General features: G+C 40.0%; 2 protein-coding genes across 2 annotated transcripts; both read right to left on the bottom strand.

The window, feature by feature from the left end:
• Nucleotides 1-11823: 11823 nt before the first annotated feature.
• On the bottom strand, nt 11824-19988 carry LOC126175612 (tRNA-specific adenosine deaminase 1). The gene is made up of 2 exons (XM_049922495.1): nt 18643-19988; nt 11824-14989 (listed from the first exon to the last, which is right to left on the bottom strand). The coding sequence occupies exons 1-2, from the start codon at nt 19986-19988 to the stop codon at nt 14707-14709; spliced, it is 1629 nt and encodes a 542-aa protein (XP_049778452.1). The 3' UTR covers nt 11824-14706.
• Nucleotides 19989-20040: 52 nt separating this feature from the next.
• On the bottom strand, nt 20041-71372 carry LOC126175613 (uncharacterized oxidoreductase MSMEG_2408/MSMEI_2347-like). The gene is made up of 6 exons (XM_049922496.1): nt 71141-71372; nt 70982-71062; nt 49794-49901; nt 30071-30354; nt 28934-29138; nt 20041-20183 (listed from the first exon to the last, which is right to left on the bottom strand). Exons 1-6 carry the CDS (start codon nt 71199-71201, stop codon nt 20041-20043), a joined length of 882 nt encoding a protein of 293 aa, XP_049778453.1. The 5' UTR covers nt 71202-71372.
• Between the last annotated feature and the right edge of the window lie 717 nt (nt 71373-72089).

The raw sequence follows: 72089 nt of genomic DNA, 5'->3' as shown, positions 1-72089 counted from the left end.
AGGGCCGACTACATCACACATCCTACACTCTGAGTATCAGCTCTCATTGGCTAACAAAAAAGCATTGCTATCTTGATTTCACTTCGGAAACTAATGCGCTGTGTTTGGTGGACTGTGTGTTTATACATTTGTAAAATGCAGTGTGCATGTTGCTGCACGTCAAAGATCTTCCCAAAGCTTTTTTTCTCCGCCACTGCTGGTCCCAAGCCTGGGCCCTCATCTCGCAAGTGATGAGGAAGGAGGAGGGGGAGGAGTAACACCTCATAAAAAAAAAAAAACCTGGGTCCATCTGGCTCCGGATGGTAGCACCCTGTGAGGGCCCCTGCATAGGGTTACATGCGAAGCCCCAAATCCAGACACGTCCGCGTGGCAGCCACCAGTACTCTGGTCTGCGTCTGTTGGCTCTGTGAGCTCGGCTGTAAGTTAATCTTCTGGAACTCAAAACTCCAGTCGAAATTATGTGAGATCCTTCGTGATTTCACCACCAATACCTCAACACAAACCAATAATCATGACAGAACAACGGGAAAGAATCCACTACCCTGGGCCCCAGTCAGTAAGACTGTGTATTAGACCTGATCATCGGATTCCAGGGGATCAGGCATGTCATGAAGAGAAGAATCGGAGCCTCTCAAAAACTCTCAAGATGAAGAAAGTATTTTACATGGGAACACTCAACACCAACACACTACAGAGGCCAGGTAAACTGAAACAATTAACAAACGCCATGGATAAATACAACATCAAAGTTATGGCAATACAGGAAACACGATTTGCAGATGAGAACCACTTTGATTCTGAAAATTACAGAATATATAAGGGGAAACCAGCCATAACCATCCCAGGAAGAAATCTCAAACTCTTCGGAACTGGTTTTGTAGTACATAAATTGATACTGGACTCCGTAATAGATTTCACCTCAAAATCAGAAAAAATGTCGACACTCACGATAAGATCTGGAAACAAAGCCTATACATTAATCAATGGACATGCCCCCACAAACAATTACAACAAGAAGAACCCAGAGATGATAGAGGAATTCTGGGAAGATCTGGAAGAAACTACCAGCAAAATCCCTGAGAATCACATAAAAGTGTTACTATGAGACTTCAATGCCCAGTTAGGCAAGGAAAGAAAATTCAGAGACACGACAGGGAAACACACGGCCTACATGAGAACAAACAAAAATGGAGAGAACTTGATAAACTTCTGCAGAAATTTTGATCTGAAAATCATGTCAACGCAATTCCAGAAACCACAGAGAAAACTTGTAACTTGGAAATCCCCCAACCATGCTCTAGGAGAATTTCAGATAGACCACATAGCAATATCCACAAAAAACACCAGAGAAATAATGAACGTAAGAACAAGGAAAGGAGTTTTCGAATCTGATCATCACCTTCTCCAAATTAAAGTAAAATTAATACCCAATAGACAAATCAAGAGAACCAACAGACCTTTCAGAACAGATCCAGAGTACCTACAAATAAACAAGAAAGAAATAATAGAAGAAATTACGAAAATCAATAGCAACAACTGGACAGAACTGTCAGAAAAAATAAAAGAACTGATAAAATTGGCGCAGCCACCGAGAAAAAGGAAACACCGATGGTGGAACATGACGTGCGACAGGGCCATAGAAGACAGAATACAAGCCTGGAAAAAATTTAACAGCCATAAAACACAAGAAAAATGGGGACTTCAACAGGATACAGAAAAACACTTCAAAAATAATCTGAAGAGAAAAAAAGAGGTTACGAAAACAGCAGGTTGAAGGAGATAGAAGAAGACTTCACCAGAAACAACACACGTAATTTTTACAGAGTATTCCGAGAAAATATGACAGGATATCAGCCACCAAGCTTATGCTTCAAAAGACAAGATGGAACACTGGAGACAAATCCGAAGAAAAACTGTGAAATATTAGCCAGATACTTTGACACATTACTTAACTGTGATAAACCAAAACAGAGATTACAGTTTACAAAACCAGAACCCAACCGGGACTCAGAACCCCCAACATATGAAGAAATCTTGAAAATAATAAAATCATTGAAAAATAACAGAGCACCAGGTGAAGATGGACTGACTGCAGAAATCTGGAAATTAGACCATGAAAACATTACACCCAAAATTCATAGTATAATCAAAAACACTTGGGAAACAGAAAAGATACCAGAAGAATGGAAGTCAGCCCTAATACACCCCCTCCACAAGAAAGGAGACAAAACAGACCCTAATAACTATAGGGGAATTTCGTTACTGCCGGTGGCATACAAAATTCTAGCAAAAGCTCTGTTAAATCGCCTAGAACCTCAGATAGATCCACAGATCGGAGAATACCAAGGAGGGTTCAGGAAGGGAAGATCATGCAGTGAGCAGATCTGGTGTCTGAGAACATTATTAACAATGAGAAAGTCCAGAAACACCACAGTAACATTTGTTGATTTCAAGAAAGCTTATGATTCCATAGACAGAGAAACACTTTTTAATACTCTAGAAGAAATGAAGGTAGACAATAAGACCAGAACACTAATTCAGGAAACATTAACAAATACAAAGTCAAAAGTGAAGTTCATGGGCGAGATTTCAGAATCTTTCGAAATCAAGACAGGAGTGAGACAGGGAGATGGCCTGTCACCCATTTTATTTAACGCTGTTTTAGAGAAAATAATCAGGACATGGGACAAAGGAGTCAATGGGGTAAAGATGGGGAGAGAGAAAAATAGAACCGTCAACATAAAATGTCTGGCCTTTGCCGACGATATAACCATCATTAGAAATGACAGAAAAGAAGCCAGAGAAGCCCTAGAGATATTGCACGAAATCGCAGCCAGAACAGGACTACAAATATCATATGAAAAAACCCAGTACGTGGACACAAAATCTACAGACAGAAGCCCAGTGATAACAAAGTACGGAAAGATAACACAAGTAGAAAGTTTCAAATACCTGGGAGAGATTATACAGAAAACAGGACTGAATTCAACAGCCAATGAAGAAAGGGTTACAAAACTACAAAAAGCATACAGACTTACATGGAACCATTACAATAAAAGAAATATTTCCATCAATGCCAAATTAAGACATTACAAAACAGTAATCTTACCTGAGGCATTGTATGCCTCAGAAACAACAGTAATCAGAGGAAGAACTAAAATCAAGGAAATGGAAAAGCAAGAGAGGAAAATTCTGAGAAAGATATATGGGCCAGTTCAGAGACAGGGGATCTGGATAAAGAGACCAACAAACGAATTGTACAAACAGGCAGAGACAATTACAAACAATATCAGAAAAAGAAGGGCAAAATTCTATGGGCACATTCATAGGGTGAATGAAAATAGGCTGACCAAGAAGATTTTTAACATAGTGGTGACGAATAAGGTGAAAACTAACTGGGTAAAGGAAACCATGGAAGACCTCAAAAATCTAAACATCTCCACAGAAGAAATATCAAGCAGAGGAAAAATACAGAGAAAAAATCAACAAACAGAAATTCGAAGAAACACCAAAAGAGAAGAAATCAGGAAAGAAGTGGACAGAAGAGAGGAAGAAGAAACACAGTGAATTTATGAGAGGTTTTTGGGAAGAGAAAAGAAAGAGACAGAAAAAAATGCCATGAATTCGAAATGTACCAATTTATGTACCATATTGTCATTGTGAATATTGATTGTGTTTTAACGCTCTCCTTAATGGGGAATTAACGATTATATATATATATATATATATATATATATATATATATATATATATATAAAAAACAAAGATGATGTGACTTACCAAATGAAAGTGCTGGCAGGTCGACAGACACAAAAACGAACACAAACATACACACAAAATTCAAGCTTTCACAACAAACTGTTGCCTCATCAGGAAAGAGGGAAGGAGAGGGAAAGACGAAAGGATGTGGGTTTTAAGGGAGAGGGTAAGGAGTCATTCCAGTCCCGGGAGCGGAAAGACTTACCTTAGGGGGAAAAAAGGACGAGTATACACTCGCGCGCACACACACACATATCCATCCACACATATACAGACACAAGCTTGCGAAAGCTTGAATTTTGTGTGTATGTTTGTGTTCGTTTGTGTGTCTGTCGACCTGCAAGCACTTTCATTTGGTAAGTCACATCATCTTTGTTTTTAGATATATTTTTCCTACGTGGAATGTTTCCCTCTATTATAACTATATATATGAATTGATAGAGGGAAATTGTTGTGTGTCTATCGACCTGCCATATATATATATATATATATATATATATATATATATATATATATATATATATATATATAAAAGAAAGATGATGAGACTTACCAAACAAAAGCGCTGGCAGGTCGATAGACACACAAACAAACACAAACATACACACAAAATTCTAGCTTTCGCAACCAACGGTTGCCTCTTCAGGAAAGAGGGAAGGAGAGGGAAAGACAAAAGGATTTGGGTTTTAAGGGAGAGGGTAAGGAGTCATTCCAATCCCAGGAGCGGAAAGACTTACCTTAGGGGGAAAAAAGGACAGGTATACACTCGCACACACACACATATCCATCCGCATATACACAGACACAAGCAGACATGTAAATGTCTGAGATATATATATATATATATATATATAATAGAGGGAAACATTCCACGTAGGAAATAAACAGAGCCACTTCCTCATCTCCTCAAACCCGGAACCTTCCACAGAAGAACCCCAAAAGTGCCCCACTTGTGATAGGATACTTTCCGGGACTGGATCAGATTCTGAATGTGGCTCTCCAGCAGGGATACGACTTCCTCAAATCCTGCCCTGAAATTAGATCCATCCTTCATGAAATCCTCCCCACTCCACCAAGAGTGTCTTTCCGCCGTCCACCTAACCTTCGCAACCTCTTAGTTCATCTCTATGAAATCCCCAAACCACCTTCCCTACCCTCTGGCTCCTACCCCTGTAACCGCCCCTGGTGTAAAACCTGTCCCATGCACCCTCCCACCACCACCTATTCCAGTCCTGTAACCCGGAAGGTGTACACAATCAAAGGCAGAGCCACGTGTGAAAGCACCCACGTGATTTACCAACTGACCTGCCTACACTGTGAAGCGTTCTATGTGGGAATGACCAGCAACAAACTGTCCATTCGCATGAATGGACACAGGCAGACAGTGTTTGTTGGTAATGAGGATCACCCTGTGGCTAAACATGCCTTGGTGCACGGCCAGCACATCTTGGCACAGTGCTACACCGTCCGGGTTATCTGGATACTTCCCACTAACACCAACCTGTCAGAACTCCGGAGATGGGAACTTGCCCTTCAGCATATCCTCTCTTCTCGCTATCCGCCAGGCCTCAATCTCCGCTAATTTCTAATTTCAATTTGCCGCCTCTCATACCTCACCTGTCTTTCAACATCATCTTTGCCTCTGTACATCCGCCCCGACTGACATCTCTGCTCAAACTCTTTGCCTTTACAAATGTCTGCTTGTGTCTGTGTATATGCGGATGGATATGTGTGTGTGTGCGAGTGTATACCTGTCCTTTTTTCCCCCTAGGGTAAGTCTTTCCGCTCCCGGGATTGGAATGACTCCTTACCCTCTCCCTTAAAACCCAAATCCTTTTGTCTTTCCCTCTTTCCTGACGAGGCAACCGTTGGTTGCGAAAGCTAGAATTTTGTGTGTATGTTTGTGTTTGTTTGTGTGTCTATCGACCTGCCAGCGCTTTTGTTTGGTAAGTCCTATATATATATATATATATATATATATATATATATATATATATATATATATACACTGGGTTTTGTTTCCAAAAGTGGTGGGATGGTACCTTCCACTCTGCAAGGCATGCTCAGCATGAGACAGTCAAGTTTGTTCCACACCTCAATTGGGTCCCAAAGATTGTCAGGTGGGTTCGGATGCTGTGCAATGGCCACCTTCCACAGGTCCTGTGCATACTCAATTGCATTCATCTGGGGACTGTACTGGTCAGTTAATTTGATTGATGCTGCAACATTGAAGATACCGAGACACTGCTACGGTACAGTGCAGTCTTGCATTGTCATTGACTAGGATGAAGTTGTCACCAACTTCATGTCTGTAGGGACTTACAATCGTTTGTACAACCTCTTTTAGGTATCTATGACCAGTCAAACTGCCATAGATGGGAATTAGAGGGTCCACTGTCTTAATTATTATTGGCTCCCAGACCATTACTCTTCCAACTGCAAATGTATGGACTTCCTGAACGTATTAGAGTTTCTGGTGCTGTGTAGCGCGTCTTCAAACCCTAACACATCTAGTATCTGGTCACAAACCAATCCTGGTCTCGTCAGCAAACATAACATTACTCCATTCTGCAATGGTCCAACGCTGATATGTAAGAGACAAGGTCCTTCGATTGTTTCAGTTCCATTGGTTCAGTGCAAAACTTCTCATTGGTCTTCTGTAATGAAGACTACTCTGGTGCAATCTTTTACACACTGTTTGGTCTGAAACACAAATCCCTGTTGCTCAGGAGAAGTCATTTCCAATATTTCTGACAGTTGATGTTTGGTGTCTTGCGAGCTGACAGCTGGAGGAAATGACCCCACTTTGCTATTGTCATATGAGGACCATCACTGTGTGGTCTGTCGTTTATATTTCCTCCCTCCCTGTACTTTCTCCACACCTTAGACACACCACTTGAGCGATGTGTAACCGATCGGCAACATCTTGCTGTGTATAACCTGCTGAAAGTAAAGCCACTATCCTGACTCTAGCGAAGTGTTGTATGCCTCTACGTGGCATGTTAGTGTGGTGCTGAACACAAACTGAATGAAGCTGTTCTTGATGCTGGACTGCTTGTGGTGTGCCACTGCAGCTGCAGTATGTTTACCTGACTGAGAAACAGTCACAAAGCATGCCAGTAGAAAACACTGTCCTCTTTATGGGTTCTAACTGGATAACGCATGAAGTCCCTAGGTCAATGATACCTCTAGTGTCATAGATTAAATTCTACAATAATATTCCTAACCTTTGTTCAGCAGTGTGTGTGTGTGTGTGTGTGTGTGTGTGTGTGTACAAAGAATTTGAAGAAGAGACTAATATAATGTTTTGTATGGACTGTCCTCATATGTGGTGCTGAAATGTGGACATTGAAGAAGAAAGATTGAGCAAGGCTGGAGGCTTTCAAGATGTGGACATGGTGGAGGATGGAGTAGTGAGTTAGATGGATAGAGTGAAAAATGAAGAGGAGCTGAGAAGAGAGAGAGGGTAAAACACTATTACTAATTCTAAAAAAGAAGGAAAAGAAACTGATTGGGTGTATATTAAGATGGGAGGGGCTTATAAGAACAGCCATGGAGGGTTATGTGGAAAGGGGAAAGGAGGTAAGTGTGGGAGAGATTTCAGGTCCTGGGTGATGTGATGGATGACAGCAGATACAACAGCAGTACGAAGGAAGCAGTGGATTACAGGAAATGGAGGTGCAAAGGATCTGCTAACATATTACAATACTTATATATTAATGTTTGTGCTTGCACAGGATAGAGTAGCTTGGGGAGCTGCATCAAACCAGTCTCTGGACTGAAGACCACAACAGCAACAACAACGATGTTTGTGAGAGAAGTTTACAACAGCTCCAAACCCACCAGCTGCCAATCACTACTATTTGTATCTGGTGCTACCTCTGGTTCCCCTGTTGTGCACTATAGCAGTTGTGGAGACACGAGTGTTCCAAGTGGCTGCATCACAGTGTGGTTGTCACCAGAATATCTTGCTTAGAGCTTTTACAAGTATTCTTGCATGTTAAAGGTTGTTTTTGTGGTTTCTAAAATACTCCAATGTATTCTACATGATTTCAGAATGTTGTTTATGATTTTCAATTTAAGAATGTTTTGGGAAGTTCTCAGTTTTCAGTAAAGAAATAAGTGAGACCAGAGCACTTTATTTCAAATTAGGGTATTGCTAAATACTAAAGGGGATTTAAGAGTACTCAAGAGTATGAAATACTAATTTTTTTTAAAAGAAATGTTCATTTTTATGATGGTCATGAGTGATTTTGACTCCACTTAAAACTTCCGGGCTGATAGGCCGTGGTCGAAGTATAAAACTGTTTCCTGACGTTTCGTCTCTGACTGCGGGAGACATCCTCGGAGGTAAAACGGACGTTTTACCTCTGAGGATGTCTCCCGCAGTCGGAGACGAAACGTCAGGAGACAGTTTTATACTTCGACCACGGCCTATCAGCCCGGAAGTTTTAAGTGAAGACAATACCGGCCGTGAAAGCTTACATTGTATGATCAGTGATTTTGACTGTTCGCAAAAATAGAAATGAAAATAAAGACCAAGTGAGCCAGGTCATTTTCAGCTAGTCAGAAGAATATAATCAATCACAGGCCAGTGCAACATCCTTTGGTTAGAACAGTCATGTATTAGCAAGAAGCACATCATAACTGCTGCAGAGTGAAAATCTCATTCTGGAAACATCCCCCAGGCTGTGGCTAAGCCCTGTGTCTGCCAATATCCTTTCTTCCAGGAGTTCTAGTTCTACAAGGTTTGCAGAAGAGGTTCTGTGAGGTTTGGAAGGTAGGAGATGAGGTAATGGCAGAATTGAAGCTGTGGGGAAGGGTTGTGAGTTGTGGATAGCTCAGATGGTAGAACACTTGCCCGTGAAAGGCAAAGGTCCAGAATTCGAGCCTCGGTCCGGCACACAGTTTTAATCTGTCAGGAAGTTTCATATCAGCAGACACTCCATTGCAGAGTGAAAGTCTCATTCATCACGGCTATTAATAACTGTAGGATTTAGCAAATGACCATTGTGTACTTGCAACATAAATTACTTGACCATTAAAGAATTAATTGTGTTGTTATTAGGAATTGTACTGGCATCGGCTGGACACATCTGTGGATATAGCTAAAAATTAAACAGAGTTGCTACTACATTATAGGCTCAACAACTTGTTACATCATGTTAACTAAAATGAATAAGACAAGAACTGACTAATATTGGTATAAAGTATCCTCTATTTGCAGAGCGCTTGGTAGTTGCTTATTGCAATACTGTAAACCAAGTAAAAGTGGATACACATGTAATGGCCTGGTGGCAAAACTGATGCAGCACAGCATGTTGGATATGGAACAGTCTATGCGGTATTTGTGAGGTGCAGTTCTTGTTGGTCGTACTGTACACAGTGTGCTACATTTTTTGCAGTTAGTACCAGTCATCAGCCATTAGACATTTCTGACATCAAACTCTTGGTTTTGAAAGTCCTTTTTAGTTTATCAAAAGTACTCAGGGCCATTTGAACCTTGTTTATTACTTTTACTGATCACTGTTTTCAATAGTTGTAAATACAAAACTGGAAATGGTGCTATGTCTTCACTGTTAATTTGTACTATTTTCTTTTCATTAATAAAGTTGTACATTATCAGTCTTTTGGCACAGATTTTTCAGGTCTGCTTTCAGACTTGTTAAAGTTTGCCTGTATTACAGCAAAACAGTATATTGCCATCTGCTAGTGGTTCCATAGTGTACCATTAATATACAGGGTGTATCAAAAAGAATCATCCTATTTAAAAATATCACAACTATTATGTTATTTGAGATATGTGCATGAACAATGTACTGTTGGAATGGGCAAACTCTTGAGTTTTACATGGTTCCTGCTAGGTAGCAGCAGTGTGCACCCACTCCAGTTTTAGTAAAAAAGATGTTGGGACAACAGAAAGCATTTTGTTTACTATGTTTTGTGCAGTACATGTCAGTAATAAATGTTCAGTGTGACTTTCATACTAGGTATGGTGGGGATCCTCCTGCAGCTCAGAGCATTAGACAATGGCATGAACAAATCTGAGGAACAGGTTGTTTGTGTAAAGGCAAGTCGCTGGACCATCCCCGAGTGTCTGACACAGATGTTGAATGCATCCGCCATACTTTCACAAGGAGTCCGCATAAATCCATTCGTCATGCAGCTCAACATGCCCACAAATGTCCATCTGGTGTGTGTTGCGTCAATGTTTACTCATGAAACCATACAAAATTCAGCTACTGCAAGCTCTTCGAAGTTGATGAACAACAACAGGTGCAGTTCTGTACTTTCATTCTTCAGTACAACCTATCCTCGGTTCTCGCCACCCTCCTGGCCTTCATTTATGTTAATTTCTTCTGTCCCAGCTTGTCTTCACTGTAACTACTATTTGCTTCACTCTGTTTTCATTTTCTACATCTTTCAATGTTTTATCTATTTTTCACTGGTCCCCTCCCACCTCTGTTACATACAACGCATTCAGTTTTTCACTCTTATTAACACACGCATAATGTTTTAGCAGTAATCTCTGTCTTGCTTATTACCTGTCTTCCAGCTTTAAGCTCTCAGGTTTTTGAATCTTGTCCAATACAGTCCCCAACAATCAGTCTTTCCTTCTCATTCCGCGCGGTAGGTCTCTCCTGACCTGCAGTTCTGGGTGACTTTCCCGAAATCTACCCCTTTTCCTAGACCTCTCCAGTCCCTTTCCTTCACCCTTCTCTCTTCCCCTTCAACCCTTCTACACCAAGAAGGATCCACTGGCTCTGAAAGCTTGCCAATTACAACAGTCTTTTGAGTTCTGCCAACACTTGGTGAGTAGATTTTTGTCTATCAAATTAAATAATTTTGTCAATATCCGATCAGAATTACTTCTTAGTACCTTTCATCATTTCTACAGTTGAAGGAATGGAATCATCACCCATTATAAACTCAATATCTACAGGGTTATTACAAATGATTGAAGCGATTTCACAGCTCTACAATAACTTTATTATTTGAATTATTTTCACAATGCTTTGCACACACATACAAAAACTCAAAAAGTTTTTTTAGGCATTCACAAATGTTCGATATGTGCTCCTTTAGTGATTCGGCAGACATCAAGCCGATAATCAAGTTCCTCCCACACTCGGCGCAGCATGTCCCCATCAATGAGTTCGAAAGCATCGTTGATGCGAGCTCGCAGTTCTGGCACGTTTCTTGGTAGAGGAGGTTTAAGCACTGCATCTTTCACTTAACCCCACAGAAAGAAATCGCATGGGGTTAAGTCGGGAGAGCATGGAGGCCATGACATGAATTGCTGATCATGATCTCCACCACGACCGATCCATCGGTTTTCCAATCTCCGGTTTAAGAAATGCCGAACATCATGATGGAAGTGCAGTGGAGCACCATCCTGTTGAAAGATGAAGTCAGCGCTGTCGGTCTCCAGTTGTGGCATGAGCCAATTTTCCGCGGGCTACGCGTGAAACTTGCCCGCACGCGTTCAACCGTTTCTTCGCTCACTGCAGGCCGACCCGTTGATTTCCCCTTACAGAGGCATCCAGAAGCTTTAAACTGTGCATACCATCACCGAATGGAGTTAGCAGTTGGTGGATCTTTGTTGAACTTCGTCCTGAAGTGTCGTTGCACTGTTATGACTGACTGATGTGAGTGCATTTCAAGCACGACATACGCTTTCTCGGCTCCTGTCGCCATTTTGTCTCACTGCGCTATGGCGGCAGAAACCTGAAGTGCAGCTTCAGCCGAACAAAACTTTATGAGTTTTTCTACGTATCTGTAGTGTGTCGTGACTATATGTCAATGAATGGAGCTACAGTGAATTTATGATATCGCTTCAATCATTTGTAATAGCCCTGTATTTATATTTTTCTGTACATTATTTGAGCCATTTTAAAAACTTCACAGTATTTTATTAATATTGCATGCCTTGTGTTGAGAGAAATGCCAGTACTTTGCAAATTTAGATAATGGCAGTTTTTTGTACCTGGTTTCGCATGATTTTATCAGATCATATTAAATATCAAGGATGGTATTGTACAATGTTTGCAATAATCAATCAAATGAGAAACAGTATATTTATTATGTGTGTTCACAAGATATACATAGATGCCAAAGATTAAGTTATATAGCAGTCGTGACATTAAATTACCTATGAGGAATAAAAGTTTACATCTAACAATGGAAGATCGTTAACATCCTATGAACACTGGATCCAGGAAGGAAATCAGATCCATACTAGTGTAGTTCCGAAGAGTTTATATATATATATAAAAATAAAAACACAACAACAACAACAAACCGTTGATAAGATAAATGGCTGGTTATCTGAACCACACTCATCCCACTTAAAAGTTCTCTCTCTTAATTACTGCTACAACGCATGTGGACAAACAAAGAAAGGGATAAAATCACAATGACTAAAGTGCGATTCAGTATAACATTATAAGGAGCCTACTGCAGGAAAGCATTAACTAAACGAACTAGTTTCTTAGAGCCTGCCAGAAGTTTAAATAAAACTGAGACAATTTTCATTTTCTTATGATCTGGGAAACTCAATTCATTCTTGAGTGAATCTAGTCAAATATCCCCAGGTTACACAGCAGTAATACAGAGATATTGAAACTAGATTTTAAACATTTCCAGGGCGAGATGTGGGCTCTGACCATCATTTGTTGGTTATACACTGTAGAGTAAAAATGAAAAAATTACAAAAAGAAGGAATTCAAGATGGGACCTGGATAAGTTGAAAGAACCAGAGTTTGTGGAAAGTTTTAGAGGGAGCAAGGCAATGTTGGAATGAAATGGCGGGGAAAGGAATACAACAGATGATGAATGGGTAGCTTTGAGAAATGAAATACTGAAGGCACAGAGGACCACAGGTAAAAAAACAAGGCGTAATAGGAATCCTTGGATAATACAGGACATATTGGATTTAACTGATAAAAAGAGAAAATATAAAAATGAAAAATTAACAGAAGATGCAGAGAGGCTAAACAGGGAAGGCTAGAGAACAAAGGTGCACAACTAGTGGAAAGACAGATGCTGCCTATCAAGAAATTAAAGAAATTTTAGGAGAGAAAAGAAGCAGCTGTGTGAATATCAAGTTGTATGCAAGTCAGTACTAAGCAAATAAGGGGAAGGTGGAAGGAATATACATACTGTCTATATAAGAGAAAAACTTGAGGTCAATGTCAGAGAAAGAGAAGAGGAGCTAGCTGAAGATGAGATCAGAGATGTGATACTGTGAAAAGAATTTGACAGCGCACTGAAAGATGGACCCTGGAGTGGTGGCATCCCCTCAGAATTACTGAGATCCATGACAAAATGATTTCATCTGGTGTGCAAGATTCATGAGACAGGGGAAATATCCTCAGTCTTTAGGAAGAATGTATTAATTTCAAAGAAGGCAGGTGCTCACAGCTGTACCATCAGATTAATAAGACATGGATGCAAAATATTGACAATTATTTACAGAAGAAGGAAAAAGTAGTATTAGTCAACCATAATATTATTGCACCTGGGAATGGGGGCACTTCGGTCGGCTTGGTGAGAGTTTTTATTGTACTATTTCACGAGGAGATGCTGAACCATATGATGGTATACGAATAACTGTCAGTCATTCAAAATGCGATGTGTTTCCCTTAGTCATCACTGTACTTGTTTACAGTAAATTTGCCGTGTGCTTCTGACAATGGCCACAGGAGACTAACTACAGTAACATCAAGGCCAGGTAATAGAAGCTGACCTTGAGGAATGTAGGAACATGTGAGGCAGTACTGAGTCTATGTCTCATCTTGGAAGACAGGCAAACCTGCATTTGTAGCTTTAGAGGAAGCTTTTGACAATGTTGACTGACCTACACTCAATTTTTTCAAAGCTGCAGGTGTAAAATAAAGGAAATGATGGGTTATTTACAACTTGTATAGGAACCAGGTTAGTTTAGAGTGTCATAGGGTATAGAAGGGGAGCAGTAGTTGAGAAGGGTATGAGACAGTGTTGTAGCATACCCTCAAAGTTTTTCAACTTGTGCAGTGAGCAAGCAGTACAGGTAATCAAGGAAAATTTTGGAAATGGAATGACAGTTTAGGGAGAAGAGATAAAAAATTCGAGGTTTGCTGATGACACTGTAATTCTGTCAGGGGCAGCACAGGACTTGAAAGAGCAGTGGAACAGAATGGATAGTGTCATGAAAAGAGGGCATTAACACAAGTAAGGCAATGTAGTCAAATTTAATAAGGCAATGTTGAGGGAATTACATTAGGAAATGAGATACTAAAACCAGTAGAAGAGTTTAGCTACTTGGGCAGTAAATTAAGTGATGGTCAAAGTACAGAGAATATAGGATGCAAATCGACGACAGCATGAAAAGCATTTCTGAAAAATAGGGATCTGTGTACATCTAATATAAATACAAGCGTTAGGAAATATTTTCTGAAGTGTAGACTTGTAGGGAAGTAAAACATCGATAATAAGCAGTTCACACAAAGAGAATAAATGCTTGGTGCTATAGAAGAATGCTGAAGATCAGATGGGTAGGTTGAATTAACTAACGAGGAGATACTGAATCAAACTGGAAAGAAAAGAAATATATAGCACAACTTGACTAAAAGAAGGGATTGATTCATAGGACAAATTCTGAAACATCAAGGAATAGCGAGTTTGGTAACATAGGGAAGTGCTGGGGAGGTAAAAATTGCAGATAGAGATATAGGCAGGATCACAGTGGATGTAGGTTGCAGAAGTTACTCAGAAATGAAAAGCCTTGCACAGGAAGACTAACACGGGGAGCTGCAGCAAACCAGTCTTTGGACTGAAGATCACAACAACATCCTCATATTCAGTTGTTATACAGTTAATGCCGACCAGTGTCTAAAGTAGTTAGTCATACCGACAGAACACAGAGGGAAAACAGGTTATTCAATTTTAGTACTCAGTAACACAATTTTATTCTCCAGCGGTGAATGATGACAGCTCTGTAGGTTTCCTAGGCCATGCAGGAAAACATGTTTTCTGTACAATGTTCCACGCTGCTCTGTAATGTTCTGCCATTCCTTTGATTTGTGCGTAAGTCATGTTGGAAATGTCAACACCATTTATAACATGCATGCAATGCATAAACTGGCGTAACAGTTCTTTCTTACATATCATCAAGCAGCAAGTAGAATGCAGTTTTTCTGATTTCTTTGTTGTACCCTTTTTAATTCCATTTACTGCAACTTCCAGAGGCCTATGTAGATAAAACAAAAAGGGAATTTTAAAAATATTTATACAATAATGAGACATCATATACTACTTTATTACTACACTTGTCTTAATAATATCTTACTACACTAATTTAGACTTACCCCAATTGTTCCTACTTCAATTTAACTATTTGCTACTAAAGTGAATGTCCCTATGATTCAATTACAGTTGCCATTGTAAATCTCTATGATTCCACAACTTATAAGTCCAAAGAAGCAACTAGATTTATGTATGTTACAAAATTTTTGGACACTCTTTGGATCCTGCCCTAAAAGCAATCATGTTGAAAATGAAATATATATGGTGAAGCCACTTCTGGAAGTCGGGGCAAGATATGGACAGTGGAGACATTGAAACTGATATAACAAATTAATAAATGCCCCCAAAAACTACTTGCACAGAAAAAAGTAAGCACCTCTTTACAATGACAGTTAAGTTGTTCTCTGTTTGTTGATACTGTCACAGTAATTCAGGTCCATGCAACCATCGTCTATTTGCCTTCATGCCATAACACTATTTTTTAAAGGTCACACTAGAAGTTGACCACAGTGACTAAAAATAAACACCTAAGTATTTGCACACTTGTTGTGCTTCTACAATGAATGGCTGCTTAAAGTTTTATTTTAATAATGTCATGTCATATGTAAAGTAAATATTACAGGAGGTACAGTCTGCAATGCACAGTCTTGTTAATATGGTGATTCACATCCTAAAAAATTTCAAAGCTGAACTATGTAATTGTTCAAATATTCTTACTGTATGTGAAGACAGAGCAGAGGTAGCGAAGGAAGTAACTACATTAGGCTAATGCAAAGAAAACAAATCTTATGCATAGGTACCATACTTATATCTGAAAAGGTTCATACCACAGACAAGGAGTAACATACTGTCATTCTTCATCATACATACAAAGGAGGGCTACTAGCTGATGCCCGACTGCCTTGGAATATTTCTTGTTTCTTTAACTGGTAAATCACGCCCATTGTACTTTTGATTTTGAAACTAATGTACAGGGAATAAATGTGATACCGAACTTCATTTTATGGGACATATGTGATATGTTCTTCAGCCTATGATTTCGTATTCACTGCTCCCAAACACTATAATAACTGAACTTAGAACAGCTCTCTTCTTCTTGAGCCAAAGTAATGAAATACTTCGAATTAAATGACTGAATTTTCCTCATGTAAAGGGATAAAGTTAAAAACAAGTCTTGGAACCACCCGAAGAGCCTGATGATGAAACCAAGGGACCACCAAGTAGGATGCAGCTGGTGAAGGGGCTATGTGGTCAGCGACATTGAATCGCTACGGTGGTAACAGATGACACTTGCGACCAAAACATAATGCAGCCTGCAGGAGTACTGCAACCCAGACACAACAGCCAGGTCACCAACACATTCTATACAGTTCGGCCGACACACTAACCATGAAATACAACAAAAGGTGGCATGGAGAAGCAATATTTAAGGACGCTCAAACCAGACCATCATTGTTGAACTGCTGAGCAGTGATGTGATGTTGAGCCTGTGCTACTCTGTGCTGCAACAATGATGCTGACTTTTCTGCCATAGCCAGTACCTGAAACGCTGCCTGCCACCTCTGGGGGCACCAGGGGCTGCTCTGCACTTTGTCGCCTCCTGAGAGTACCATGCCAGGTTCCAACCATCTCTGCACCTGTTGGGGCCCAACAGAAGACCACTATGCTCTGAGCCCAGGAGCGTGACACAGCCCAATGTCCCTGTGGCTGTCACTGCCAGCCACACTCACTATGGCCAGGAAACACAAGACCCTGTCGGCACAGCACCAGCTGCCCAGTAGCGGATTGCGCAATTAACAGCCGAAGGCCATCACATCTGGAGAGATGCCTTCATATTCTCTGTGGTGACCAGTAACGATTGTAACTAAACCTCCATAAATAAGTCTTGTAACAATAATCGAGCCTTCTTCAACTGCCCAACATCCTCCCTCAGTAGAGAATTCTAGTCCACACTAAGCTGTAAGAGCCAGCCTGTCATACTTATTTGTCATTTGTCAATGAGGACCTACTGGATTGCATTTATGCTATTTGCTTTGAAAAGGCCACACCTCCACTGATAACACAGCCTGTTTGTCTGTTCTGCAACAGTCAAAGCTTCTTGTAGTTCATAAGACAGCCATACTAATCAGAGTGACACAGAATGGTAATATCACAAGCACATTTATGTTTGTGAGAAAAGCTCTGAGAAGTTTTCAAGTTTCTCAAAGCAAGGGCTACTTTCCCATCCGTAGTCTAAAGGTCTTGTTTTAAATAAATTTTTCAGAAACAGTTTTGCTCAGTTCTTTACCACATAGGTATTTTAATTTTGATTTCATTTTCTTGTTTCCTTAAACAAGTATTAAATAATTATCTGGGAATTGAAATAAAAATTACTGTATTCAAATTTCTGTGAGAACAATTAGTTTACATACAACCACTAAGAATAACTCAATGTTTTATACATATCAGGTTATTCTCTCTCAAAGTAAAATTGTTACAATGTAAACCAGTGTGTGAAGTATCATCAAAATGTTTGTAAGGTTTGAAAAGAAAACATGCTCTTGTGGTAGTAACTTGGAGGAACACAAACCTTCATTCCTACTGTTGGCTTCCACATTGTTAAAACTATATATACCTCTACAAAAATTATGTTAGACAACTGCCATGGAATGTTTGTTTCTAGTTTAAGCATGCACACACATGCACAGGTGCACTCACCCATGGCTATGAACGAGAGTGTGTACTTACACTAGGAGAAAGTGCTAACTAAAAAATCATGCTTTAGATGTGTTACACAATGTACATCAATCTGCTAGACGTGAGTGGCTGCCTCTCTTCATTTTAAGAGTTTTCATCCTGGAATTTCCTTAATAGTAGTATTAGTAGGACGGAATGCATAACAGTCAATAAATTTTCACTGTATACATGCAGACTTATCTGTGGAAATAGACAACATGACAGCCATGCATACTAGATTTGCTGTAACTGAACAACTATTTTATATTGTTGTGGGAACAATGAGCTGCAAAAGTTGATGTAGAAAATGAAATTGAGACCAAGTCTTTGTCTGTGAGCTCTTTGGACAGACCTTTTGTGGTATCTAACTTAAATATATGTGTATTGTGGTGTCTTGTATTTATGCAAATAAAGTGGATCAATTTCATTATAGCAGTACGAGAGTATAAATGCACCTACTGACATGCATAGAATTTCCCACTTGGTAATAAACCAAGAGCCATGGTATTTAGGCATTTAGTAGCAAAATTTGCATGTCACATTTTTTATGCCAAGGATTGCAATCTGGTTCCCTTCAGACAACTCTCTATTCAGTCCAAGACAAAATGTAACATTATGTACATTATTGTAGGTTGATATGGAAAGCTAACTGTGACAAGAAAGCACTGCTTCTTTGTATGAAAATGTCACCGAGTCTTTAAACAATACGGGTGCAACCATAACATTGACTAAAAACAAGATACCCATGTTTCCCAAATAACAGTTTTTCTTTTTTCAATGTTCTCAAATTCATAATACATGAAAACAATTTTTTAAGATAAGGAAAATGTCATTAGAATTATTAATAGAAACAGAAGTTAAATACTTGATGGATGTTCTCACCTATCAGGTACTGCACTCCACACTATGCTTTCAGCACAAGGCAATTTCCCTGGTTGACGGGCATCTGAGAAAGGCAATGTAGAATGTAGAAATATAGGTGATGACAGTCCATATGGTGGTTTTAGGCCAACTACGCCAGTTGTTCTTCCCACAACAGCTCGATGAAGTGCATCATATGAGTATGGACTGCTGCCACCTATGTTGAGTGTCTTATAGTAAATAGGTGCATGCAAAAGCAAAGACAATAAAGCACCCTGCAAACCCACTGCTGCCCACCTCGCTAATTTATCACTACAGGATAATGATAGACTGCGCTCTCCGCGACCTGGTTTCCCTCGAAGTACTCCTGTTACATGATAGTTTGCTCCAGGAAGTTTAGGATCCTGTAATTTTTCCCCTGGGAGGCACTTTGAACCTGTTCTGTAAACATCGGAGAAAGCTGGTTTTTTTGACAATGGGCTAAGATTTTCTTCATGCTCAGATGCACGTTTCAGCCCAGCACGCTTACAGTTTTCATCAGTTGAATTTGTATGAGTGTGGGGTGACACAGAATGGAGCTCACTTGGCTCGGTCACTGTAAATTTTACTTCATTTCCACAGTGGACTGCCGTTTTACACTCTTCATCTGTAATTTCTTGGAGCCTTACTGTTCTTGCCAGTTGAACTTCTGAATCAGTATTTAACTGCTTAACAAATGGTCCTTCCCCGGTTGGTAAATGGTTATGGGAGCAACTGGCTTGACTCACATCAGACTCAACTCCATCATTAGTCTGGAATACAGTTTCTGCTTCTTTGCTTACTGTATTTTTAGATAACTGTTTATTTGCATTGGCATCCTGCACCTTGGATACTTCCTTTAATGCATGTGAAAATGAAATATTAATTGGTAGGGTGCATGTGCCATCTGAATAATCATCAAATTTTGGAAATATTGAAGCATCACCACAAGGAACATGGCTGGTGAAAAAATGGAATGTAATATCATCTTTCATGATGCAGCGACCTTCATGATCAGTGCCACTAAAGAGGGCTGATTTACCCGTATGCAGCTGTTGAAAGACTTGATAATACAAGTAACGAAGAAATCCTCGTCGTGCCATCACTTCTGCATGGCAGTCATTCAGTCTTGTAGAAGACATTTTTGACTGCCCCACACATTTTGATCCAGTTCCAGCTGAAACCACTTCAAATACTGGATCTATACCCCAACCATTTACTTTGACAATTGCTGCAAGTAGAGTCCACTGTCTATCATTTGGTTTTCCATTCTTTGGAAGAGTGTCATATTTACTATAACAAAGTTCTGCAATTTTGTTGCAGAAATCTTGATCAAATGTAGCAGCCATAATTAAAGAACATGAAAAACAAATGTTTCCAGTTTGGTGTAGCGCAAAAATATTAAGCAACTATTTCAGGATCCCATGCAAACTTTTTCACAGTTTTTAAACTGTTCAATAACTCCATATCTTTTGGTAGAAGCTCAAAGTTTAGAGCTATATTAGATGCAATGCGATCTGGGTTCACAGATTTTGGAATCACAGCTGGAAAAAAAGAAGGAAAAAAATAATTAAAACTCAGTCTTTGCTGCTGGTGTTATATTTAAAGACAATGTACAAAAATTAGCAATTTTTTTTTTTATAAACTCTGTGGACTGGTGGACTTCCATGATTACAAACCAAAAGCTAAGGAAAATATCTACATCCGACATATGTAACAAGTAAATTTCAGCATCACTGTGTGACACAGCAAGTTGGAACTACTCCATGTGTGATGACTTTTATGGCTGATTTTGCCTTTGGACTTGTTATATTATGAACTTAGACACTGCACTCCTGTTGCTCTATTTTTTTTCCAAATTAGAGGTCATCCCTCACTAATTATATAATTAATATTTTGAATAATTTATCATTATGTGAAATAATTTTCAATACTGCACCTGTACTCTTAAGTACATAATTACCATTGTAAATTCATAAAGTGATTCCATGTTTACCAAATGTTTTGTAAACAAACAAAAAATTGTCATTACTTATACCACATCCTAAACAGCAAAGTTTTACCTAGTCATTTTTAATGATTGTATAATGTCCAAAACAACTCTATGTTAATACATCAGTTTTTAAATAGTCAGATGTCACTCAAAGTCAGTCAGTCTGCACCCAGTCATGAGCAAACTGTCAAGTATGTAATACCTATGATAGTGATATTTGCTCATGTTACATGTTTGCACAGTTCATTCGTGAAGTGCATGCACCTGTACTAATGAAAAATCAGTAATATCGATGTCTAAAAACTTCCAAGTGATTTCTGTAACACAAATTAATGGATATTTTGACTGAACTGTATGGTACTGACCTGACAGTAAGCAACAGTAATTTCAAGGATGAGGAAAACTCGTCACAGTTTAAACAGCACAACTTTGAGGCTAATAAAATGTGTGAAAAAGTGCAATCTAAATTGTAGTATCCTGCACATTTTTCTTGAGCAGACATCATCAATTATTACGAGTTTCAACTTCAGGACAACAAATGGATGTGCTGCTGAGGAGGTGACAGAGATTACAGATAATCAAGTTGGTGCTTTATAATTAAGCACAAACCAGAGTATGTGAACAATCTGTAAGAGGAATCATGAAATCTATCAGAAAAAAATACTGTGCATTCAAAGGAGTTTCCCCGATACAACTAAATGGTAATCAAGATAAAAGAGTTCATCACATTTTATACATTTGACAAGAAACATCTAAAAATTATAACTGGAGTGCTTTTTTTTGCTTTTTTTCCCAAAATATATAAAACAATTCTACACTTCCTGATCTGTCAACACGGTGATTTTCTCCAACATTGGCATATAACATTAAAATTATTTTTGTGGAAAAAAAACCATTATCTTTAAAAGGATGTATAGTTATCCTTTATTGTTGCGTGATTGACCAATTTCTACTCTTAAGTCATTTTCCAGCACTTTCATAAGCAGTACGCTACATGCCCTAAGTGTTGTGGTGGCATACAATTGAAAAAACCATTACATACATATATCCGTATGTGGAACACGTGAAATAATATATCTCCATTGCAAAACATTGCGCTAGAAGCAAATGTCATTTGTAAACTACAAGACCCCAATTCTAAGAGGTTATTCTTTCTTCATAACCCTAAGAGGGGTGTAAACTAGCTCGCGTCTGTGGTGAAATACTACATGTGCACCCCAGGAAGCGCTAAATAAGCTAAAACGAAATGGCAGTCAGACCAAATATTGGATTTACTGGCTAAAAACGTGCAGACATATCAAAATCAAAAATCCCTAAAAAATGGACCTTTTCAGGACTCTGAGTGTTCAAGTATGCCATTTAAATAGAGAAAGCATTAGCCGAGCTAAAAGCAAGTACCTATCTAAATGCCATGTAGATAATAATATTGATGTATCTCTAACCCAGGAAACACACACTTCAACCAAGGAAGACTCACATAAAAGAGGTAGGAATTTCCCCAGGGCTGACTGATGGAGTTTTCCTGATGATCTATATCAATATATCTGTTCTATTCAACCAGAACCTAAAAACTAGCCCTCTGTTTCTCAGGGAGGGCTGTTCCTACTGCTGCTAACAAGTTTATCCCTTGTGAACAGGAAGAGGAATATACAGGGTGTTACAAAACGGTACGGCCAAACTTTCAGGAAACATTCCTCACACACAGAAAGAAAATATGTTATGTGGACATGTGCCCGGAAATGCTTACTTTCCATGTTAGAGCTCATTTTATTACTTCTCTTCAAATCACATTATCATAGAATGGAAACACACAGCAACAGAACGTACCAGCGTGACTTCAAACACTTTGTTACAGGAAATGTTCAAAATGTCCTCCGTTAGCGAGGATACATGCATCCACCCTCCATCGCATGGAATCCCTGATGCGCTGATGCAGCCCTGGAGAATAGCGTATTGTATCACAGCCATCCACAATACGAGCACGAAGAGTCTCTACATTTAGTACCGGGGTTGTGTAGACAAGAGCTTTCAAATGCCCCCATAAATGAAAGTCAAGAGGGTTGAGGTCAGGAGAGCGTGGAGGCCATGGAATTGGTCCACCTCTGCCAATCCATCAATCACCGAATCTGTTGTTGAGAAGCGTACGAACACTTCGACTGAAATGTGCAGGAGCTCCATCGTGCATGAACCACATGTTGTGTCGTACTTGTAAAGGCACATGTTCTAGCAGCACAGGTAGTGTGTCCCATACGAAATCATGATAACGTGCTCCATTGAGAGTAGGTGGAATAACATGGGGCCCAATCAAGACATCACCAACAATGCCTGCCCAAACATTCACAGAAAATCTGTGTTGATGACGTGATTGCACAATTGCGTGCGGATTCTTGTCAGCCCACACATGTTGATTGTGAAAATTTACAATTTGATCATGTTGGAATGAAGCTTCATCCGTAAAGAGAACATTTGCACTGAAATGAGGATTGACACATTGTTGGATGAACCATTCGCAGAAGTGTACCTGTGGAGGCCAATCAGCTGCTGATAGTGCCTGCACATGCTGTACTTGGTACGGAAACAACTGGTTCTCCCGTAGCACTCTCCATACAGTGATGTTACCTTGTACAGCAGCAACTTCTCTGACGCTGACATTAGGGTTATCGTCAACTGCACGAAGAATTGCCTCATCCATTGTAGGTGTCCTCGTCGTTCTAGGTCTTCCCCAGTCGAGAGTCATAGGCTGGAATGTTCCGTGCTCCCTAAGACGCCGATCAATTGCTTCGAACGTCTTCCTGTCGGGACACCTTCGTTCTGGAAATCTGTCTCGATACAAACGTACCGCGCCATGGCTCTTCCCCCGTGCTAATCTATACATCAAATGGGCATCTGCCAACTCCGCATTTGTAAACATTGCACTGACTGCAAAACCACGTTCGTGATGAACACTAACCTGTTGATACTACGTACTGATGTGCTTGATGCTAGTACTGTAGAGCAATGAGTCGCATGTCAACACAAGCACCGAAGTCAACATTACCTTCCTTGAATTGGGCCAACTGGTGGGGAATCGAGGAAGTACAGTACATACTGACGAAACTAAAATGAGCTCTAACATGGAAATTAAGCGTTTCCGGACACATGTCCACATAACATCTTTTCTTTATTTGTGTGTGAGGAATGTTTCCTGAAAGTTTGGCTGTACCTTTTTGTAACACCCTATATACCAGGGTGGAATGAACATGCGAACAATTTTACGAACAATATAGTGAAACTGGCAACAGCAATACTGCAAACAGCCTCCTTCAAAGGCTTGATGCTGCTAGAAGAGTACAATGGTGTGAGACAGTAGAAAATGTAAGCTTCAAACATTCAAGTAAGGAAGGCAAGGAGCCTTCTGTATAAGCTTGGTGGAGCCTACAATAAACTGGTCAGAAGTTGAATTTCAGATAACCAAATCAGTAGCCATATATAGTTGAAGCACCTACATCATCCAGTGAAACAACATACTTCCAAAATAAAATGAGAACTCACCTCCCTAAAAGCTCAGTGCCCAAACAAATCTGATTTCTCTTCACCATTTACACTGACTGAATTGGATGAGGCCTTGAAACAAACTAAACATGGTAAAGCACCTGGTCCTGGTTAATATACACATGGAATTTCTGATAAGCATGGGTAATGGTGGTAAAAAAAGGCTAGTCTGCTTCTTCTCCAACAGCCTAGATAACGGATCACTGCCTAATGAGATAAAGAGAACAAAAACAGCGGCAATTTTGAAACCAGGTAAACCAGCTGACTGCCCTCTAAAGTTTCAGACCAACTTCCCTTTTGAGCTGTACTTATAAACTCTTGGAGAGGGTCATTTATAATAGAATTAAAGGCTTCATTCTGGAACATATCACAGCTGAGCAAGCTGGTTTCAGGCCACAGAGAAGTTGCTGCAACCAGGTACTGGCCCTAACAGCTTCCACAGAGGCTGGTTTCCAAGAAAATGTGAAGATGTGTTGCATTCATAGACCTAACCATGACATATGACACAGTCTGGAGAGAAGGGATGATATACAAGTTATTAAACATGATTGGCTGCCAAAAAACTGTAACTCTCATCACCACCATGATAAACAATAGATATTTCTGCATTTACATGGGAGAAAAAATGAGCAAGTAGAGGAAATCAAGCAGTGGACTACCACAGCCCCCCTATTACTCAACCTATATATCTCCAAGCTTCTCTATACCAGGTTAACAAAATTCTGCTACACTGATGATATCAATTTTGTTTGTAAAACAAACCCTGTACAAGTAAAACTGAAGTTCTTACATTCCATCTGAACAACAAACAAGCCACCGTAGAGCTCAGAGTGAAACTTCATAGAAACTCTCTTTGCCATAACAAGTACTCTAAGTACCTTGGTGTCACCCTTGACCATAACCTTTCACAAGAAAATATCTTGAAAATACCACTGCCAAGATAAAAACTCATAACAATATTATTCAACAATTGTGTGGAATGACATGGGGAGCTTCGGCAGATACCTTGCGCACATCATCCACTGTGCCTGGTCTTCTCAACAGCCAAGTACTGTGCCCCAGTACAGCTAAACAGCTGCCATGCCAACTTGATTGATGTCCAGTTGAACCATACTATGCGGTTAATGACTGGGACAATCCAACCAACACCGATTTATTGGCTTCCTCTGCTAATCAACATCTATCCACCCACAATCCATAGAAGTGAGGCCTTGCTAACAGAATACTGCAAGCTGCAGGAGCACCTGTAGTCACCCATACAGGAAGACATACCAAGTCTACTACAAAATAGACTGTTCAAGAAACCCACTATTGCTGCAACCAGAACATCTAGATGGCAGTAATATCGAGGCGAGAGACCTGTGAGATCGGAACCATCAACTTACTGAAAATCATGAAGACGGTGAGTGATTCTAAAAGAATAACTGTTATACTGCTGGCACAGACTTGGCAGGAAACTATGGGTCAAATTGAACAAAGCTCACACTGGGCATGACAATGTGCAGATTCTCTTTAGAATGGGGTGTTACAGAGTCTCCAGTTTGTGACTGTGGGGGTTCTAAACCAGACAGCGCATTAGAGATGAATGGCCCTTGAGTTCCTATCAGGGGAGTTGGAACAACCTCATAAAAGCTGATGATACAACTCGGATTAGGAACTTAGATACTGACATTTAGTTAGTTTTATATATAGTTTTGTATTTCTGTATTCTTGTTATATACATACACTAATGTTATATACCTGTATTTTTAAACTGAATGTGAGCCATACAAATAAATAAATATCCCTAAGTCATTCCATGCATTGATGAATGCAGTATGAACAACAGTATGATACTATATGCAGGTGCGTGGGGTACCTAATGTGTTCTGTATTGTATGGTATGCTTATCACACCATGAAGACCTGCTGCCCGGTGACAATGCCAATGTTCTCTTTCTGCTATGGTTATTCTTCTTCTTTTTAAGATGTAGCCACTTACCACACTGGCTTAAGATACTTTAAAATGCCTCTCCTGGAGCCACACCATAAGGGTTTTCCCTGTTTTAAAAGTTTCAGTATCTCCAAAAATATTCATGACCTACCAATGTTCCATTATTGCACGCTTTTCCAGTTCCAGCGTGGATCCAAAGGCACAGATGGGTAAGGGTGGGCAAACAGCTACTTCTGGATGGGCAGTCTGGAGACACTAGCTCAAGCATGAAAGGAAAGTGTGAGGCTTGGTCGGACAGAGGTGGTCAGTTTGCTAGCAACCGGAACACACACTGGTTGCGCTGGGCAGTGGAGGGTGTTGATTTGGAAGGACAGTAGAATTTCTGCTTTAGGAGTAGCTACGTGAAGGCCTCTATGAGGAGAAGGACTTTTCTGATGACACGATAGAAGAAACAGGAGTCGAAAGGGTAGGGATCCAATATTAAAATCAGAATTTAAAAGAGCTTTGGGCAACCAAAGATCAAGTAAGGCAGAAGGGAAAGACAACATTCCATCAGAATCTCTAATATCATTGGGGAAAGTGGCAACAAAACAGCTGTCCATGTTTCTTAGCAGAATGTATGAGATTCGCAATATATCATCAGACTTTCAGAAAAACATCATCCAGACAATTCTGTAGATAGCAAGAGCTGACAAGTGTGAGAATTATCGCACATTCAGCTTAACAACTCATGCTTCCAAGCTGTGGACAACGATAATGCACAAAAAAGCAGGTAAAGACACCAGATAGGCAGTTCTCACATTGCGGTTGATAATGGAAGCAAGACTACAGAAAAATCAAGAAATGTTCATATGATTTGTTGACCTGGAAAAAGAATTCAACAGTGTAAAATGGTGCAAGATGTTTGAAAGTCTGAGAAAAATAGGGGTAAGTTATATAGAAAGACAGGTAATATACAATGTGTACAAGAATCAATAGGGAACAGTAGGAGTGGAAGACCAAGAACGAAATACTCAGATTAAAAAGAATGTAAGATAGGGATGTAGTCTTTCACTCCTACAGTTCAGTCCACACACTAAGGAAGCAATGACAGAGAAATGGAATGGTTCAAGAGTGGGATTAAAAATCATGGTGAATGGATATCAATGATAAAATTTTCTGACGACATTATAATAACTGAATTGTGTCAACAGCAAGTGAATTTAGTAGCCCTCATGGGTGTTCCTGTGACCCATCATTGATATGTAATTTCATTTAAAATTCTAAGGAAGTGTCAGCAGTAACTTGTGTGTGCTTTGGGTGATTTAAATGTATCAAACTATTGCACCATCCAGGCAGCATTTTGTCATAAAAAGCATACGCTTTAAACTGCCTGAGTTGGTACACACTTGAAGATATGCTGTTTGGCAAAAGGGGCCATATAACAACTGATTAATCATTGCTAAATTTATTCATGCAATTAATCAATGTGAAAGTTGCAAGCCCAGATCTTGATCTTAAATGATTTGTAATTGTTTTTAAGGTACTTGTATAAGTTGTAACATTATTGTTTTCCTGTATTAGAGCTCTAAAACTTAACTGTTTTTATTCCATCTGTGTCAAAATTACCAGAACGACCTGTTGGGAGCGTTGTTGAATGTTAAAATCAACTTATGTTGCAAAGCCTTGGTGTTCATCAACTACTGTCTGAGGATTTTGATTTAAACCAAGCACTGCCACTTAACCTGTCAGTGTGACCTTATATAAACGTAGTATGAGTGTTTGACTGAAAAGATCAAATATGTTCAGGTTTCCAGTGTGTGCCTTGTGTAAATTGTTTCATCAGCAAATAAATTTGTCAGGTCTTCTGGTGAGTTTGCGCTCACTCTTTAACTACATCCAGATCCTTGAATCCTACACCTGTAAGGAAGGACAGAGACTGAAATTTATACAACAAATAATTGCAGGTTATGAGTGTAATTAGCACAAAAGAGGAAAGTGTGGTGGGCCATTTCAAATCGTTACAAGACAGCTTTCCACTCCTGCTCCTCTTTAAAAAAAAAAAAAAAAATCTAGATTTAAGTGTTTTCAGTACTTGTCATTATCTGATGGCCAACAGCAGTCTTCAATACATGCTGGCATTGCCTGGTTGCTAACAATGATGTTCGGTACAGGTTGCTTCACTGCAGGAGTGAATAACTCCACACAAGTATGTGGCCGAGTGACCTTAAATGCCTGATTTGCCTCAGAGTATGAGTAGTAGGATAATATTGATTTACAGAGTCTTTTTCTCTTCAGTGAAGGCTTAACAGTCTCAGTTTCAAAAGGATGCTTGTCAAAGCATTTGGCAGAAGTAGGTGGAGCAGTACATCGAATGGTCATTGGAACTGCACAAGTCAGCAGGCCTCTGCACACTCCATGGTGGTGTACCTGAAGAACTGACACTTGATGAAGAACATTAGATTTGATAGGTAAGGCCTAATTTTGTAGTGGAAGAAATCTGCTGCTATGTTCTCAAGTAGCTTTGGAACATTGACTGTAAGAGCAAATATGGCACTCTCTTTGAGTTAGCCTATTTGTCTCTTCATAACTTCCTAACTACATGCACACCACTTTGATAGTTAATGTTGAGCTCTTTGGTGGCCAGGCACATTAATGCCTGCATGGGATAATTATTTACTTTAATTATGAACAGTGTGCAGCTCAGTATCACAAGGATTGGAAAGTCATATAATGGTGCCCGTTTCAGTTTTCAAAATTTATATCCATTGAGTTATGAGTCCAAGTTTTTCTATGAAATCCAACACTTCACATGAAATTAATACATAACACTATGGAGTGTTTATGATACTTGCCCACCTGCATTGAGCTGCAGTGCCCAGCGCAATAATACTTGTGCTGGTGTTCTACCAAGACGCTGTGCTACTTCAACCACAGTGGAGTCATTCAGCAAATGGTTTGCTCCTGCTGATCCACCTAAAGAGCAGTATGCCTGGACGAGAATGCCAGCTTTTTCACATGCAGTTCTCAGTTGTTCTTGTCGAAAATATGGATGAAGCTCAACCTAAAAAGTATCATACATCATCAGATATGTTGGGGAAAAAATGACACTCTGTAACTTTATACAGTCAAGATCATATTCTACACATCTCCTGAAATGATAAAATGTTCCTCACAGCAATTGCAAGAAAATATATTGAAATTAATTGTTAGTGACAATACAAGCAATTATGAACCTACAACAGTTTATTTTGTCTGACAATGTAATGTCATATGCTGTTTTCAAAATTAGACAAATTGGTGTTGTCATCTTCTAAACCAGTACAGATGTGAGCCTATGAAACTGTCACCCAGACTGAAGTAATCACTCTCTGGGGATATATGTATACCTGCACAGTTCTACTCAATATGAAGAAGATACAGGGCATAATTAGAGCATCTAAAGTGACACACAAAGTATTTTATGTGACAGACACCTTATAGATGACAAAATAAACAGCTGAAGTGGTGGTAATGAATCCTTACTTGACACAAGCTAAGAGAGACTATGAGGCCTGTGAAGAATGTAATTCATACATGAAAAATGCTGCTTGTTGCCATATAAAAATCTGGCAAAAACTTTAACAACATCAAAGAGAGCTCAGTCTCCATTTTCACCACCACATGTAAATGTACGTTGATCTATATATATTTTATGACAAAATTTCATGTTGATATCATGTCAAGTACACTGAGGCGAACCGATCAGGAGAGGTTACAAAATGGTGATTATAAAGTTTACAGATAAAAAAATAAGTGTACAAACTCCTTTTCGTATTTATGATTGGCATTACATAACTAATACCCAAACACACAAAATACAATGACATTAAAATGAAGTGAACTATTGGTGCTAAGTAAAGAAATTTTTTGAATGTTCTCCATTCTGTAGCATTAATTTACTGCTGCTTCAATGAGGAAACAGCCTTTTCATTACAAACTGACTGATCATCTGACCTGATTAACAGCAGGCTTCACAATGTTGTCCTTGTCAAGCAGCTCTGCAAGATGCCGCACAGTGTAATTAGACACTCCAATGGCACGGAGGCAACCAGTGTGGTACAAGTTTGTCAGTGTTTCCCAGGTTTCAAAACGTTCCTTACGATGGACACTGCTGTCCACTGGAACACTTGACACACCAGGCCAGTGAATCAAGTACAGATCAATGTAATCTACACCCAAGTTCTTAAGAGACTTCTCAACAGCTTTCACAGCTCTTTCACGGCCAAAATCAGATGGAGCTAAATTTGATTTAAAATGCAAATTTTCTATTGTTACAAACTGTTATTCAAGTACAAAACATAAAATTAAAAGTACATCTTAATCACCAGCAAGAAAGCTATTACTTTAAAACGGCAGAATATGGCTTACATGAAGAGTATATACATTTATAAAATCAGAGGTTTACTAAGCTACCCAAGATGCATTTACATGATACTTCCAAAATTAAGGGCGTTGTATGGTAAATATTTTTTGCCAATAAAACATTGGAAGCAATCAGAAATGGAGTATCTATAATAATGTGGATGGGCCTTCATCATCACAAATGCAAAAAAGTTTTCTTATCTCTTGCAAGAGAAAACAGTCTCAGATACTAATCTATTATGCTGCCTAATCCATTGGATCTCATCCACCCTCCTCCTCCAAATGACCTAGTCATCGAAATATCCTTTTTCAGATGCATCCCAACCACAATCTAGTCAGCTTCCATCCATCCAACCTAATCGTCCTAAGCAACATATCATCTAACCTTGTACAGTAGGTAAGTGAGAATATGCCTATGAGGTGTGAGGTGTGGAGCAGAGACAGAGTTCTTTCCCTTTATCTCTTCTGTCCCATGCCTGCCTGAGAACTGCATTATTGGCCTTCCAAAAAACATTTCTGTACCAGTGGACTTGACTGTCAGCCTTGTGGTGTGTCACTGTTCACTAGTTGTGGTCTCATAGTTTCTTTCTTTTTTTAATTTATTGCTCCACAACAAAGGAGATAATTCAAGTGAAACATGAATGCAGAATTCAAATCCACATTAAAAGGAAGAAGCAGATGAAAATATGCGGGCAAAACGATAAAATACCTGACGGCTTACCAGAGAGGACATTATCATCGTTGATAAAGAACGTCCGTCCTCAGAGACCAAAAACAGGAAAAGTTAACGTAATATTGGTAAACTGCAGGAGTATCCAGGGCAAGGTTCCTGAATTAGTATCTCTTATTGAAGGAAATAGTGCGCATATAGTATTAGGAACGGAAAGTTGGTTAAAACCGGAAGTGAACAGTAACGAAATCCTAGACACAGAATGGAATATATACCGCAAGGATAGGATAAACGCCAATGGTGGAGGAGTATTTATAGCAGTAAAGAATTCAATAATATCCAGTGAAGTTATTAGCGAATGCGAATGTGAAATAATCTGGGTTAAGCTAAGTATCAAAGGTGGGTCAGATATGATAGTCGGATGCTTCTATAGACCACCTGCATCAGCAACCGTAGTAGTTGAGCGCCTCAGAGAGAACCTGCAGAACGTCGTGAAGAAGTTTCGTGATCATACTATTGTAATAGGGGGAGACTTCAATCTACCAGGTATAGAATGGGATAGTCACACAATCAGAACTGGAGCCAGGGACAGAGACTCTTGTGACATTATCCTGACTGCCTTGTCCGAGAATTACTTCGAGCAGATAGTTAGAGAACCAACTCGTGAAGCTAATGTTTTAGACCTCATAGCAACAAATAGACCGGAACTTTTCGACTCCGTGAATGTAGAAGAGGGTATCAGTGATCATAAGTCAGTGGTTGCATCAATGACTACAAGTGTAATAAGAAATGCCAAGAAAGGAAGGAAAATATATTTGCTTAACAAGAGTGATAGGGCACAAATTGCAGAATATCTGAGTGACCACCATCAAACGTTCATTTCTGAGGAAGAGGATGTGGAACAAAAATGGAAAAAATTCAGAAACATCGTCCAGTACGCCTTAGATAAGTTCGTACCGACTAAGGTCCAAAGCGAGGGGAAAGATCCACCGTGGTATAACAATCATGTACGAAAGGTACTACGGAAACAAAGAAAGCTTCATCATAGGTTTAAGAGTAGTCGAATCATAGCTGATAAGGAAAAGCTGTACGAAGCGAAAAAGAGCGTAAAGAGAGCAATGAGAGAAGCATTCAACGAATTCGAACATAAAACATTGGCAAACAATCTAAACAAGAACCCTAAAAAGTTTTGGTCATATGTAAAATCGGTAAGCGGATCTAAATCCCCTATTCAGTCACTCGTTGACCACGATGGCACCGAAACAGAGGACGACCGAAGAAAGGCAGAAATACTGAATTCAGTGTTCCGAAACTGTTTCACTGCGGAAAATCGTAACACGGTCCCTGACTTCAGCCGTCGCACGGACGCCAAAATGGAAAATATTGAAATAAACGATATCGGAATTGAAAAACAACTGCTATCACTTAGTAGCGGAAAAGCATCCGGACCAGACGAGATACCCTTAAGATTCTACAGTGATTATGCTAAAGAACTTGCCCCCTTTCTATCAGCAATTTATCGTAGATCGCTGGAAGAACGTAAAGTACCTAGCGACTGGAAGAAAGCGCAGGTCGTTCCCATTTTCAAGAAGGGTCATAAATCAGATGCGAATAATTATAGGCCTATTTCGCTTACGTCAATCTGTTGTAGCATAATGGAACATGTTTTGTGTTCTCGTATTATGACGTTCTTAGATAATACAAATCTCCTTCATCATAACCAACATGGATTCCGCAAACAGAGATCATGTGAAACTCAGCTCGCCCTATTTGCCCAAGAAATTCACAGTGCCGTAGACACTGGCGAGCAGATTGATGCCGTATTCCTGGACTTCAGGAAGGCATTTGATACGGTTCCGCACTTACGTTTAGTGAAAAAAATACGAGCTTACGGAATATCGGACCAGGTTTGTGATTGGATTCAGGATTTCCTAGAAGAAAGAACACAACATGTCATTCTTAACGGTTCAAAATCTGCAGATGTAGAGGTAATTTCGGGAGTACCGCAAGGAAGCGTGATAGGACCTTTATTGTTTACAATATACATAAATGACTTAGTTGACAACATCGGTAGCTCCGTGAGGCTATTTGCAGATGACACGGTTGTCTACAGGAAAGTAGCAACATCAGAAGACTCGTACGTACTCCAGGAAGACCTGCAGAGGATTAATGCATGGTGCGACAGCTGGCAGCTTTCCCTAAACGTAGATAAATGTAATATAATGCGCATACATAGGGGCAGAAATCCATTCCAGTACGATTATGCCATAGGTGGTAAATCATTGGAAGCGGTAACGACCGTAAAATACTTAGGAGTTACTATCCGGAGCGATCTGAAGTGGAATGATCACATAAAACAAATAGTGGGAAAAGCAGGCGCCAGGTTGAGATTCATGGGAAGAATTCTAAGAAAATGTGACTCATCGACGAAAGAAGTAGCTTACAAAACGCTTGTTCGTCCGATTCTTGAGTATTGCTCATCAGTATGGGACCCTTACCAGGTTGGATTAATAGAAGAGATAGACATGATGCAGCGAAAAGAAGCGCGATTCGTCATGGGGACATTTAGTCAGCGCGAGAGCGTTACGGAGATGCTGAACAAGCTCCAGTGGCGGACACTTCAAGAAAGGCGTTACGCAATACGGAGAGGTTTATTATCGAAATTACGAGAGAGCACATTCCGGGAAGAGATGGGCAACATATTACTACCGCCCACATATATCTCGAGTAATGATCACAACGAAAAGATCCGAGAAATTAGAGCAAATACGGAGACTTACAAGCAGTCGTTCTTCCTACGCACAATTCGTGAATGGAACAGGGAAGGGGGGATCAGATAGTGGTACAATAAGTACCCTCCGCCACACACCGTAAGGTGGCTCGCGGAGTATAGATGTAGATGTAGATGTAGATGCAACCATTGGAGATGTTTTAAATGGGAAAGGCCGTGTGGCTAGGGCCTCCCATTGGGTAGACCGTTTGCTTGGTGCAAGTCTTCCGAGTTGACGCCACTTCGGTGACTTGCATGTCAATGGGGATGACATGATGATGATGATGATGATGATGACAACAGCAACACAACACCCAGTCCCTGAGCGGAGAAAATCTCCCAGCCAGGAATTGAACCCGGGCCATTAGGTATGACATTCAGTCGCACTGACCACTCAGCTACCAGGATGTTTTAAATGAATAAAATGAAATAAGTATCATAATGAAGAAAAAAAGTCAGCACCTACATGTACAGTACTAGTATTATTGATGCAGTAGTTGCTGATTCCATTTATGCAAGTGGAGGATATCACCAACATTATTTAGGAAGACACAGTGCGGAGACAGTTTAAATATTTATAATACTCGAATCTCTTCATGTTGGTCACAGTTACAATTTTCATATAGGCCAAGTAATCGAAATGTTTCTCAGCTACAAACAGTTCTCTTGCACTGGGATGTAACTTTCCACTATCACCACAAGAGCCTCTATCAAATCTTCTCATCCACCTCTCATGGCCACTGTAGAGAATCCCTTCCATCACACAACCTAAAAATAGAGGCCTCACATTAGATTTAATTTTACTGAATTTATCATGGACCTACTTTTTTATCCAATTCATACTACAGAAACATTTGTATGTCACCACCCACACCACGCATAAGAACTATTTAAATGTTCATCACTCAGTCTGCTTATCCAACCAGGCTCTTCCCACAATCCCACATGATCATATCCTGACAACATTTCAAGAATACTTTACCTCCAGCCTACACTCACCTTCTTTCCCTACATCCCTTACTGATGAGACCGTTATTAAACGACAGAGGGCTGTCAGAAAAAAAGCAACATTAGGATTTAATGTATCGTGGAAGATGAGATCATTAGAGAAAGAGAAAGAGCAAAAGCTCAGATTGAACAAGGATGGGAGAGAAAATAAGCTATGTCTTTTTCGAAGAAAAAGTCTTGGCACTTGCTTTAGTCATGGAAAACCCAAATGTAAATGAACTGATTGGGCTTTAAAACTGGGAATGTGAGTCCAGTGTCTCCATCATTGCGCATCTCTGCTTGGTGCCGGCTGTCAGACACACTGACATACAAGCCCTGTTGCAGTGACTATATCTTGCAAGTTCATCACAGCCTCCAGTCCCTTCTCAGATCCCTACACTATTTTCAAAACCTCTGTCCCCACATCACTCCTATAAACACACTTTCAGTAAGCCTCCAAAGATCAATAAGTCTAACACATGATATGCCTCAGTGTGGTTATTGCTGCACACCAGTGAAAGAATCTCTGCTGTTGTAAACTAACACCTTAAACCTATTACTTGCAGATTACTCTTCACTTTCAAAGGGACTAACCAATTCCTCACCCATGCTACTGAAAGATATTTTAATCCTTGGTTCTCTGCTTGGATAAATGGATGTGATTTGGGTTGCTAAACACCAAGGTCATTGGCATCCATCTTTTGATATAACAATATGAGAGTAACTAAAATACTTGCAGAGGCAAAACAGCTATTTATAAAATCACTCGTCAACAAGTTGTATACACATTCATTAGTATCTCAAAACAAATTATGGTTTTGAGACCCACACTTACAAAATTCACTTCTAATAATTGTTGTAGGAAAGTTCCTGTAGAATGTAAATTATTTTGCATTGAAGGAGACCGCTCACTGAAAATCAGATGCCTTGAGTTGTTGATGAGCTAGTGTAAAACACACACACACACACACACACACACACACACACACACACACACACACACTGCTATGCCTCTACATGGTGCCAGCTTTATTAACGGTGCCAATGCTATTTGTCAGCAGGTGGACTGGTTTGGTAGGGGTAGTGTCAGGAGGGGTGGGTAGAGGGAGGCAGGGAGAGGGACAAGGGGTGGGGATGCAGCCAGTTTCCCAGCTAAGAATGCAGGAGGGAGGTGTGGTAGGTATATGGGTTGGCACAATTGTAGCAGCTGGTGGAAACTGGCACTTGCTGAAAGTGATGTGGGGACATGAACTGGGAGAGGGTGACAGGATAGAAGAGGGGGAAACTCCTGGTTGGAGGGTGCAAGGACGGCGGGTTACCTGAGACTAAGGCCAGGATGATTAGAGAAGAAGAGGATGTGTTGTGAGGATAACCCCGTTTGTGTAGTTCAGAGAAACTGGTGGTGGAGAGAAAGATCCAGATGGCTTGGATTGTGAAGAAGCATTAAAATTGAGCATGTTGTGCTCAGGTGCATGTTGTACCACCAGGTTGTCAACTCTGTTTTTGCCATCAATTTGGTGGTGGCCATTCATCCTGGTGGACAGCCAGTTGGTAGTCAAACTAACATAAAAAGCTGTGCAGTGTTTGCAGTGGAGCTGGTTTGTGACACGGCTGCTCTCACAGTTTGCCCAGTCTCTGATGAGGTAGGGTAGGCATGTGACAAGACTGGAGTAGCAGGTGCTGGGTGGGTGAATTGGACAGGTCTTGCACCTTGGTCTGCCAAAGGGGTTGAGAGTGGGTGTGGCACAGGAATGGACAAAGATGTTGTGTAGGTTGGGTGGGCAATGGAACACTACTTTAGGAGGGGTGGGTAGGATCTTGGGGAGGATGTTCCTCATTTCATGGCAGTATAAGAAATAATCAAGGCACTGGCTAAGGATATGGTTCAGTTGTTCCAGTCCAGGGTGATAGTGGGACACAAGAGGGGGGGGGGGGGGCAGTCCTTTATTGCTGATTCTTGGGAGAAGTGGGAGGATTGGACGTGTGTGGGGTATTAGCACAGAAAATCTGTTTGTGGCTAGGCTTGGAGATAGGGGATGTAATGCCTGTATGTGAAGGCCTTTGTAAGGCCTTCAACATACTAGGCAAATGAGTTCTCATCACTCCAGATACACTGTCCACAGGTGGCTAGGTTGTATGGGACGGAATTTTTGGTGTGGAATGGATGATAGCTGTTGAAATACAGGTACTGTTGGTTATTAGTGGGTTTACTGTGGACAGAGGTGTGGATGGAGCCATCAGAGAGGTGGAGGTCAACATACAGGAAGGTGGTGCACTGGGTAGAGGAAGATCTAGTGAGGTGGATGGGAGAAAAGGTGTTGAGGTTGTGACAGAATGTGAATAGGGTGTCTTGGCCCTGAGTCCAAATGAACCTGAACCAGACTAGAAGCTGGAAATTTTGGGAGGCCAGGAGGGTTTCCTCTAGATGGTCCATAAGCAGATTCACACATGCAGGTGCCCAAAGGTGTGCCATCAATTTGTTTTTAAACCTTTCCAGGAAAAGTAGCTGTGGATCAGGATACAGATGGCAAGATGAATAAGAAATGAGGTGGTGGGTTCGGAGTCTGATGGACACTGAGAGATGTAGTATTAGATAGCAACAAGACCATGGGCATGAAGGCTGGTAAGTAGGGAGGTGGCATCAACATTGACAAGTAGAGATCCAGGAGGTAAAGTGGTGGGGATGGTGGAAAGTTGGTGCAGGAAGTGGATAGATATCTTTGATGTGGGAGGCTAGGTTTCACACAATTGGTTGGAGATGTTGCTCAGCAAGAGTGGAAATATGACTGATCGATCACCCACTGGGTTTTAAAAGTGAACAAAAAAAAAAAAAAATGCTGTCTTATTATCTAAGGTACAGGATTTTGTTTCAATGGGTAGAAGTCTCTTCATTTTAAATCACAGTGCAGTATTGGACGTTATCATTCTCACATGTAAAATTCAGACAAATCATTCAGTACTTTGGAATTAGGGATTCGATAAATAATGATTATATCAAAGAAAATAATCAATTTTTGAAAATATAATATAGCTGGATAGATAAGGAAACAACTCACCAAGCAGCAACAAGATAAAAAACATATAAAAGCTAAGGAAATGTGCAAACTTTTGTAGCCAGTGGCTCCTTCTTCTGGTAGAAGGGTTGGAGGGATAGGAAGAAGGATGAAGGAAAAGGACTGGCAAGATTTCGGAAAGGGGGAAAGTTATGGAAAAGTCACCCAGTACCCTAGGTCAGGGGATTACTGGACGGAATGAGAGCTCTTCGCAGTTTTGGAGGTGATGTTTTTCTGGCCTTGACTCATGATCCATGGGACAAACTTAGCAGCAACATGATGCCTTACAAGATGCTGTGTCAGGATTTCATTACATGATCCAATTGAAATGTTACACTCTTCTGCAATCTCTCGGACAGTCAGTCTTTGATTGGTACGCACAATTTCATTGATGTTCCAGACACGAGTACCAGCAGTAGATGTCGAAAGCATCCTGGGTGACAGCCATCTTTAACTTCTGCCTGGCCATTTTTAAATCTTGTGAACCATTCAAAACACTGAGTATGGCTTAAGAACTCATTACTGTAGGCTTTCTGTATCATCTGGTGTGACTGTGTAAAGGCTTTCTTTAGTTTCACACAAAATTTAATGCAGGTGCATTGCTCCTCTAATTTTGCCATCTCAAAATTCGCAAACTATGTGACACAGCATTCTACTCAATACAGAACTGAACAATAGCTAAAGGACATACAAAAATGAAACTTCCGGCAATTACACATTAAACAGAGGCATTGCAAGGATGCCAGCTGTGTTTCGCTCCGACACACCACTGACGTGAAATTACCAATGATCAAGAATTTTTTGAACAGATATCATATGTCATTGTCTTTGAACCTGCAAAATAAGTCAAAAAGCTAGTTGCTCTCTTTTACATCCTAACTCAGCCCAGGACATATTTGCCTTTTTTTTTTTTGTATTGTGATAGGAGCATTTTTCATTCTGATTCCCAACTTTTACTCACCATAATTGTGACATTAGATTGCCATAGCTTGGCAACTGATTTAAATTTTTGTTGGCTTGGGTGACTTCTGATCAGGTGTAGGTTTTTTTATTGTCTTTCAAACCACGGTGCTTATATCATGGCAATGGATAAAACTTTCACAAAACAACGGGACAACCATTAATTACACGTATTTGTCTACATTCTTGCAAAATTTGAACCGATTCGCACAAGGCTTAAACGCAGAAGTGGCATGTACTGCATTTAGCTCGACTCTAAACCATCATATCTCAACAATGGATAAAGGTTATATGGGAAAAAATTAGTTTTGACTTTATAGCTTTTTGTTTATCTTCATGCAAAGTTTGAACTGATTGGTACAAGTTTGAAGTATAGAAGCAGCATGCTTCATAAACATTCCAGAAAAACATAGTTTTAGCCCGTAAAATCCAGCATGTATAAAAAACTCACAAAAAAGTGTTTTTTACATGTAAAATCCAAATGAAGTTCAATTTTTGAAAGCTAGCTTTCAATTTTATCATAAGAATGCATTTTTTATTTATCTGATCTACTTCAAACCATTTCTGCACATTCAATTCACATAAGAACACATTTTACTCGATTTTAAACCACCATATCTCGATATCTACATCTACATCTACATCTACATCCATACTCCGCAAGCCACCTGACGGTGTGTGGCGAAGGGTACCCTGAGTACCTCTATCGGTTCTCCCTTCTATTCCAGTCTCATATTGTTCGTGGAAAGAAGGATTGTCGGTATGCTTCTGTGTGGACTCTAATCTCTCTGATTTTATCCTCATGGTCTCTTCGCGAGATATACGTAGGAGGGAGCAATATACTTCTTGACTCTTCGGTGAAGGTATGTTCTCGAAACTTTAACAAAAGCCCGTACCGAGCTACTGAGCGTCTCTCCTGCAGAGTCTTCCACTGGAGTTTATCTATCATCTCCGTAACGCTTTTGCGATTACTAAATGATCCTGTAACGAAGCGCGCTGCTCTCCGTTGGATCTTCTCTATCTCTTTTATCAACCCTATCTGGTACGGATCCCACACTGCTGAACAGTATTCAAGCAGTGGGCAAACAAGCTTACTGTAACCTACTTCCTTTGTTTTCGGATTGCATTTCCTCAGGATTCTTCCAATGAATCTCAGTCTGGCATCTGCTATACCGACGATCAACTTTATACGATCATTCCATTTTAAATCACTCCTAATGTGTACTCCCAGATAATTTATGGAATTAACTGCTTCCAGATGCTGGCCTGCTATTTTGTAGCTAAATAAGGGATCTATCTTTCTATGTATTCACAGCACATTACACTTGTCTATATTGAGATTCAATTGCCATTCCCTGCACCACGCATCAATTCGCTGCAGATCCTCCTGCATTTCAGTACAATTTTCCATTGTTACAACCTCTCGATACACCACAGCATCATCTGCAAAAAGCCTCAGTGAACTTCTGATGTCATCCACCAGGTCATTTATGTATATTGTGAATAGCAATGGTCCTATGACACTCCCCTGCGGCACACCTGAAATCACTCTTACTTCGGAAGACTTCTCTCCATTGAGAATGACATGCTGCGTCCTGTTATCTAGGAACTCCTCAATCCAATCACACAATTGGTCTGATAGTCCATATGCTCTTACTTTGTTCATTAAAGGACTGTGGGGAACTGTATCGAACGCCTTGCGGAAGTCAAGAAACACGGCATCTACCTGTGAACCCGTGTCTATGGCCCTCTGAGTCTCGTGGACGAATAGCGCGAGCTGGGTTTCACACGACAGTCTTTTTTGAAACCCATGCTGATTCATACAGAGTAGATTTCTAGTCTCCAGAAAAGTCATTATACTCGAACATAACACGTGTTCCAAAATTCTACAACTGATCGACGTTAGAGATAAAGGTCTATAGTTCTGCACATCTGTTCGACGTCCCTTCTTGAAAACGGGGATGACCTGTGCCCTTTTCCAATCCTTTGGAATGCTACGCTCTTCTGGAGACCTACGGTACACCGCTGCAAGAAGGGGGCAAGTTCCTTCGCGTACTCTGTGTAAAATCGAACTGGTATCCCATCAGGTCCAGCGGCCTTTCCTCTTTTGAGCGATTTTAATTGTTTCTCTATCCCTCTGTCGTCTATTTCGATATCTACCATTTTGTCATCTGTGCGACAATCTAGAGAAGGAACTACAGTGCAGTCTTCCTCGGTGAAACAGCTTTGGAAAAAGACATTTAGTATTCCGGCCTTTAGTCTGTCATCCTCTGTTTCAGAACCATTTTGGTCACAGAGTGTCTGGACATTTTGTTTTGATCCACCTACCGCTTTGACATAAGACCAAAATTTTTTAGAATTTTCTGCCAAGTCAGTACATAGAACTTTACTTTCGAATTCATTGAATGCCTCTCGCATAGCCCTCCTCACACTACATTTTGCTTCGCGTAATTTTTGCTTGTCTGCAAGGCTTTGGCTATGTTTATGTTTGCTGTGAAGTTCCCTTTGCTTCCGCAGCAGTTTTCTAACTCGGTTGTTGTACCACGGTGGCTCTTTTCCATCTCTTACGATCTTGCTTGGCACATACTCATCTAACGCATATTGTATGATGGTTTTGAACTTTGTCCACTGATCCTCAACACTATCTGCACTTGAGACAAAACTTTTGTGTTGAGCCGTCAGGTACTCTGAAATCTGCTTTTTGTCACTTTTGCTAAACAGAAAAATCTTCCTACCTTTCTTAATATTTCTATTTATGGCTGAAATCATCGATGCCGTAACCGTTTTATGATCGCTGATTCCCTGTTCTCAGTTAACTGTTTCAAATAGTTCGGGTCTGTTTGTCACCAGAAGGTCCAATATGTTATCGCCACGAGTCGGTTCTCTGTTTAACTGCTCAAGGTAGTTTTCAGATAAAGCACTTAAAAAAATTTCACTGGATTCTTTGTCCCTGCCACCCGTTATGAACGTTTGAGTCTCCCAGTCTATATCCAGCAAATTAAAATCTCCACCCAGAAATCTACTCGAAAAATTTTCCAAATTATCCTTCAGGTGCTCAGCCACAACAGCTGCTGAGCCAGGGGGCCTATAGATACATCCAATTACCATGTCTGAGCCTGCTTTAACCGCGGCCTTCACCCAAATCATTTCACATTTCGGATCTCCATCAGTTTCCTTCGATACTATTGCACTTCTTATCGCTATAAACACGCCTCCCCCTTCACTGTCCAGCCTGTCTTTGCAGTATACATTCCAAACTCAGTTTAGGATTTCATTACTGTTTACATCTGGTTTCAGCCAACTTTCTGTCCCTAGTACTATATGGGCATTGTGACCGTTTATTAATGAGAGCAGTTCTGGGACCTTTCTATTGACATTCCTGCAGTTTACTATTAGCACATTAATATTGTTACTTCCTGTTGCATTTTGCCTACTCCTACCTTCCCCCATCTCAGGAGGCGTCTTGTTCTCTAACCTAAAAAACCCACATGTGCACTCCAGCACTCCACACGTACTCCGCTACCCTTGTAGCCGCTTCTGGCGTGTATTGCACGCCTGAGCTATTCAGGGGGACCCTATATTTCTCCACCCGATAGCGGAGGTCGAGAAATTTGCACCCCAGATCTCCGTAGAATCGTCTGAGCCTCTGGTTTAAGCCTTCCACTCGGCTCCAAACCGGAGGACCACGATCGGTTCTGGGAACGATACTACAAATAGTTAGCTCTGATTCCACCCCACGGGCAAGGCTTTCCGCCTTCACCAATTCCGCCAACCACCTGTACGAACTGAGGATGACCTCTGAACCCAGATGGCAGGAGTCATTGGTGCCGACATGAGCAACAATTTGCAGTCGGCTGCACCCAGTGCTCTCTATCGCTGCCGGTAGGGCCTCCTCCACATCTCGGATGAGACCCCCCGGCAAGCAGACAGAGTCAACACTGGCCTTCTTCCCCGACCTTTCCGCTATTTCCCTAAGGGGCTCCATCACCCGCCTAATGTTGGAGCTCCCAATAACTAATAAACCCCTCCCCCCGTGTGCCTGCTCGGACCTTGCTGAAGGAGCAGCCACATGTCCGCTCTCAGGCAGAGCGGACGATGCCACACAGCCAGCCTTCACATTTACCCTCCGCCTCGTGTGCCGCGAACGCCACTGAACCCGCCACTCCCCTTGGGGAGAGGGTGGCCCAACCGTGCCCGGTACCCACGAAGATGTCTCGACAGCAGGGACAGTGGGTGAAGCATGTAACACCTGGGGTGTACCTTCCGATGCACCAGACTCCCCACTGCCGCTACACTCCGAGGCAGCAGGCTGAAGACGGCTGACCGCGGCCATCAACATGTTCAGCTGTTCGCGAACAGTGGCCAGCTCCTCCTGCGTCCGTACACAGCAGTCACACATCCTATCCATCCTAAGGAATCAATTTACTGAAGAGAGTTAATCAACTTTTAAGTAGACTGCTAATTTACTAAAGGCGGCTGATTATTGACTAAACTGTGATTGCTAGCCACTTCTTGTAGAAAACAATGAAAATAGCACTACCTGTCTCTGGACTGTATTTAAAACAAACACTAACACTACTGGCACTATGGTTGACTAAAGGGACTCTCTCTGACTGTATTCAAAACAAACATGAAATCTATGGAACACTATTAATAGCACTCGACAATTAAAGCTTCCTAAAAGCAAAAACACACGGAAGAAGAAGTGACAAATAAGAAAAATACAGTTAATACTTAAATTAAGGTAGCTCGCTGCACAGCAAACGTGAAGCAGACGGCGATTAGGACGACACATAACAGGTAAGGATTACTGGATGAAAAAAAAAAAAAAAGTTTTCACTTGATCCATTATTTCCCTTCATGCAAAGTTTGAACTGAGTCATACAAATTTAAGGTATAGGAAGTGCTCATTTCAAAATCCACTGATAAAAAATGTGTTTTTCGCATGTTTTGGACATAAAATCCAAATGGTTCACATACAAATAATGCCATTGGCTGAGCATTAATTTCAGCCCAATTAAAATATTTTGCAAAAGGAATTAATCAATCCATACAATGTGCCTGGGCATGCAACTATAGTTTGTCAAACCTTGCTTAATACTATATACTGTAACGTAGCTTCAATAAAACATGTTTGAATGGCTATACCAAAGGCTGCTGATCTGGGTCTAGCTAGAACCCTTTGTTCCTTGCCCAAATGGGAACTAAGTGTCAGGACAACCCTAATCCCAAACCAAGATTTTGCGACATATTTGTTTCTTCAAATATATTAATTAAAGCACTTCTGTTGTTGCTGTAGCATCCAAAAACCAGCTATTAGTAAATTTCTTAGAGTTGCTTTTACTAATTACAACACAGAAGAATGTTTCACAATACTTATTTCATTTTACAAAATTAATTTTCATAATTTCAAACTATTGTAACAAGTGCCTAAACCCTCGACTGTAGTATTATTTTATGTTAACTCAAATAAGTCTTTGTAAAATATTTTCTTTGTACGTAAAATATACTTTTATTTCATTTTGTGTTAGGAGTCTTGGCAAGAGAGGTGTTTGTTACACACTTCACTTAAAATTTCTGGGCTGAAGGCCGTGGTTGATATGTAAAACTTTCCCTTAATGTTTCAACTCTGGCTGCGGGAGACACCCACAGAGGTGAAGTGACAAATAACGATCAGAACTCACAGGAGCGCTGAATATATAGGCATTATAGAGGGCACCACAGTCCACCAAGTAATGTTGGCAACGAGACTATCTCTGGTAGTGCCAACATTCTCCATTGAAAGTAATCGATTATCATTCTGCCAGTGCAAAGATGACATCCATATTTTATCTAATTTTTCTATTAGAATTATTACGATTTTTATAAATCTCAATAGCCTCTGTATATATGCACGCATGACAGTGTGATGTTTTCAATATGACACTCGTCTCACTGAATTTTATTTCATGACTACCCTCTTGGTACCCGTGTTCTGCCATGGCCATGTTATCTGTACGTGCCAGACAGCAATTCCTCTTATGTTCAACTAGACAGTTGAGGACATTAAACTGGAAATAGCAACTGTCAGTGCCTGCTGTTGCTCGAGAAGAGATTTAAGGACTGCCTCCACGGAAATTAAACTCAAAGGACTGGTGGTTGAGGTGCAATGCATGGAGTTGAATACCATATTTATCACCAAAAAGTGTTTGAACCCAAGAACACAGAAAATTATTGTTTGACCAGTACACACACACACGGAAGGCAAGGTATAATACAATTAGCAGTACACAAATGGCTGGTGAAGCCATGCGCTCTGGTTTGTGTGTTAATTTGCTCCACAGGGGGTGCAGCTGCCAGGATGCACAAGCAACTACTGTCGTATTAGCAGGCCGGGTGGCTGAATCAAGTACAAACTTCACACGCAAACTATGAAGCAGCACACACACGAAGTTTCATTGCAAAGAAGTAAGCATGGTGATCAAGTCCATTTCTTCTGCAGTTGATGCAGGTTGTTCAGTCATGCAACATACTGCCACCAGTGTGTAGGCCAGGAAGTGGCTCGAGTGTGGACAGGTGTAATGCCCACCCCCTGTGAGCAGCCCATGTGGTAGGACAGCTGACACTAGTGCAGTGTCCATTTTCACATCCAATTCCAACCCCAGACAAGGAAGTTTCAGTGAAGGTGGCAGAACAGGCAGTAGCAACGGAGGCCTCAGCTGTGACAGCACGAGAGCCGGGGTCCCACTGGGGCCCCCCAACAGATGGAGGGGGCTCCCCACAGCAGAGGAGACAGATGTAAAAACATCAGCAGTAGCAGTGAAGAAGGAATGGGCACTGGCTGTGATGTAGAAGACAGCTGGGCAGATGAAGGATAAGGTGGCAGTGGAGGTGTACCTAGTAAGCAGCTGCCTATGTGAAGTCATAGATGATCAACGTGTTATAACGCCCTCCTCTCAGCCATACAGGTAACTCACAGGCATCAGCCACTGGTACTCTCGATTACCACCAGCACCCATTTCGGCTGGCAGCTAAACCTGCGAGCCAAAATAGCTGTGCCAGGCTGGAAGCATTTCACGCCAATGCCAGTGGACAGTCTTGCATTGGCCTGCGCAAGCAGATGTAGCAGAGTCGGGGGTTGACAACTGTGCAACAACTCTGCCATACTTTTATTGCCAACATGGGTGAACCCATAATAACTGAGAAACTGGTCAACAGCTACCTCTGATGACACATCCAAATCGTATATTTTCATCTGAGTCTTAAATGTTCATACTACTTATTCTGCTTCTCCATTTTATTGGGGGTGGAAAGGAGGAGCTGTGGCATGGCAACCACTACCTTTTTTACAAAATCTTCAAATTCCCAAGATATGAACTGGAGGCCGTTGTTGGTAACTTTTGTATACAGAAGACCTTCCAGTGCAAAAATTTTTGACTAAGCGGAAATTGTTGCTGCTGCAGAAATAGACAGACAATGCACCACATATGGAAACTTAAGAGTAAGCATCAATTACAACAAGAACAAGCAAGTAGAGCTTCCAAAAAGATCCCGCAAAATCAATATGAATTCGTTTCCAAGGCTGCTGTGGATCAGGCCACAGTGACAAAGAAGCATAAGGAGCCACCTGATAGATGGCACACTGTGGGAAGGCTGCAACAGCTCACTTTATTTCCCCATCAATGCCTGGCCAAAAAACATGTCTGCGTGCAATGCTTTTGTAAGTGACATACCCCAGTGACCCACTTGTAATAAAACCATAACCTCAGGCGGAAAGGCAGATGGGACTAAAACCCAAAGAACGGTGTTTTCTGTAGCTTACAGTAACACTCTGCATCAAAACAGGATAATTAGATTAGGTTGTATTAGATTAATACTTGTTCCATAGATCATGAATACGACACTTCGTAATGATGGGGAACGTGTCAGGTTAATAAAAGATGTCTGTACAAGATATTACATTACACAAAATATTGCATGACACTAATGTTTAAGTTGGTATTTTTTTTTTTTCGCCTCCCTTAATTTATACCTAAAAATTCAGCCAATGAGTAGAAGGAGTTGTCATCTAGAAATTCTTTTAATTTATTTTTAAATGTTGGTTGGCTATCTGTCAGGCTTTTGATGCTGTTTGGTAGGTGACCAAAGACTTTTGTGGCAGCATAATTTACCCCTTTATGTGCCAAAGTCAGATTTAACCTTGCATAGTGAAAGACTATTTTGTAATGCATAGTAATTTCTCAAAAGATCAGAGGCACGGCCCAGAGGTTTGTCTGGCCAGCCATGTTGCACAAAAAAAAAAACAACAACAACAACTTGAAACAGGATCTGCGGCTGCAATTTTAATGCTAGTAGTAGGAAACCCATCAAAAACATTTGGAGCTTTGATATCTAAATGAAAACAGAGTAATTCCTCTTCATCAGACTATGTCTCTGAACCAATCGGCAAACGCGTGTGCATGTTGCACTGTAGGTCAACAATGTATCTCATAATTGTACTGTGACAGGAAAAGAGCCCACAACAGTACGCATTGTGCAGCTTTGTCTGGAAGGAACGCCGAAGGGTTAAAAAGAGACAGCAATGGTTTGTGATGTGTAACTGGTGAAACTTAGACCCATATAGAAAAACATGACATTTTTTTTTAGAGCAGACGACTGCCAAATCCTGTTTCTCTATCTGAGAATAATGCTGTTGTGCTGAATTTAAGGATTTAGAGGCATAAGCAAAAAGGCGCTCAGAACCGTGTGTATACTTATCAGCAAGGACAGCGCCAACACCAAACTGAGATGCACTATTGCTAACACAAGGTGCTGGCTCAGCTGAAAAGTGACCAAACAAGGGGCTGACTGCAGCTTAGTTTTCAACAACCAGAATGCCTGGTCACAAGTCAGGGACCAGTGGGAAGGAATACATTCCACAATAACGCATGGAGTGGTCATGCCACAATAGCAGCATCTGGTATGAATTTGTGGTAGTATGCAATTTTGCCTAAAAATGCCTGTAATTTCTTGATGGACATGAGGTGTGGCAACACGGCAATAGCATCAATATGCTAGTGCAATGGTTTAATGCCAACATGTGACACTTCAAAACCCAAGCAAATGATGGGTGGTTAAAAAAACTGTGTCTTGTCCAAATTTCACTGTAACTCTGCAGACTGTAAAATAGAAAATGGAGCATGAAGGTACTGCAAATGTTCTGTAGAGGTACCAGATGCTACTATTACATCTAAATAGTCGATGCAGCCTGGAATTGATCCAATAAGTTGCTTTAAAAATCACTGAAAAAAATAGCTGATACACTTGCAACACCAAAAGGCAAATGCTGGTATTGATAAAGTCCAAACAGGGTATTAATAACAACAAGGCATTTAGATTCCTTGTTGAGCAGCAGTTGTAAATATGCCCCTGACAAGGCAATTTTTGAAAAATAATGTCCCCCCGATAATTATAATTTTGTTAACAGCTTGTCATTGTGCGGCAAAGGAGGTATAATTTACTGGTAGGTTTTTTTACTATAACCAGTGATGCTGATAATTCACTGGAAGAAACGGGTCAAATAACATCAGGGGATTGAAGAGAATCTAATTCTGCTTTGACCTGATCCTGTAAAGTTACGGTATCAGACGGGTCCTGAAAAATCGGGGGTGGGCAGACTGTTTCATCATAATATAAGCCTGAAAATCTGTTACACGGGAAAAACAGAAAGCAAAATTTAGCAAAGAGAGCATCTATCTGTTAATATGGAACTTGATCAGAAACCAAATGCACTTCATCATTGAGCAGCCAAACTAAACAGATTTTCATTTTAAGCACTGCCGCCAACTAGGAATGTTAATGAACACGCCACAGCCTTGTAAGTCACAGGTGCAGATACATTTCACATCTAGTACTGATACTAGCTCATTTTACTCTGCCATCTGGAATTGCAGCCAGCCAGTGACAGCATCTGGAAGTTAGTTGTAAGTGTTAGTTATCTGAACACAGGCCATTTTTCCAAGAGAACAAGCAATAACAACTTCTTTTTTCACAAAGTTTTTAATAAAGTTAGTAAGTTCATAATGACTATCTAGGGCATGATGGCTTTCCACAAAATCTTGCCTGTGGTGACATTGTTTTTTGATTTTTACACTGTGAAACCACTGATTGACGATACCTCACCACCACCTCTGGCCACAAACTGCATAAAATTCACAATGAATGATATTTACTATGTGATTTTTTTTACCTGGTAATAATCATAATGCCCCACTTATTTCACTCATAAAACAAAGTTCAGTTGCAGCACTCATTCTGAATTATTATTACAGGCAAATGAGTGAATGCATAGAATTCGCACAAGCAAAGCTGGATATGTAATAAGCAACTAAGTACCTTGGTAAAGGAATGCTGTCACTTAACATATCTTTTCTCAATAAGAGTTAAATGATCGTGGCACCTGTGCCTTTTTTTGGTCACTAATGTTCACAACATGCATCAAAATACCCAGAGATTTGTCTATTATCTGTTATGAAATCTTTGAATTTACGTTGCAGTTTTAATTATTCATAAAGAAATACTGGTACACTTTAAATAAGTCACCAACATTGGTTATGACTGATTCAGACTGAAGTTAGAAATGGCACTACCAAATAGGCAGCAGAAGTCATAGATAATTATCATCTGACGTGTATTAAAAACAGAGCAAATGACATCAATAACAAATGCAATCACTCTGACACCACAATCAAGATTTTTCGGGGAGCCACTATGCCAATCTAACCTAACTTTCCATTCTACATAAAAATTGAGTTTGCTCTCTGGTTAGCTTTCCTGTAATAGGAATTAGACATTTAAAAATTGGATTTATGAATAGATTTATTGTTTGTTACTTATAAACAAAATGCATTTATCTACCTAACTTGGTTGTGATAAATATATCTTCTCTTTTCAGGTTGTATTTTGGCAGTAAGTCTTTAAGTGCTAAGCCAATGTCCTCCTCATTGCCATACACTGCAGCAGTGTCTGAAATAAAGATAACACATTTTAAAATATCGGTGGAATCAGACCACACCATGCTTCTGATTGAGACATTTGGAGAGGATCCCAATGTTACACTTAAATTAATTACACACGTTTATTTTTGTTAACGAAAATACAAGATAAACATTGAGCACTTCCTAACCGCCACAGAATACACATGCAAAAATATTAAATATGTAGAAGGTAGTATACAAATACCCATTCTTTAAGCGTGTCACAAAAATGTGTTTGTTTTATATTGAAAATGCTAAAGACAAACTGAATTTAAAAAACTGAACTTGGATGGCAATGTGAAACTGAGCACAATTTACATACTCATAATGGAAGCAACACTTTTAAATACACCACACTTATAGCTGTTTAATAATCTGACGGTTGTGATCAGTATTCCTTTGGTGGGGGCATAAATATTTACAATGAATAGTTTCGTGTCAAACTAAACACTAAATACATAAATTAGTGACAGCACACCACTTTAGACAGATGGTCTGAAAGTAATTTTGAGCAATAAGTAACTACAAAAAACAAACACACTGTCTTTGAAATACAGAAACAAAAGTATAGTACCTAGTATTTTCATTGTTAGTTCAGGAAGAAAACTTGTGGTTGTTTTGCAATAATGTTCAAAACATCATTTTCATCAAAATTAAATGTTTGCTGACCTCATTCTGCCAAAGCTATGTTCATCAAATGGCTCCGAGCACTATGGGACTTAACATCTGAGGTCATCAGTCCCCTAGAACTTAGAACTGCTTAAACCTAACTAACCTAAGGACATCACATGCCCAAGGCAGGATTAGAACCTGCGACCTTAGCAGTCGTGTGGTTCCAGACTGAAGTGCTTAGAACCGCTCGGCCACACTGGCTGGCCCATAGCTATGTATCTCAGTTAAGATCATTTCACTAACAGATGGATAGGAGTGAACAGCCAACAGATGGGGGATTTGCAGATATGTCAACACGATGTTTTGTTTCAGCTATTCCTCCCCCCCCACAAAAAATTATGCTTTTACAGTAAAAGGAAAGTGCACAATCCTGAAACTCCATAACTGGTGCAAACAGGACTGTTATTCATTTAACAAATTTCGTGCAGATGTATAAATGTCTTATACACAGGTTACAGTCTAATGTCTGGACCTGACTATTAGTTATACGTTTCACTGTATCACATCCCCAAATCCCACAACAGCCCCCATGAGATGTAGCAAGGAAGTTACATTCAACTTTTAGATTAAAATCATTCTCTAAAAAACATAGTAATTACAGTTTAGATAAATTTTTGAACTCTTTCCAACACATTAGTATGAGAGAAGAAAATAGTTTCCCTAAGTCTGGAAATTTTTCCTTTAGCTCAATTGATGATGATAATGATGATGATGATGATAAGAATGCTGTAACTAAGTATTGTCACATTATAGACTGTCACTTACAACAATACGAGTTTTCAAGCTCATTAAATGAAACACAAATTTTAAAAGTGGTATTTTTTTCATGGTTTCAGTGAGCAATATTGTTTTCATTTTGGTACAGTGCAGTGAAATCTACTTTCAGTAAACGTCCCTTTTCCCAACTTGCTTAGCAAGAGCATCTAGAAACAGATAAATTAACTGAGCGATCAACAAGAAATTTTAGTCTCCAGCACTGACAATGTTGAGCACCAAAGGACAAAGTTCAAGACCAGTACTGTGCAATGAGTATAAGATTAGATTAGATTAGATTAATACTAGTTCCACGGACCATGAATACGATATTTGGTAAAGATGTGGAACGAGTCAAATTTTCCAATACATTACATAATTAAGTTAATTTAACAACATAATTAAGTTAATATAACAACTTTTTTATTTATTTATTTTTTAATTTTTATAATTTTTTTGTATGGCTTTTTTCTTTTTTTCTTAATTTATATCTAAAAATTCCTCTATGGAGTAGAAGGAGTTGTCATTCAGAAATTCTTTTAATTTCTTCTTAAATATTTGTTGGTTATCTGTCAGACTTTTGATACTATTTGGTAAGTGACCAAAGACTTTAGTGGCAGTAGAATTCACCCCTTTCTGTGCCAAAGTTAGAGTTAATCTTGAATAGTGAAGATCATCCTTTCTCCTAGTATTGTAGTTATGCACACTGCTATTACTTTTGAATTGGGTTTGGTTGTTAATAACAAATTTCATAAGAGAGTATATATACTGAGAAGCTACTGTGAATATCCCTATATCCTTAAATAAATGTCTGCAGGATGATCTTGGGTGGACTCCAGCTATTATTCTGATTACACGCTTTTGTGCAATAAATACTTTATTCCTCGGTGATGAATTACCCCAAAATATGATGCCATATGCAAGCAATGAGTGAAAATAGGCATAGTAAGCTAATTTACTAAGATGTTTATCACTAAAATTTGCAATGACCCTTATTGCATAAGTAGCTGAACTCAAACGTTTCAGCAGATCATCAATGTGTTTCTTCCAATTTAATCTCTCATCAATGGACACACCTAAAAATTTTGAATATTCTACCTTAGCTATATGCTTCTGATTAAGGTCTATATTTATTAATGGCGTCATACCATTTACTGTACAGAACTGAATGTACTGTGTCTTATCAAAATTCAGTGAGAGTCTGTTTACAAGGAACCACTTAGTAATTTTCTGAAAGACATTATTGACAATTTCATCAGTTAATTCTTGTTTGTCAGGTGTTATTACTATACTTGTATCATCAGCAAAGAGAACTAACTTTGCCTCTTCATGAATATAGAATCGCAAGTCATCAATATACACTCCTGGAAATGGAAAAAAGAACACATTGACACCGGTGTGTCAGACCCACCATACTTGCTCCGGACACTGCGAGAGGGCTGTACAAGCAATGATCACACGCACGGCACAGCGGACACACCAGGAACCGCGGTGTTGGCCGTCGAATGGCGCTAGCTGCGCAGCATTTGTGCACCACCGCCGTCAGTGTCAGCCAGTTTGCCGTGGCATACGGAGCTCCATCGCAGTCTTTAACACTGGTAGCATGCCGCGACAGTGTGGACGTGAACCGTATGTGCAGTTGACGGACTTTGAGCGAGGGCGTATAGTGGGCATGCGGGAGGCCGGGTGGACGTACCGCCGAATTGCTCTCCACAGTAAATCGATGTTGTCGCCAGTGGTCGGCGGAAGGTGCACGTGCCCGTCGACCTGGGACCGGACCGCAGCGACGCACGGATGCACGCCAAGACCGTAGGATCCTACGCAGTGCCGTAGGGGACCGCACCGCCACTTCCCAGCAAATTAGGGACACTGTTGCTCCTGGGGTATCGGCGAGGACCATTCGCAACCGTCTCCATGAAGCTGGGCTACGGTCCCGCACACCGTTAGGCCGTCTTCCGCTCACGCCCCAACATCGTGCAGCCCGCCTCCAGTGGTGTCGCGACAGGCGTGAATGGAGGGACGAATGGAGACGTGTCGTCTTCAGCGATGAGAGTCGCTTCTGCCTTGGTGCCAATGACGGTCGTATGCATGTTTGGCGCCGTGCAGGTGAGCGCCACAATCAGGACTGCATACGACCGAGGCACACAGGGCCAACACCCGGCATCATGGTGTGGGGAGCGATCTCCTACACTGGCCGTACACCACTGGTGATCGTCGAGGGGACACTGAATAGTGCACGGTACATCCAAACCGTCATCGAACCCATCGTTCTACCATTCCTAGACCGGCAAGGGAACTTGCTGTTCCGACAGGACAATGCACGTCCGCATGTATCCCGTGCCACCCAACGTGCTCTAGAAGGTGTAAGTCAACTACCCTGGCCAGCAAGATCTCCGGATCTGTCCCCCATTGAGCATGTTTGGGACTGGATGAAGCGTCGTCTCACGCGGTCTGCACGTCCAGCACGAACGCTGGTCCAACTGAGGCGCCAGGTGGAAATGGCATGGCAAGCCGTTCCACAGGACTACATCCAGCATCTCTACGATCGTCTCCATGGGAGAATAGCAGCCTGCATTGCTGCGAAAGGTGGATATACACTGTACTAGTGCCGACATTGTGCATGCTCTGTTGCCTGTGTCTATGTGCCTGTTGTTCTGTCAGTGTGATCATGTGATGTATCTGACCCCAGGAATGTGTCAATAAAGTTTCCCCTTCCTGGGACAATGAATTCACGGTGTTCTTATTTCAATTTCCAGGAGTGTATATTAAGAACAACAAAGGACCCAAGACCGACCCTTGTGGAACCCCATTCTTGATAGTTCCCCAGGTTGAGGAATGTGCTGATCTTTGCATATTATGAGAACTGCTTATTTCAACTTTTGCACTCTTCCAGTTAGGTACGAATTAAACCATTTGTGCACTGTCCCACTCATGCCACAATACTTGAGCTTGTCTAGCAGAATTTCATGATTTACACAATCAAAAGCCTTTGAGAGATCACAAAAAAACCCAATGGGTGGTGTTCGGTTATTCAGATGATTCAAAATTTGATTTGTGAAAGCATATATGGCATTTTCTGTTGAAAAACCTTTCTGGAAACCAAACTGACATTTTGTTAGTACTTCATTTTTACAGATATGCGAAGCTACTCTTGAATATATTACTTTCTCAAAAATTTTGGATAAAGCTGTTAGAAGGGAGATTGGACGGTAATTGTTGACATCAGATCTATCCCCTTTTTTATGCAAAGGTATAACAATAGCATATTTCAGTCTATCAGGGAAAATGTCCTGTTCCAGAGAGCTATTACACAGGTGGCTGAGAATCTTACTTATCTGTTGAGAACAAGCTTTTAGTATTTTGCTGGAAATGCCATCACTTCCATGTGAGTTTTTGCTTTTAAGCAAATTTATTATTTTCCTAATTTCAGAGTGAGAAGTGGGTGAGATTTCAATTGTATTAAATTGCATAGGTATGGCCTCTTTCATTAACTGCCTAGCATCTTCTAAAAAACACCTGGATCCTACTATATCCACAACATTTAGAAAATGATTATTAAAAATATTTTCAACTTCTGACTTTTTGTTCGTAAAGTTTTCATTCAGTTTGATGGTAATACTGTCTTCCTGTGCTCTTGGTTGACCTGTTTCTCTTTTAATAATATTCCAAATTGTTTTAATTTTATTATCAGAGTTGCTGATTTCAGACATGATACACATACTTCTGGATTTTTTAATAACTTTTCTTAATATAGCACAGTAGTTTTTATAATGTTTTATAGTTTCTGGGTCACTACTCTTTCTTGCTGTAAGATACATTTCCCTTTTCCGGTTACAAGATATTTTTATACCCTTAGTAAGCCATGGTTTGTTACATGGTTTCTTACGAGTATATTTAACTATTTTCTTGGGGAAGCAGTTTTCAAATGCATTTACAAAAGTGTCATGAAATAAATTATATTTTAAATTGGCATCAGGTTCATGGTAAACCTCATCCCAGTCTAACTGATGTAGGCTTTCCCTGAAATTTGCAATTGTTAAATCGTTGACTGAACGTACTACTTTGGAGGACTGTTTAGTACTGCTGAATGGAGCTATGTCATATATTGTAACTAGCTGTGCACCATGATCAGACAGACCATTCTCAACAGGCTGAGCATTTACCTGGTTAAACTTATCTTGGTCTATAAAGAAGTTATCTATCAGTGAGCTGCTATCCTTTACCACCCGAGTAGGAAAGTCAATAACGGGTGTCAAATTGAAAGAAACGAGTAATACTTCAAGGTCTTTTTTCCTATTACCCTCTTTCAGAGAATCTACATTGAAGTCCCCACAAACACTTATGGTGTCAAGCAACGTTTCATAAAATTGGGAAAGACCAACCATGGTTTGACAGTCATGTTAGCAAGCTGCTATGAAAGCAAAGAGAGCTTCACTGCAAATTTAAACACAGCCAATTCTTCACACATAAACAAAAACTGAAAAAAGCCAAAATCAGCACAAGGACAGCTATGCGTGAAGCATTCAGCATTTTTCAAAGTAAAATTCTATCTACCGGTTGACCATAATGCATTGAAACAGCAGCTGACACAGAGAAGAGCAACATATTAAACACCTTTTTCTCCAAACTGTTTCACTGAGGAGGATTCACTGTAGTTCCTTCTCTAAATCGTCATACAGATGTCAAAATTACACATCAAAATACGTGACTGTGAAAGAGACAAGCAACTGAAATCACTCAACAGAGGGAAGGCCACTGCACCTGATGAGATATCAATAACTTTCTACATAGAGTTTGTGAAAGACCTTGTTCCTCTTCTGGCAGCAGTATACCCTAGGTCACTGGAGGAGCAAAGTGTTCCTAATGATTAGTAAACAGCACAGGTCATTCCCATTTCCAAGAAGAGTCATCAAAAATATGCACAAAACTGTAGGCCTTTATCTCTGACATCTGTCTGTTGTACAGTTTTGGAACAAGTTTTATGCTCACATATTACGACATTTCTGAAAACAGAACACTGAATGAATCAGCATGGGTTCTGAAGACAACGATCAACCTAACTCAGCCGCTTCATCCTCAAGACCCAGAAAGCAGTAGACACCAGTGTCCAGGTGATGCCACACTCCTTGTCTTCTGGAAAGCATTTGGTGCAGTTCTGCACGTCACCAAACAAACAAAATATGGGTGGATGGACCATCTGTGTAAGTGGATTGAATAGTTTCTATCGGACAGAACACAACATATAATTCTCAACACAAAGAAATCTTCAGATGTAAATGTACCAGGGTGGTTCGAAAAGTTCTTGGAATCACCACGAGAGGTCAGCGCTAGTGCAATGAGTTGTTCACATGATATTCATTGGACTGTTACCTGTAAACACATGCCACATCAGTGCTCTTGCAAGAGAGATGTGGCAGTAATGTGGCTCTGTTGTTCCCATGTAGTGATTTGTGAAGATGGAAAAAATAGAGATTCGAGCAGCGATTAAGTACTTCATAAAGAAAGGTATGAAAGCAAAGAACATTCATGCTGGGGGACTCTGCTCCTTCATATTCAACTGTTGCCAAGTGGACAATTGAATTTTAATTTGTTCAGGAGAGCTCAGATGATGATCCACGTAGTTGTTGGCCACTATGTGTCACTACTCCAGAAATCATTGCAAAAGTGCACAAAATGGTCATGGAGGATCATCAATTGAACATGCGTAAAATTGCTCACGCTTGCCAGATGTCATCTGAAAAGGTATATCACATTTTAACTGAAGAATTAGAAATGAAAAAAATTATCTGCAAGATGGGTGCCACGACCCTTGACGCTGGATCAAAAACGCAAGAGAATGAACATATCGGAACAATGTTTGGCTCATTTTAGGAGAAACAAACATGATTTTTCGTGTCACTTTGTGACCACAGGTGAAACTTGTGTGCACTACTATACCCCAGAGACAGAACAACAGTTAAAACAGTGGAAACATGCTGATTCTCCGACACCAAAGAAAGCAAAGACAATTCCTTCGGCACGAAAGTTCATGGCATCAGTGTTCTGGGATGTGAAGGGGATTATGTTAGTAGATTACCTCCCCACTGTGCAAACAATTAGTGGAGAATATTATGCTAACCTCCTGGAGAAACTGCATCAAAAAATACATGAAAAAAGGGCAGGTTTAGCAAGAAAGTTACCTTCCATCAAGACAATGTGCGCCCGCACACGTGCCGTTGCCATGGCAAAATTATATGAACTACAGTATGAATTGTTTCCACACCCAGCTTATTCACCTGATATGGCTTCATCAGACTTCCATCTCTTCCCAAAACTGAAAATTTTTCTTGGTGGATGAAGATTCACTTCAAACGAAGAACTGATAGACAGAGTTGACAACTATTTTGCAGGCCTGGAGGAAACTCATTTTTGAGATGAGATCAACGCACTGGAACATCGTTGGACCTAGTGCATTAATCTACAAGGAAACTACATTGAAAAATTAAAAAAGTTTCAGTGATGTAAGTACTTTTTTTCTATTCCATTCCGAGAACTTTCCAAACCACCCTTGTAACTTCAGGGAGTGTTATTTGATTGTTAATTTTCAAAATATATGTAAATGACCCATTGGATAACGTCAGAAGTTTGAAAAGGCTTTTCACACAGGACGCTGTTGTATACAGAGAAGTCACATTGCTAGAAAACTGTATCAAAATGCAGAAAGATCTGCAGAGGATCAATGCTTGGTCCAGGAATAGGCAACTGATCCTCAAAATAAGCAAATGTAACATATCGTACATAAATAAGCAGAAATACCCATTACTGTACCATTACAAAAATGCAGATCACTGGAGACAGTCATATCCATAAAATATCTAGAAGTATGTGTACAAAGCAATTTATACTCGAACGACTACATAAAACTAATTGCAGGCAAGGCAGATGTCAGACTGAGATTTATTGAAAGAATCTTCAGGAGTATTAGTCTAATCACAAAGGAGGTAGCTTACAAAACCTTCATTTGACCAATGGGATCTGTACCAGATAGAATTGAGAAGAGGAAATAGAGAAGAGCAATGTGTTTCATTACAGGCTCATTTAGTAAGTATGAAAGTGTCATGGAGGTGCTCAGCCAACTTCAGTAGCAGGTGCTGCTGGAGAGGTGTTCTACATCACAGTGTGGTTTACTGTAAAGTTCTGAGAGCACACATTCCTAGACTAGTCAACCAGTACATTGCTTCCAACTATATGTATCTTGCACCAAGACCTTAAAGATAAAAATTAGAGAGATTGAGCACACAAAGAGGCTTACCAGCAATCATTTTTCCCATGTAAATTGTTGTAGTTGTGTTGGGAAAGTCCCTGAGCTTCAAGCGCTAATAGAAAGCACAGAAGCTGAAATCGTTATAGGTACAGAAAGCTGGCTAAAGCCTGAAATAAGTTCTGCAGAAATTTTTACGAAGTCTCAGACGGTGTTCAGGAAAGATAGATCAGGCAGAATTGGTGGTGGAGTGTTTGTGTCTGTCAGTAGTGGTTTATCTTGTAGTGAAGTCGAAGTAGATACTCCGTGCGAATTGGTATGGGTGGAGGTTAACTTAACAGCCGAACTAAGTTAGTAATTGGCTCCTTCTACCGACCCCCAGACTCCGATAATATAGTTGCTGAACAGTTCAGAGAAAATTTGAGTCTCGTAAAAAATAAATACCCCACTCATACGGTTATAGTTGGTGGGGACTTCAACCTTCCTTCGATATGTTGGCAAAAATACTTGTTCAAAACTGGTGATAGGCAGAAAACATCTTCCGAGATTGTCCTAAATGTTTTTCCGAAAATTATTTCGAGCAGTTAGTCTACGAACCCACGCAAATTGTAAATGGTTGTGAAAACACACTTGACCTCTTAGCCACAAACAATCCAGAGCTAATAGAGAGCATCATGACTGATACAGGGATTAGTGATCACAAGGTCGTTGTAGCTAGGCTCAATACCGTTTCTTCCAAATCCACCAGAAACAAACGCAAAATAATTTTATTTAAAAAAGTGGAGAAAGTGTCACTAGAAGCTTTCCTAAGAGAGAATCTCCATTCCTTCCGAACTGACTATGCAAATGTAGACGAGATGTGGCTCAAATTCAAAGATATAGTAGCAACAGCAATTGAGAGATTTATACCTCATAAATTGGTAAGAGATGGAACTGATCCCCCGTGGTACACAAAACAGGTCCGAACGCTGTTGCAGAGACAACGGAAAAAGCATGCGAAGTTCAGAAGAACGCGAAATCCCGAAAATTGGCTAAAATTTACAGACGCGCGAAATTTGGCACGGACTTCAATGCGAGATGCCTTTAATAGGTTCCACAACGAAACATTGTCTCGAAATTTGGTAAAAAATCTGAAGAAATTCTGGTCCTATGTAAAGTACACAAGCGGCAAGACGCAGTCAATACCTTCACTGCGCAGTGCCGATGGTACTGTTACCGATGATTGTGCCGCTAAAGCAAAGTTATTGAATGCAGTTTTCCGAAATTCCTTCACCAGGGAAGACGAATGGAATATTCCAGAATTTGAAACACAAACAGCTGCTAGCATGAGTTTCTTACAAGTAGATACCTTAGGGGTTGCGAAGCAACTCAAATCGCTTGATACGGGCAAGTCTTCAGGTCCAGATTGTATCCCGATTAGGTTCCTTCCAGATTACGCTGATACAATAGATCCCTACTTAGCAATCATATACAACCGCTCACTCACCGATAGATCTATACCTACAGATTGGAAAATTGCGCAGGTCGCACCAGTGTTTAAGAAGGGTAGTAGGATTAATCCATCAAACTACAGACCTATATCATTGACGTCGGTTTGCAGTAGGGTTTTGGAGCATATACTGTATTCAAACATAATGAATCACCTCGAAGGGAACGATCTATTGATACATAATCAGCATGGTTTCAGGAAACATCGTTCTTGTGCAACGCAGCTAGCTCTTTATTCGCACGAAGTAATGGCCGCTATCGACAGGGGATCTCAAGTTGATTCCGTATTTATAGATTTCCAGAAAGCTTTTGACACCGTTCCTCACAAGCAACGTCTAATCAAGCTGCGGGCCTATGGGGTATCATCTCAGTTGTGCGACTGGATTCGTGATTTCCTGTCAGGAAGATCGCAGTTCGTAGTAATAGACGGCAAATCATCGAGTAAAACTGAAGTGATATCAGGTGTTCCCCAGGGAAGCGTCCTGGGACCTCTGCTGTTCCTGATCTATATAAATGACCTGGGTGACAATCTGAGCAGTTCTCTTAGGTTGTTCACAGATGATGCTGTAATTTACCGTCTAGTAAGGTCATCCGAAGACCAGTATCAGTTGCAAAGCAATTTAGAAAAGATTGCTGTATGGTGTGGCAGGTGACAGTTGACACTAAATAACGATAAGTGTGAGGTGATCCACATGAGTTCCAAAAGATATCCATTGGAATTCGATTACTCGATAAATAGTACAATTCTCAAGGCTGTCAATTCAACTAAGTACCTGGGTGTAAAAATTACGAACAACTTCAGTTGGAAAGACCACATAGATAATATTGTGGGGAAGGCGAGCCAAAGGTTGCGTTTCATTGGCAGGACACTTAGAAGATGCAACAAGTCCACTAAAGAGACAGCTTACACTACACTCGTTCGTCCTCTGTTAGAATATTGCTGCGCGGTGTGGGATCCTTACCAGGTGGGATTGACGGAGGACATCAAAAGGGTGCAAAAAAGGGCAGCTCGTTTTGTATTATCACGTAATAGGGGAGAGAGTGTGGCAGATATGATACGCGAATTGGGATGGAAGTCATTACAGCAAAGATGTTTTTCGTCGCGGCGAGATCTATTTACGAAATTTCAGTCACCAACTTTCTCTTCCGAATGCGAAAATATTTTGTTGAGCCCCACCTACATAGGTATGAATGATCATCAAAATAAAATAAGAGAAATCAGAGCTCGAACAGAAAGGTTTAGGTGTTCGTTTTTCCCGCGTGCTGTTCGGGAGTGGAATGGTAGAGAGATAGTATGATTGTGGTTCGATGAAACCTCTGCCAAGCACTTAAATGTGAATTGCAGAGTAATCATGTAGATGTAGACCCATTCACACTGGAACAGAAAACGGGAGAAGTGACAGTGGTACACAAATCACCGTCCACCACACACTGTTAAGTGGCTTGTAGAGTATAGATGATATAACTTTCTATTCCTAACACAAAACAAATGAGAAAGTAATGGTAAAATTTTGTGAATCTGGTGCAGCAGATACTCAATGACATCATTGCCTATGGTGTCCATCAATTTCCGTCCACTGCTTTCAACACTGTTCCTTCTCTGCACGCAGTAGATTTGATTAACAGTTGTCCTGGTTCTGTGGCAAAATTCATAATGTTAAAGTTAATATTATATATTAAGAAGTTGAAACTGGCAGTGTCATGAACTTTTACCATTTTTACCCTCACGAAGATGAATGAAGGCCTACCATGTAGTGGCAGTAGTTTTGCAGATATTCCTACAATGAGAATCTGCTGATCTCAGGAGCTGAAGTTATATCTTTGAATTTGTGTACTTAAAAAAATACTAATTACGTATGCAGAAGAAAAGCAATAGCAGTAACTGCAGCATACTGGCTCTAGTATACACTTATGGTTGTTGGGCAGAGCCATATGTGAGCCAGTAGCTAACAGCTAGGGCATACAAACTTTGGCAGTGATGCAAGCAGTGCTTGGAATGTCAATTTAACTGCCCATTTACAAACAAAAGCAAAGGCTGATAACATTAAACCCCTGCCAATTAATATTATAGAGGAGCAAGATTACTTTTAGAGTGTGGGAAATTCATGATAGGTTCCCAATGATCCACAGAGAGACAAATTACAACTAGAAATAACCTGGTTGTCTTGCTTAGGACAGGTTGGCACTGGATTTAAAGTACAATGATTATTTCTGTTTAAGTGGGATATAGTTCCGACTCAGCCAACATGAGAAGTGGGATTCCCTTTTCTTTCTCCTCTTTTTTTCTTTCCAAATGTGATGAAAGTCACTCAACAAAGGATTTATTTATTATGCTGTCTGCACTGCAATTAGCTAGGGTTTAGAATGGTTTTGCCAGTGCAAAAAGTGCAGAGACGGAAGGCCAATTCTGTTCTTGTATTATAAAGGGAATTAAAAAGATTTTCAATTAAATATGAACACAATTTCCTACTTCGTAGTGCGCCCTTTTTACCACCTTGAACTACAAAATGGTAGAGTTTGAGTGAACAGCCAATCAAGTTTTTCAGTCACTTAATCATTTTAAGATGTGGAGGAGGCTGTAAAGAAAATTCTTGTTTAATTCTGTTCAGGAAAGCATGTTGGATGGTGGTTTGTAGTCCATAAAAAAGAAAAGGTTAAATTACCTCTTGGAAAGAATGAAGTTCAGCTAATAATCTCCTGATTTACGACAGCATTAACTGCTGCATGGTAGAAAATAATTAAAAAGATTCAAATAAACTTGCTTTTGGTTCCAGTAACTGTGCACTATGTCAGAAATTATTTTGCTGCCTGAAAATGGCAGTTAAATAACAGCTCTGGTATTAACTGTTATGGAAAGCTTTCCTCTGATTTCAAAATAATTATGTTTAGTAGATGCAGATCAGATATTTAGTTATGGCTATTTTCTTTTGATGCCACGGCATCCATGTCATTTATTCAAGGGTAAAAAATGCCTTCCACTGCCAGTAATTTATAAATTCATATTATACAGCTAGTTTTACAAGGATTAACTCAACTGTATACATTTATGTGCAAATAACACACTTGCACTGTATGTAGGAGTGTCCTCATTATGGCTGTCATTATTCTGTTTGTTAAGAAAATAAAACACATAGGCAGTGGTCACATCAAATGTTGGTTTGATTTAGAGTATTTGTCTGAATTGATTTAAGAAAACTGCAGAAAACTCAGATCTGAATGGTCGGTTATTGTCATGATAAGAGTAACTGGACCTACTCAGAGTAGCAGCTCTGCTGTACTGCTTTTCCAATTTAACATCCAAGTACTGTGGTTTTCTACGGTGTTTATTACTGGAATGGTGCACAAGTTTGTAGTGTTTCTTCAGTTGAAACTTCCAGGCTGAGGGGCTGTGGTCGATGTATGAAAGTTCCACCAAACGTTTCGTCACCATCTGCGGGAGACACCTTCTGAGGTCGTCCGACTACTTAGCCCAGAAGTTTCAGCTGAAGACAACACTGGCTGTGAAAGCCTACATTGTATGATTTGTAGTGATTATCCATAAGCTTAATAAACATGACAGATACACATCACACACTTTAGTCATCAATAATACATTCTCCTTTACTATTTACAATAGTCTGGCAAAACTGGGGTAGCTTTTTGATTCCGCGACTGAAGAAATCATACGGTTTTGAAGAGAAGAACTCATGTTCAGAGTGCATTTTTATCAGGAAAGGAAGTTCCTTGAAGGTTGTTCGATAGAGAGCAGAAAAGGTGAAAATCTGAGGATCCAAGATCAGGTCAATAAGGTGGGTGTGGAATGACCTCCCAATTTAACTCCAGTAGTGTTTTTTGTCAATCTAGCAGAATGCGGGTCAGCGTTATCATGGAGTAGCATCACCACATACAATTTTCCTGGTTGTGGTTCTTGGATTCTCTCTGCAAGGTGTCTTAATTGTTGGCAATAAATGTCAGCAGTGATGGTTACTATTTGGGAAAGCGATTCGTAGTACACCACATCGTCACTGATCTGCATATGCAAAACATTATCCTTTGTGGATGCGGACAGTTCTTTGTATAGGGCAGTTGTTGGATTTGTTTGGATTCAAACATTCCTTTCTTAGCATAAAGACATCATTTATCACTACCAGAAATGATACAGGACAGGAATGGTCAGTGTTGTTCATGAGCCAATTGATGACGAGTAAACAGAGATGCACATACGGGACCCCACAGATTCTTGCGATTTTACGTTAGAGCATGAGGTACCCACACACCTGATTTTTTTAACTTTCCCCACTGCAAGCAAATGCTGCACGATGATGAAATGATCACAGTTGTTCACATTTACCAGTTCTCAAGTACACTGAGATGAATCACTGCGGATTAATGCATTTAAACAATCCTTATCAAATCCTGAATGTCTTCCTGAACATGGAGATTCACTAACGCTGAACCAATCCTCCTTAAAACAACAAAACCATTTTCTTGCTGTGCTCTGTCCAATGGCTTTATCCCCATGCATGGTATAAGTGTTTCTGGCTGTGTCCAGTGATGTCACCTCTCTGTGGAACTCAATCAGAAGGATATGCCAGTAATGTTCTGATTTCCTCATTTGGCACTCCATTTTCTAGCATCCACAACTCCACTCACTATCTCCAAATGACAATATGCAAACTCAGATAGGAACTGTGAACTAAAAGTAAAAAATGACAATTGACAAATAAAATCATAGCAACCAGGATACCAATAAGCAAAACAAAAATGCTACAAGCTTATGTACCAGCCTAATATTTCTTGTTGATGCCCTTCTTTTATCAAAGGCAATGTAATTTCAACAGTACAAAACTGGAAGAGCAGTGTTTTCCTTCATGTTTGATATCTGTCTGGACAGACAAAACATAAACACCTATCCTTCTGAACTTGAGACCAGTGTCTTAACAAACACACTACCTCATTTGGTTCTTAGTTTATTTCATTACATGGATTCTTGGAGGTCTTTTGTTGCTAATGAATATGTTACATCAGTGCAGGCAATAAATCTTTATGATCACACAAAGATCTGTCCAAAACAATAAGTAATTTACATCACCAAAGCTGCGTAAGGCTATTTAAAAAAAAAATTACATTACTGGTTCCATGCGTTACTTTTCTTCAATAGATGTGAGACCTATGTTATACAAACAAAATTACACATTCACTATACACTTCAGACAACAAAATAAAAAGAAAATTTAACAATTACTAGAATATACAAGAGATTCTTATATAATGTGTTTATATATAGGGTTTGTATAAATGTAAGGAATCCGTATTCTGGATAAAATGTATTGAAAATATCACTACAAACAATTAAAACTCTTCAAAATTGGACCCTCAGTTGTCAACACACTTCTACCAACATATTTCCCACACTTGGAAAGCACAATGGAAGTCAGGTTTCTTGAGATGTTTGTATCTTGGAAGTCATTTTCCGGAATGTACTTCAAGCAGCATATCAAAGTCAGTTTGACCTGAGCTAAAGCCTCATTATGTTATTTTTTGAGAGTTATATTCACTCAAGCGAACAGATAAAACTCCACTAGGGTCCCTCATGACTGGAGGGGGTTGGGCAAGCACTGTGATGCTGTTTCAAATAGACAGTCATTGACCACAAAGTAGTGCAGTTGGTCATGATGCAACATCCTACTGCAAGCAAAGCCTGGTCTCACTCAGTTGACCCTACTCTTCAGTCTTCTCTGCATGTCTATGAAGTCACAGTCTATCCCTCACATCCATCACACACACAATCGCACAATGTCCTCATGGTTGAGCTTTCTGCTCAGGGTTCATTTTCTACACTCTATCATCTTCAAAGCACATATGGCATCTCAAAACAGCAGCTTTTCATAAGTTTTCACTTGCAAACACTTTCTGCATCATGGTCAATGTCTCTATCTGCCAAGTCTCACACAGAATTTGATGGCGTAACACTGTTCAGTAGAATGTTGTGTTCTGAGATTCACCTGAGCCTACATACTGGGGTACACTAAAATTATGATACCAACCATATGGAAGCTCATGGGCAAAACGATACCAGGTGAATTTTGAAGGCGGCGAATCCCTCCATTGAAGCTATCTGGAGTGAGTACACTGGGACATACAGTAGCATCCAAAAACTTTAGGACTCATTACTTTTACACAAACCTTGTACGTATATGGATTAAAGTGTATTTTTTTTATTTTGAGCTGCTCATCATTCTGTTTCCTACAGTGTACAGGGATCGTGTGTTACTGTTTTTGTACAGCTTAGATCTTGTGTTACTAGATAAACAGCAATGCCTGACACTGGTCATTTTTATTCATCCGTGGTGACTTAACAAAGCACAGTAATTTACTTGCCAAAGGATCATTTGATAATGAATAGCAGTTTTCAGTTTAATCTGAGAAAACCCATAAGCAATATACACAGGCACATAAAGGTATAAACATATGTTTAAGACAGATGGACAGCCTTGGGCTTGTTAAAGTAACTATTACTACATAATCTTGAAGTGATTTAGAATTAAATACAACAGGATGGCCACATAATAGAGAATGAGCCTCCACCTTCCAAAATACAAGGCCAGTTTCTTAACAAATGCACTACCTCATTGAGTTCATACATACCATACAATTTTGTTATATTTTTATGTACTTGGAACAATTCAGTTTGATACGACTGGAAACTATTTGATGCTTTTCATTGCCTATTGACACTCACTGCACACACACCACCACATATGAAGGGGCTGCCACAAATCTTCCTTCAAAATGGTTCAAATGGCTCTGAGCACTATGGGACTTAACTGCTGAGGTCATCAGTCCCCTAGAACTTACAACTACTTAAACCTAACTAACCTAAGGACTTCACACACATCCATGCCCGAGGCAGGATTCGAACCTGCGACCGTAGCAGTCGCGCGGTTCCGGACTGAAGCGCCTAGAACCGCTCGGCCAACCGGGCCGGCAATCTTCCTTCAACAATGCTGAAAATGCTAATTCAGCATCCCCTCATGACGAGTGAGATGCTGAGCTCAGAAAGATATAATTTTGGTTCCCTAATACAGCTACAAAGGAGACCTGAATGAAATCCTTAAAGGTATTAGAGCCTTTCAGAATGAAAAAATGGCACCTGCAAAACAGCTCGAATGAGAAATGATCAGGTAGTTTGATTTTATATAATACTACATCACAGTAAGAAAAATTAAGAAGTAAACACACTAGTACACATGTCTGAAATAAATAGCTAAAACAATAAATTTAAATCAATATGGAATTGTTAAAGCAGAGAAAGAGAAAGAAGTCACAGGAGAGAATATTATTTCTATTAAAAAAAATACCAGCATAATAAGACATGGTCCAAGTGAAACAGATCATTTTTAATAAATACTTTTTAACGACAGGTGAGAATACTGATGCAAATAAAGCAAGATGTAAAACAAGCTGAAGAAGCAACGCAGAGAAAACTTAATGGCATTAAAATTTTTCTCTCATCCTACTGGAAATAATGAAGAACATCAAGGCCCTCAAAAGCAAATGTTCACATGTGGCTGCAGTACTATAGTACATAACATTCTCGGCCTTATTAATTCACGTTATACTCCCAGGCAGACAAGATTCATATCTTGTACTTAATCACACTCTTAAGACACCCTGTATATTTTTAATAAATGTGAACAATTAATAAATGTGAACAATTTTTGCGCAATTGACAAACTGCTCATCACAGTAGTTACTATGAATATGATCTACAGAACAAAACAAACTCAACTAATTCAGAATAAGTAAATGAAACGGAGAATTTTTTTACAAGTTTAATGAATTAGCTAATTTGCAAATAAGAAGACACAATCAATTTAAACTTTTTATTCCAGCTACAGTGAATTATTGTGCAATGACCACCTTCTATGAAATGTGATAGACTCATGCCCTCAACTGTTATATTCTCCACATCACTGCCTTGCTTTGATAGCTCTAAGCATTACAGACACCAATAAGAATATTCTGACATACGGTTTTCCATTTTTCCGAGGGAGTGCCTTAGTCTCTCAAGTAGGCTACATCCCATTTATAATGCATATACCTAAATTTCAATAATTAGGTCATCAGCTTTATTGACATCAGGCTGTTTATATAACAACGTTAGGGAAAAGTAATTTATTTATTCTAGAAAAATGTTTGATGCAGCCTAGACATTTTCTTCAATCAGCTGCAGCATCTCTTGCATTTGTCACATATTTCTGTCACACAGGTGTGAAACTCATTTCTGAAACTCAGTCTGCAGGTAGGCACACACACTTCAGACGGATTGTTGTTGACTGGTGAAAATCATATGATAAACTCACTTGCAGTCACCCGTATCCTCCAAGACAAAACTCATTAATAATATTTTCTCAACTGAGACAGTTGATAGAGTTGTCGCTAAACATCTCACGTAAACCACAAACTTAGCCAATGTATATTAAGCTGCAACATTGGCAAACCTACCCTCTTTTCCCCAATTTCTGAACTGAGTTTCTGTGACTTACGTTTTGATCCATTTAACAAAATAAATAAAATCCTGTTATGTTAAGAATAGTGCTGGGCCACCACTTTTTTGGTCTCGATGCTTGCGTACTTCCTGTTAGCAACTTTATCGTATAATACAATCAGATTATATAATGGTAAGACACAGATTTAGGAACCAGGTTTTAAATTGTAAGACATTTCCAGGGGCAGATGTGGACTCCGACCACAATCTATTGGTTATGAACTGTAGATTAAAACTGAAGAAACTGCAAAAAGGTGGGAATTTAAGGAGATGGGAGCTGGATAAACTGAAAGAACCAGAGGTTGTAGAGAGTTTAAGGGAGAGCATAAGGGAACAATTGACAGGAATGGGGGAAAGAAATACAGTAGAAGAAGAATGGGTAGCTTTGAGGGATGAAGTAGTGAAGGCAGCAGAGGATCAAGTAGGTAAAATGACGAGGGCTAGTAGAAATCCTTGGGTAACAGAAGAAATACTGAATTTAATTGATGAAAGGAGAAAATATAAAAATGCAGTAAATGAAGCAGGCAAAAAGAAATACAAACATCTCAAAAATGAGATCGACAGGAAGTGCAAAATGGCTAAGCAGGGATGGCTAGAGGACAAATGTAAGGATGTAGAGGCTTATCTCACTAGGGGTAAGATAGATACTGCCTACAGGAAAATTAAAGAGACCTTTGAAGATAAGAAAACCACTTGTATGAACATCAAGAGCTCAGATGGAAACCCAGTTATAAGCAAAGAAGGGAAAGCAGAAAGGTGGAAGGAGTATATAGAGGGCCTATACAAGGGCAATGTACTTGAGGACAATATTATGGAAATGGAAGAGGATGTAGATGAAGATGAAATGGGAGATACGATACTGCGTGAAGAGTTTGACAGAGCACTGAAAGACCTGAGTCGAAACAAGGCCCCCGGAGTAGACAACATTCCATTGGAACTACTGACGGCCTTGGGAGAGCCAGTCCTGACAAAACTCTACCATCTGGTGAGCAAGATGTATGAGACAGGCGAAATACCCTCAGACTTCAAGAAGAATATAATAATTCCAATCCCAAAGAAAGCAGGTGTTGACAGATGTGAAAATTACCGAACAATCAGTTTAATATGCCACAGCTGCAAAATACTAACACAAATTCTTTACAGACGAATGGAAAAACTAGTAGAAGCCGACCTCGGGGAAGATCAGTTTGGATTCCGTAGAAATACTGGAACACGTGAGGCAAAACTGACCTTACGACTTATCTTAAAAGAAAGATTAAGGAAAGGCAAACCTACTTTTCTAGCATTTGTAGACTTAGAGAACGCTTTTGACAATGTTGACTGGAATACTCTCTTTCAAATTCTAAAGGTGGCAGGGGTAAAATACAGGGAGCGAAAGGCTATTTACAATTTGTACAGAAACCAGATGGCAGTTATAAGAGTCGAGGGACATGAATGGAAGCAGTGGTTGGGAAGGGAGTAAGACAGGGTTGTAGCCTCTCCCCGATGTTATTCAATCTGTATATTGAGCAAGCAGTAAAGGAAACAAAAGAAAAATTCGGAGTAGGTATTAAAATCCATGGAGAAGAAATAAAAACTTTTAATTCTGTCAGAGACAGCAAAGGACTTGGAAGAGCAGTTGAACGGAATGGATGGTGTCTTGAAGGGAGGATATAAGATGAACATCAACAAAAGCAAAACGAGGATAATGGAATGTAGTCGAATTAAGTCGGGTGATGTTGAGGGTATTAGATTAGGAAATGAGACACTTAAAGTAGTAAAGGAGTTTTGCTATTTGGGGAGCAAAATAACTGATGATGGTCGAAGTAGAGAGGATATAAAATGTAGACTGGCATTGGCAAGGAAAGCGTTTCTGAAGAAGAGAAATTTGTTAACATCGAGTACCTATAGATTTAAGTGTCAGGAAGTCATTTCTGAAAGTATTTGTATGGAGTGTAGCCATGTATGGATGTGAAACATGGACGGTAAATAGTTTGGACAAGAAGAGAATAGAAGCTTTCGAAATGTGGTGCTACAGAAGAATGCTGAAGATTAGATGGGTAGATCACATAACTAATGAGGAAGTATTGAATAGGATTGGGGAGAAGTTTGTGGCACAACTTGACCAGAAGAAGGGATCGGTTGGTAGGTCATGTTCTGAGGCATCAAGGGATCACCAATTTAGTATTGGAGGGCAGCGTGGAGGGTAATAATCGTAGGGGGAGACCAAGAGACGAATACACTAAGCAGATTCAGAAGGATGTAGGTTGCAGTAGGTACTGGGAGATGAAGAAGCTTGCACAGGATAGAGTAGCATGGAGAGCTGCATCAAACCAGTCTCAGGACTGAAGACCACAACAACAACAACAAGAATCAGTATATTATTCAAAAGTTTTTAACATCTTACCGATAGATTTGTATCCAGCTTTGAGTGCAGCATCAATTACGCTGTATATTAGATTTTTTCCCTTTATTTTATATGTGCCAACTGAAATAGAACAAAGAACTGATAGCAGGTATTATAAATCAACGCCACTCCTTACAGTCACTCAAGTTTTATTCTTACATCCAACCATGGGAAACTCTCGTCCTGTATTTAACTTGTATACATAATCTTGGACATCCATGACACGGAGGTGTACTTAAAACTTTTCGTTATTTACGGCTGAAATCTTCTTGAAATTGTACTCAGTTCTACTTCTACCATTCAGAAACGCGCCACATCACAAGAGTATATTTATTTAGATTTTCGAATGCGACCACGAAGCTACCCTTCAATCACAACAAAGCAATGAGCTCGTGACGTAGAGATTATTGTGACAAAATGTGAGTAGGATCTTTGAACTATCGAATCGCAATACAGAAATCAGGAGCCGTATTCACGCACTCGTTATGATTTCACAGCCAGTGACATATTGCTGAGGGACAGAAAAAAATATATTTCGCGCTGTTGTTTGTAGCGCTGTGTTCTCGCCTGCTTGTGTAAAAATCGTGACATGTTGCGTATCCCAGTAAGAAGCAATATTTTCTTTTTTTTTGTAATCTTCTCAATTGTTAGCATTACTTTCAGAGTGAAATAAGCAAAAACACATCGTACTCTGCGTTTGCTAAGTGCATTAACTTTGAGCCTAGAACCGAGGGCATTCATTACCACTGGTTTACAAAAGATTTTGAATTGCAACTTGAATGGTTGTCTTGTTGTAAGCGAGTGGACATGATCAATATTAAGAACACAAGGATACATTTCGAACATTTTCGTCCGCAGGATTACAAACGGGACATGCAAAATGAATTGTTGGATTTACCTACAAGGAAGTTGCTGAAGTCAGATGTAACTCCATCCCAAAAATACCTAGCAGTAGACTGATGACCTTAGAAGTTAAGTCACATAAGATTTCACACACACCTAGCAGTACGGAAGAGGGCTCTCAAAACATTCTAAGTCTTCTTTTCCAAGAAAACAAAACTGGACAAGTCAATTAAAACAGAAATTCCTTCTGATTCGGTCGTTATAA

This window comes from Schistocerca cancellata, chromosome 3 (genome assembly GCF_023864275.1).
Source record: "Schistocerca cancellata isolate TAMUIC-IGC-003103 chromosome 3, iqSchCanc2.1, whole genome shotgun sequence".
NCBI lineage: Eukaryota > Metazoa > Arthropoda > Insecta > Orthoptera > Acrididae > Schistocerca > Schistocerca cancellata.
This window is presented reverse-complemented; position numbering and strand designations above follow the sequence as displayed.

Coding starts and splice junctions, on each gene's coding strand:
- LOC126175612 (XM_049922495.1), bottom strand. CDS start 19,988: ATGGCTGCTACATTTGATCAAGATTTCTGCAACAAAATTGCAGAACTT. Junction 14,990..18,642: donor TGGAGTGCAGTACCTGATAG/GTGAGAACATCC, acceptor TTATCTACATAG/GCCTCTGGAAGTTGCAGTAA.
- LOC126175613 (XM_049922496.1), bottom strand. CDS start 71,201: ATGGATGTCCAAGATTATGTATACAAGTTAAATACAGGACGAGAGTTT. Junction 30,355..49,793: donor ATTTATCACAACCAAGTTAG/GTAGATAAATGC, acceptor AATCAAATTTAG/CTCCATCTGATTTTGGCCGT. Junction 20,184..28,933: donor GGCACTGCAGCTCAATGCAG/GTGGGCAAGTAT, acceptor CTTTTTTTCCAG/CTGTGATTCCAAAATCTGTG.